The sequence below is a fragment of the Solanum stenotomum genome, chromosome 8 (genome assembly GCF_019186545.1).
Source record: "Solanum stenotomum isolate F172 chromosome 8, ASM1918654v1, whole genome shotgun sequence".
NCBI classification, from domain to species: Eukaryota; Viridiplantae; Streptophyta; class Magnoliopsida; order Solanales; family Solanaceae; genus Solanum; species Solanum stenotomum.
In genome coordinates, this window is record NC_064289.1 from 24458231 (window position 1) to 24520669 (window position 62439).

Consider the following 62439-nt stretch of genomic DNA (forward strand, 5'->3'; position numbering starts at 1 on the left):
TATATATTATACTTGTGCCTAAACTCTCTTTTATAATATAGTAGAATAAATAAATCACCATTAAAATACCTCAATATATCCTAATATTTGTACACAATTCTACACAACACATTCTATTTGATTTCACAAAGACATTTAATAATTATTTCTCACCCATCAAAATTATCAGATTTATCACTTCACACATTGTAGCACATTTCGTTTATAATCTGGGGAGGAAGAGAAAGTGAGAAAAAAAGAAAAGAAACTGGAGAGCATGGGAAGGAAGAAAGAGAGAGAAATGGAGGATTGGGCCGGGGAAGAAAGATGGTAGAGGGGTGAAGAAATCAATAGCCCTTCAAGTTAAAAATTAATGTCTTGTTAAACCCTCTATATAGAAATCAATGATGATATTCTTTAACACAATTTCCATGGAGTGAAGAAATTAATATCCCTCTATGTAATATTCCTCTTGGTTAAAAATATGCTCACAAAACATAGGGACATGTTCAAATCTGTAGAAACCGAGAAATAAAAACTAAACAAAGGACACCAAAATAGAAACTAAAGCAAAAAAGAAATAAAAATATTTGAGATGTAGAAAAAGAAGAATCTGGAATTTGAGATTTTCCATCTCTTTTTTTGTGCATTCATGGTGGATTTGAGCTTTATCAATTATCAATGTAAGGATTACTCCCCCACTCTTCATCCTTAACTTTTTATTTCTCATTTGAGATTTACTATCTTGTTTTTCAGATCTGTTGCGATCCAATTCAGGATTTGATATCTTGTTTAAAATTAATAGAGGGGTAAAGATATTAAAAAAGAAGAAGAAACTGAAGAACCATGGGAAAGGGGAGAAAGAGACAGAAATGGAGGATTGGATGGGGGATTCTTATGTTCACGCTCCTTTTTTGTGTGAAATCACACCATTATTCCACGTCAACAATTAAGTTGTCATGTAAGCTTGGTCAATGGTCAAAAAGGTTTAATATGTTGACTTCCGTTGAGTTTAAAGGTTTAGTTGACAAAATGCTAAGTAGAAGGGTCAAAAATACAAACTCATATAAGTACAAGGATCCATCAGACCATTTCGCCTTTTGAATTTTCAAAAAAGATAATTTAACTATGCGGGTGTTCTATTATCCCACAAAAGTATTTATTAAATACCTTTGTAAATAGAATATTTCGATGCATTTTCTCCCTATGTTTGTTTTCACGCAGATGACAGCTCACGGATAGGAAGTTTTGCTTCCAATAACGTATTAATAAAGGTCATGTGTCAATTTTTTCTCTATTATTTAATTACTTCCTCTTTAAATACATCATCTTTCCCAATTCATTCAAAAAAAAGTTGTTGGTTGAAGTTTTTTTAAAAAGTCATCAAAAGAATGAAATCAACCCAAAAAGGTAAGAACTTTCTAACTTCTTATTAATTTCCAGTGATTCAAGAAATACTTCCTACGTCCTAACGTACCTAATGGTGAAAACTCATTCAAAGTGGATGACGAAATTATAATCAGAGAGAATTTCAGCGACAAAGCTTCGATGAAATTTTTAAGCAACCAACAATGCCAAAATAAGCACCAGAATGAACTTAACACAACACAACAAAAAGGCTCAATTGATAAGTTTCCTAACAATTCGAGTTTGCAAATTAGGGTTAAGTAATTCAGATTCAATTTTTGGGCTATCCTCAAAGCTATTGGGTTCATGATATTTAGGTCAATGGAACTTTTAATCAAGTTCATACTATTGAAGTTGCAAGCTCAATGTATCGGGTGGAGTTAAACCCACATTTTATTAATATTTAAATTAAAATAATTAATTAAAAGAGAGAGTGCATCATAGTGTATTCAATATCTGAAATTGATGAGAAAATGAGTGAAAATGGTCTTTTTATAAAGGTATTTGATAGTTTTATGGGGTATTAGGACTTCTACATAGTTAAAGAGTCCTTTTGAAAATTCGAGACAAATTCATATGTCACGCACTTTATGTCTTCTCTCTTTAGTACAATGTTTGTTATGGATTAATTATACATTCTACATGGTAATACCTTTCATTTGGAAGTATTAGTAATACATAAGATTTAATACCATGTGATAAGTCTATATAAAGACAAAAATATCCCTCAAATAATTTTAATTATTTTGTTTATTTTCTTAATTTATTGTTTTTTATTTGTACTAGTAAATTTATTCATATAAATTAGCTTACAAATGATTTATAGAGAGTTGTTTGTTACTAAATAATTGTCACTCCCCAAGCCTACACCCCGGACGTGGGTGGCACTCAAGAACCATTGCTGGCCCCAAGCGAACCCTTGGCCTGACTTACTTACTCCGTGGAAGACTTAGACATAAGAAAGAGAATCCAAATACAAGATAACTCAACATGTCTCAAACTGAACTCATAATGTTTTGAAAATAAACATTTAACTTAGCCAAAATGGCAACTCAAATCTGAACATAAGCCAATAACAAAATGATGACGAATGAATTTAACTAACTGATTGTCTGTTTATTAAGCCTCTAAACAACTGAGATGGATGTCGGGACAGGCCCACGACATCCTAATGAACTAATAATAAAACTAAAAGCAATAAAAGGGACCTTTCGGAAGCAAGGAGGCTCACCACAAGATTCTGAGTGCTTAAACTGGATCAACGAGGCGCTGGATGTTGATCCTAATTACCTGGGTCTGCATCATAATAAGATGCAGGCTAACTACATCAGTACATTGAGTGTACGAGTATGCGAGTTGGAATGCTAAACATAACATAGGCTTGAAAAGATTCTGAAAGAAACACTTACCTTGGCTCTTCTCAACTCATAATAAAGTAATAAAACACATGCAATATACGAAAAGCTTTACAAAACGGTAAAAACAACTTAGTTCGTTAAAGAAAAATGCAATAACAAACTCAACTTTACTCATATAACAAAGTAATATAGTTTATGTGGGAGATTCTCTAACCGACAACCACCACTATGAGCCTATGTGATGGTACAACGTTTTACCTCACGCTTCCCAGGACCGTCATATACCTTGTCGGGGGTATAGAACCTAACTCACTAAGTGGATCCACTAGTCTATGATAAAAGCATTTTAGGGTGTAATCTAAAGAGTATGATCCTTTACTACCCATGATGACTACATGGTTTATGGAGACGTGAGGTATCCGAACTCAAGCTCGTCCCCATATCGGTACTCAATACTACTCCCAAAATATATTTTAGCTCATATGTTTGTAAAAACAAAACTCTTTCTTTAGTTTGAGATAATTACTCAAAAACTTAGCTTAAAAGCTCTCTTGGAAATCTCAGTTTCCTTTCTTGCTCAAATGTGAAAACATTTTAACTCTTGGGAATACTTAGTTCCCATATAATCTTTGAAGAATGAACTTTAATCATACTCTTTATGGAAAACTATCTCAAAGGCTCTTTTGGAAATCTCAGTTTCCTTTCTTGTTTAAATGTGAAAACATTTACTCTTTGGGAATACATAGTTCCGATATACTCTTTTGAAGAAATGCACTTCAAACTTTACTCTTTGCTTAACTTGAACTTTAAGTCTTAAAACAAATTTAAAACGTTTGTGAAAGACTTTTGAAAACTTTATAAACTTCTTTTGACTTGCTTCTTAACTTCTAGACTTGACTCTTAACTTTCCTTGAATTGAAGTATGGATTCAAGGTTCATGATGTCATGTTTATGGATGATTTCATGATATTTAGACGTACCTTAGAGTGTTGGAATCAACTAGAAATCATAAGTACATCACTAAGGAACTAGTACNACTATGTTTGTTATGGATTAATTATACATTCTACATGGTAATACCTTTCATTTGGAAGTATTAGTAATACATAAGATTTAATACCATGTGATAAGTCTATATAAAGACAAAAATATCCCTCAAATAATTTTAATTATTTTGTTTATTTTCTTAATTTATTGTTTTTTATTTGTACTAGTAAATTTATTCATATAAATTAGCTTACAAATGATTTATAGAGAGTTGTTTGTTACTAAATATTTGTCACTCCCCAAGCCTACACCCCGGACGTGGCTGGCACTCGAGAACCATTGCTGGCCCCAAGCGAACCCTTGGCCTGACTTACTTACTCAGCGGAAGACTTAGACATAAGAAAGAGAATCCAAATACAAGATAACTCAACATGTCTCAAACTGAACTCATAATGTTTTGAAAATAAACATTTAACTTAGCCAAAATGGCAACTCAAATCTGAACATAAGCCAATAACAAAATGATGACGAATGAATTTAACTAACTGATTGTCTGTTTATGAAGCCTCTAAACAACTGAGATAGATGTTGGGACAGGCCCACGACATCTTAATGAACTAATAATAAAACTGAAAGCAATAAAAGGGACCTTCGAAAGCAAGGAGGCTCACCACAAGACTTTGAGTGCTCAAACTGGATCAACGAGGCGCTGGATGTTGATCCTGATTACTTGCGTCTGCATTATAATAAGATACAGGCCAACTGACATCAGTACATTGAATGTACAGTATGCGAGTTGGAATGTTAAACATAACATAGGCTTGAAAAGATTCTGAAAGAAACACTTACCTTGGCTCTTCTCAACTCATAATAAAGCAATAAGACACATGCAATATATGAAAAGCTTTACAAAACGGTAAAAGCAACTTAGTTCGTTAAAGAAAAATGCAATAACAAACTCAACTTTACTCATATAACATAGTAATATAGTTTATGTGGGAGATTCTCTAACCGACAACCACCACTATGAGCCTATGTGATGGTACAACGTTTTACCTCACACTGCCCAGGACCGTCATATACCTTGCCGGGGGTATAGAACCTAACTCACTAAGTTGATCCACTAGTCTATGATAAAAGCATCTTAGGGTGTAATCTAAAGAGTATGATCCTTTACTACCCATGATGACTACATGGTTTATGAAGATGTGAGATATCCAAACTTAAGCTCGTCCCCATATCGGTGCTCAATACTACTCCCAAAATATACTTTAGCTCATATGTTTGTAAAAACAAAACTCTTTCTTTAGTTTGAGATAATTACTCAAAAACTTAGCCTAAAAGCTCTCTTGGAAATCTCAGTTTCCTTTCTTACTCAAATGTGAAAACATTTTAACTCTTGGGAATACTTAGTTCCCATATAATCTTTGAAGAATGAACTTTAATCTTACTCTTTATGGAAAACTAGCTCAAAGGCTATTTTGGAAATCTCAGTTTCCTTTCTTGTTTAAATGTGAAAATATTTACTCTTTAGGAATACATAGTTCCGATATACTCTTTTGAAGAAATGCACTTCAAACTTTACTCTTTGCTTAACTTGAACTTTAAGTCTTAAAACAAAGTTAAAACGTTTGTGAAAGACTTTTGAAAACTTTATAAACTTCTTTTAACTTGCTTCTTAACTTCTAGACTTGACTCTTAACTTTCCTTGAATTGAAGTATGGATTCAAGGTTCATGATGTCATGTTTATAGATGATTTCATGATATTTAGATGTACCTTAGAGTGTTGGAATCAACTAGAAATCATAAGTACATCACTAAGGAACAAGTACGAAAAGATAGGGGAGGAATTGAGAGAATTGGCGTCCCTGGCGCTCTGAGAGGCGCAGGTTGCCAGGCCTCAAAATTCAGAGGGAAATTTGGGGAGCTCTGGATGGCTCGTCGGCCCAAAGCCCCAAATTCAGAGGCTGCTTTGGGGTGCACTGGCTGGTGCGACGCTCCACCCCCTTCCCCAGGTGTTTGACGACTTTTCTTCTTCATTTTTCACCTTTAAACCCTCTAAACTTCAATGGTTCTTTCCCTAAACACTTAGAATCATTAATACCCTCAATATACAATTGATTCAACTTGAAATTACACCCAGAAACATGAAACATGAATCAAATCATCAAGAAACTTCAACAATACAACCCATAAGAATTCAACGAAACTTTCAACAATGTTCATCAAGAACTCAATTTCTAAACTTTCAAAGACTTAAATTTGCTAAATTGAATCATGGTTGGCACGTGGGAGAACTAACCCAATGCTATGTGATCTCACATACCTTGTAGGGATCACCCTCGACGAATTCCACAAGCTAAACTCGATGATCTTGATGAATCTTGGTTCCTCTTCTCTTTTCTCCTCTTTTCTCCTTTCTCCAAACCCTAGCGTGAAATCCATTTTTCTAAAATCTGACTTTACCCCAATTAAACTTCTAAAAACGAATTAGAATAATTAGGTAAGGAAAAGACTAAATTACCCTTCCAAAATCCGAATTAGACTTTCCTTAATCCAACAACCCAACTTCCAAAGGTCATAACATACTCATACGAACTCGGAATCACGCAAATTCGACGGCGTTGGAAAGATCATTCCAAGAGCCTTCCAACTATATCTGGAAGTACACCTAACTCATCTTGAGCTAGGAATTATGACCATTTGAAGTTGACCAAAACTCAATTTTTCCTAACTTAAACAAATTTCCAGATTTTCATTATTTCCAAAAATGACTATTTCCAATTATTAGATTCTTCCTAGTTATTTCAAATTGCGAGATGTTACCATATCTCCCCCTTGGGAACATTCGTCCTCGAATGAGATTACTCTTACTAGGCTAAGGGTGTAACATCAAGTTCAAACACCCAACAAGCAAGTTCAAACACCCAACAAGCAATTTCAAACAAACAACATGCACACTCATAATTTAAAGGGTACTAAGAAGAGAATTAGTACCTTGGTCTGCATTTTCTCCGGACTCAAAGAGATGTGGCTATCTCTTCTTCATATCCTCTTCAGCTTCCTAAGTAACTTCCTCAACAAATTGGTTCCTCCAAGGACTTTGACTGATGCTACCTCTTTTGTTCTCAACTTGCGAACTTGGCGATCTAGAATCTGAACAGGAATCTCCTCATAAGATAAGCTATCCTTGATCCCAATATTTTCAGTTGGTATGATCAATGAAGGATCGTCCATGCACTTCTTCAACATGGAGATGTGAAACACCGGATAAACTGCGGCTAATTCTTGTGGTAGCTCCAACTCATAAGCTACATTACCTACCATTTTCGATATTCTGTAAGGGCCAATATACCGAGGACTAAGTTTCCCCTTTTCACCAAACCTCATAACACACTTCATGGGTGAGACTTTTTGATATACCCAATCATCTACTTTAAACTCTAACTCCCATCCCCTAACATCAATGTAGAATTTCTAACGACTCTATACCGTTTTCAACCTTTCTTGAATCACTTTCACCTTCACCATAGCTTGATGAACTAAATCTGGTCCTATCAACCCTGCTTTACCAACTTCAAACCATCCAATAGGAGATCTGCATCTTCTTCCATAGAGAGCCTCATATGGATCCATTTGGATGCTAGCATGGTAACTATTATTGTAAGCAACTCAATGAGAGGTAGGTGATCATCCCAATTACCCTTGAAATCAATCACACAATCTACCTTGATACCTCAAAATACTATCTCCCCCTTGTTCAAAAGCTATCACTTTTTGGTTATGTACACTTGCCTTTAATTCAAGCAAAATGGGATCTTGGTCTTGCTTTTCTTTCACTTCTGACACTAATGAAGATTCAGCCCCATTCATCACCAGTACTCTTCCTACTGTGGAATCCATTAGTCGAACTCCTAGTCGTGCAAGTCTATGCACCTCTTTTGCTAACTCTTTCTTATCTTCCTCAAAATGGGCGGTACTACCCATAGACAACCTACGTAAGGCATCATCAATAACATTAGCCTTACCTGGGTGATAAAGAATACTCATGTCATAATCCTTGAGTAATTCCAGCCACCTCCTTTGTCTGAGATTAAGCTCTTTCTGACTAAACACATACCGAAGACTCTTGTTATCAGTGAACACATCCACATGATAATGGCGCCATATTTTTAAAGCAAATACTACGGCAGCCAACTCTAAGTCATAGGTTGGGTAATTCTTCTCATGAACTTTCAACTGTCTGGAGGCATAAGCTATAACTTTGTCATTCTGCATTAATACACAACCCAAACCAACTCTAGATGCATCACAATATACCACAAAGCCTTGCGTACCTTATGGTAAGGTCAAAACTAGGGCAGTAGTTAACCTTTTTTTCAATTCCTGAAAGATTTTCTCACAAGTTTCACACCATTGAAACTTCACTGTCTTCTGAGTCAATCTGGTCAAAGGAGACGAAATGGACGAGAACCCCTCTACAAACCTTCTATAATAGTCAGCCAAACCCAAGAAACTCCTAATATCAGTTGGAGATGTGGGTCTAGGCAAATTCTGCACTGCCACAATTCTCTGAGTATTAACTTTAATTCCCTCTCCAAACACAATATGGCCTAAGAATGCCACAGAGTCAAGCCAAAACTCACACTTTAGAGAACTTGGCATACAACTCTTTATCTCTCAAAGTCTGAAGAACTATTCTGAGATGGCTAGCATGATCTTCTTCATTCTTTGATAGATCAGTATGTCATCAATGAAGACGATAAAAAACATATCTAAATAAGGTTTGAAAACTCTATTCATAAGGTCCATGAATGTTGCATGTGCATTGGTTAAACCGAACGACATGACCAGAAACTCATAATGACCACAACGGGTCCTGAATATTGTCTTAGAAATATCACATTCCCTTACTTTCAACTGCTCTTTCAACTCTTTTAACTCTATTGGTGCCATGCTATATAGCGGAATAGATATAGGACGATTATCTGGAAAAACATCTATACCAAAGTCTATCTCTCGCTCAGGAGGGACTCCGGGTAGATCATCTGGAAAGACTTCTGGAAACTCTTTTACTATAGGAACTGACTGGATAAGAGGTATCTCAACACTAAAGTCATTAACTCGGACTAAATGATAGACACACTCCTTGGAAACTAACTTTCTTGCTTTAAGATACGAAATGAAACGTCCCTTAGGCACTGCTGAACTGTTTTTCCACTCTAAGACTGGCTCATTTGGAAACTGGAATTTGACAACTCGAGTTCTACAATCAACTGAGGCATAACAGACATGAAGTCAGTCCATACTAAGAATGACATCAAAATCTACCATGCCTTACTCAATTAATCAGCCATGGTACTCTTGTGATTGATGGAAACAGAACAATCACGATAGGCTCTTTCTGCTAGAATAGACTCACCAACAGGTGTAGAAACACTGAAGGGCTCAAGAAGTTGCTCAGGAAGAACATTAAAATTGAAGACTTGGATCATACCAGTGACAACATCTGGTGAATCATCTTGCTCTTGACGACTATTGATAGTATACAAACGGTTTGTTCCTCCGCCAATACCGTAAGTAGCCTATCTAGGTGCAGCTATGTCTGGTGGAGCAACTGAAGAAGACTGGGCTCTATTGCCCCCATTACCATTACTCTGTCTGCTCTTAGGACACTCTCTCATAAAATGACTGTTCTGGCCATACTTGAAGCAACTAGTGGAGCCATCACGACACACCCCTGAGTGGATCCTACCACACTTAGCACATGCAGAAATCTTAGTACCCCCTTGTGCCATACTACCTTGCGAATGCACAGGTCTAGCTCTGAAGTTCTGAGAATTCTTAATATTGTACTCACATTTGTTCCTTGGTGCAGGTGCACTAGCAGATGATGGAGCAAGTCCTTTCTGCTTATGTTGGAAAGATGACCGATTCGCATTACTTTTTTGCTGCCCGGATTCATTCCCTGATATCTTCGCCCTCTTATTCTCAAACTCTTCTATATCATTTAGCTGGTCCTCTTCAACTTGTTGCACATGGATCATCAGCCTTGCTATGCCCATGTAATCTATTAGCATGGCTACCTTACTTTCCCTACTTGACAAACGAGTCAGCCCAACTACGAATAAACTAATCATGCTCCTCATGACAGCAACCATCTATTTGATTCTCTTAGCTCACGAGAAAAGAAATGCCTCGTGAAGGCACTCTCGACCATAGGCCAGCTCAAAATCGATTACGCCTAAGCACGAGTAAAAAGAAACTTTATAAAGATTAACTCCATCGCACGAAATGAATATGAAAGAAGTGAGATATTTCCTAAATGTTGCAACCTCCTAATTATAGATGTGGCGCGCTTCACACCGATAACTAGGACTCTACAGACACGGCTTCATAAACTCCTTAGGACTCTTGAACTATGTGCTCTGATACCAAGTTTGTCACTCCCTGAGCCTACACTCCGGACGTGGCAGGCACTCGAGAACCATTACTGGCCCCAAGCGAACCCTTAGTCTGGCTTACTTACTCAGCGGAAGACTTAGACATAAGAAAGAGAATCTAAATACAAGATAACTCAACATGTCTCAAACTGAACTCATAGTGTTTTGAAAATAAACATTTAACTTAGCCAAAATGGCAACTCAAATCTGAACATAAGCTAAAAACAAAATAATGACGAATGAATTTAACTAATGGATTGTCTGTCTATGAAGCCTCTAAACAACTCAGATGGATGTCGGGATAGGACCACGACATCCTAATGAACTAATAATAAAACTGAAAGCAATAAAAGGGGCCCTCCGGAAGCAAGGAGGCTCACCACAAGACTCTAAGTGCTCAAACTGGATCAACGAGGCGCTGGATGCTGATCCTGATTACCTGCGTCTGCATCATAATAAGATGCAGGCCAACTGACATCAGTACATTGAATGTACGAGTATGCGAGTTGGAATGTTAAACATAACATAAGCTTGAAAAGATTCTGAAAGAAACGCTTACCTTGGTTCTTCTCAACTCATGAATAACTCAACTCATAATAAAGCAATAAGACACATGCAATATATGAAAAGCTTTATAAAACGGTAAAAACAAGTTAGTTCGTTAAAGAAAAATGCAATAACAAACTCAACTTTACTTATATAACAAAGTAAAATAGTTTCTGTGGAAAATTTTCTAACCTACAACCACCACTCTGAGCCTATGTGATGGTATAACGTTTTACCTCACGCTGCCAAGGACCAGCATATACCTTGTCGGGGGTATAGAATCTAACTCACTAAGTGGATCCACTAGTCTATGCTAAAAGCATCTTAAGGAGTCATCTAAAAAGTATGATCTTTTATTACTCATGATGGCTACATGGTTTATGGAGACGTGAGTTATCCGAACTCAAGCACGTCCCCATATCGGTGCTCAATACTACTCCCAAAATATACTTTAACTCATATGTTTGTAAAAATAAAACTTTTTCTTTAGTTTGAGATAATTACTCAAAAACTTAACTTAAAAGCTCTCTTGGAAATCTCAGTTTCCTTTCTTGCTCAAATGTGAAAACATTTTAACTCTTGGGAATACTTAGTTCCCATATAATCTTTGAAGAATGAACTTTACTCGTACTCTTTTTTGAAAACTAGCTCAAAGGCTCTTTTGGAAATCTCAGTTTCCTTTATTGTTTAAATGTGAAAACATTTACTCTTTAGGAATACATAGTTCCGATATACTCTTTTGAAGAAATGCACTTCAAACTTTACTCTTTGCTTAACTTGAACTTTAAGTCTTAAAACAAAGTTAAAATGTTTGTGAAAGACTTTTGAAAACTTTATAAACTTATCTTAACTTGCTTCTTAACTTCTAGACTTGACTCTTAACTTTCCTTGAATTAAAGTATGGATTCAAGGTTCATGACCTCATGTTTATGGATGATTTCATGAGTTTAGACGTACCTTAGAGTGTTGGAATCAACTAGAAAACATAGGTACATCACTAAGGAACTAGTACGAAAAGATAGGGGAGGAATGAGGAGAACTGGCGTCCCTAGCGCTCTGAGAGGCGTGGGGCGCCAGCCCTCAAAATTCAGAGGGCAAGTTAGGGAGCTCTGGCTGGCGCGTCGGCCCAAAGCCCCAAATTCAGAGGCTGCNTAACTTGAACTTTAAGTCTTAAAACAAAGTTAAAACGTTTGTGAAATACTTTTGAAAACTTATAAACTTATCTTGACTTGCTTCTTAACTTCTAGACTTGACTCTTAACTTTCCTTGAATTGAAGTATGGATTCAAGGTTCATGACCTCATGTTTATGGATGATTTCATGAGTTTAGACGTACCTTAGAGTGTTGGAATCAACTAGAAAACATAGGTACATCACTAAGGAACTAGTACGAAAAGATAGGGGAGGAATGAGGAGAACTGGCGTCCCTAGCGCTCTGAGAGGCGTGGGGCGCCAGCCCTCAAAATTCAGAGGGCAAGTTAGGGAGCTCTGGCTGGCGCGTCGGCCCAAAGCCCCAAATTCAGAGGCTGCTTTGGGGTGCGCTGCCTGGCGCGACGCCCCATCCCCTTCCCCGAGGTGTTTGACGACTTTTCTTCTTCGTTTCTCACTTCTAAACCCTCTAAACTTCAATGGTTCTTTCCCCAAATACTTAGAATCATTAATACCCTCAATATACAATAGATTCAACATGAAATTACACCATGAAACATGAATCAAATCATCAAGAAACTTCAACAACACACCCATAAGAATTCAACGAAACTTTCAACAATGTTCATCAAAAACTCAATTTTTAAACTTTCAAAGACTTAGATTTGCTGAATTGAATCATGGTTGGCGCGTGGGAGAACTAACCCAATGCTATGTGATCTCACATACCTTGTAGGGATCACCCCCAAACAAATTCCACAATCTAAACTCGACGATCTTGACGAATCTTGCTTCCTCTTCTCCTTTCTCCTCTTTTTTCCTTTCTCCAAACCCTAGCGTGAAATTCACTCTTCTAAAACTGACTAAAATCTGAATTTACCCCAATTAAACTCCTAAAAACGAATTAGAATAATTAGGTAAGGAAAATACTAAATTATCCTTCCAAAATTCGGATTAGACTTTCCTTAATCCAACAACCCAACTTCCAAAGGGTATAACTTACTCATACGAACTCGGAATCGCACAATCTCAGCGGCGTTGGAAAGATCATTCCAAGAGATTTCCAACCATATATGGAAGTACACCTAACTCATCTTGAGCTAGGAGTTAATTACCGTTTGAAGTTGACCAAAACTCAACTTTTCCTAACTTAAACAAATTTCCAGATTTTCATTCTTTCCAAAAATGACTATTTTCAATTATTAGCTTCTTCCTAGTTATTTCAAATTGCGAGATGTTATAATAATCCAATACAACTCAATACAATATTTGAAATGTGAGTTGTTTAACATTTACTAATTAAAAAGGATTATATATCACAACATGACGTTTGTAATCTTAATCGAATGTATTATTTGTTGATATATATTTGTGTGGTTTTGTAATTATTTGTATTTTGAACAATTTATAAAATTGCATACATATTAAAACTACAACTTGCAATTTTTATGTGTAAATGTAGATTGTTTTTCAATTTTTCTATTTTTTACCGTCTGTTTAATTTTAAAAGTAGATGATTTATCTTTTTAAAAATGAAAATTGACATTTTGTGAGTGATCGGTTTATTAAAAAGACAATTATTTATCATCAAATAATTCAAGTTAAAATAGCAAATATGACAACAAATTGTTCTTATCCTAGCTAGTTAGAATGCCATAAAAATAATATCGTCCGGCAATTATCTACCTAGACCCGATTACATAATAATTCAAGGGTATAGTTGAAAATAAGCTTTTTATAGAGTTTTAATCCAAACACATGATGAGGTGGGAAACAATTCACCAAACACTTGATAAAAATAAATCTTGCACTACTAATTTCTGCATTACTAATATGTGCGTTATTAATCGTTGTACCAAATGACCCCTTAATTTGTTGTTTGGTTGATAAATTTGGGGTAACTTATTCTGAGATCAATAATTAGCATCAGAATAAGTTATCCCTCTCCTTGGATGATATAGTAATTTTGGGATAACTTATCCCGAGATAAAATAGGTAAATGACAAAAATATTCCTTTAAATTCTTTTTATACATCACTTTTCACATTCATGAAGGGTATTTTTATAAACACTTGTTCTTGAAATTTGTCCAATGTATATTGTTTTGAATACAACAAATCAGACACTCAATAAAAAATAATCTCAGTATAACTTATTACTTATCATATCATAACTAATCATAATATAGCTTATTCTATCATAACTGGTCTTATCATAACTTGTATTCATGCCAAATAACTCCTTTGGCCTGTTTGGCGAGAAATAAATCATTATTATCACGTGAGATGAAGTTGAAGTTTTCTTGGGGAAAATCTCAATTGATTGGCTAGTTAAACTCCCGTGGTGAAAGTTTGATTCCATATATTATAATTTTCTCCTCATTTTCCAACCCCTACACCATAAAAGAAAGTTGAAGTTTTCTTTGAATAAGCAATGTAAACTTTTAAATTGTATTTTTTGCTCAAAAATATGAAACTCTTGCTAGTTTTTGAAAATTATCATAATTGTATCAATATTTTATACAATCTTATACCAAATAAATAAAGTTCAGAAAAGTATAATATATTATCACAAAGTTATTATAAAAAAAATGTAACATTTATTGATCGAACGTTAATTCAATAAAAAGGTAAAATTAACCATGAATTGTGGTATGCTATATTTATTGAGTCATGTGTTGGTCAATATCATTAATAATTATATCATCATTTTCATATTTCGTGAATATTTCATCACTCATTTAGTATTCTTGCAAAAAATGATATATATATAAATGGTGGATGGATTTTACAAAATATAATCTTGTGGGTCAATTTTTTTATTTGAAAAGTGTGAAATCATGATATGAAAACTCCAAATCAAGTTACTCTTTTTTTTTTTGGATAATTTGGAATTTCATCCCGTGATTTGAAATCATTAGATGAACCACATGTCTAAATGTTGATTTCATCTCATGATTTCAAATACACACCTATACTATTAATTTATTAAGTTTCATGTTTGAACTATTGAGAGTATGGGTATTCTACCTAAACTATTTGTAATGGTTAGCAAAACATACTTAGACGTTGGCTAGACCTAATGTTTGTCTAGAATTGCTTTTAGATGCGTTTGTCCATAAAATTTCATCCATATGGCATATATAACGGCTCTATTTGTTGGTACATTATTTTTTTTACTGTAATATTTTTTAATTGGATTTTAAAAAAATTTAAACTCTCCCCATTCAAGTTGGAGATATCGATATCAAGGCAGAGGCTAGACCACGGCTAAGGAGGCGAAGAAGAAGATGATGGATGTCATGGTTGAAATAAATTAATTTATTCGGTAATAATTTAAATCTTTAACCTTAACTTTAAACTTAATATTAATTTATTTAGATTTTTCAAGGTGAAAATTAGTTTTTTGTGTGGAGTATCGATCACTGGTAGAATTTTTAGACAAAAGAGAAAGTTTATACACATTATCAGAAATTAGTTGAGATGTTCTCTCACTATTGGGTGATAGTTCCGATAGAAAACTCATATTCTCAATAGTTTAAGTATGAAACTCAAACAATTGAGATGGTTTTAAATTTTAGTGTGTTTTTGACTCTTAACTCTTTTATATCTAAATTACATATGATTTTCTGTGTTTTTAAAATATAAAATTAACTGATCATTTGTATTGATCACCAGGTAATTATACTTATAATCCTAAGGTAACCAACACCCAGGTTGCTCCTCGTACTACCCTTATAGATTTCTTAGAAACATAATTTCTATAACGAACATATAGTTTTGAATAGCTTCTTATTGCCCCTCGTTTTTATGCCCATGTTGATGGTTATAGTATGAAAGATTTTTTTTATTTTGGTAACTCGCTAAAATATATTGGTATTTCTTTCATATCAAACCTCATAAACAACTACGTACCGCAAAGCAAGCTTTTAGAAGAACCTTTCATATTGCTTTGATTTTGCTATTGTTGTGCATCCATGCATGTCCATTCTTGATCCTAAAGAAGGATTTGTCTTTGTCATCCCAACCACCTCGATGCACCTTGCTAGACATAACACTGTAAAAGAAAATAGGTGGCACAATGATTCACTAATCATAAAATATACATTTATTGTCCTAATTTTAGTTGAACATATTTGGTCCTCATTCTTCCTATTAGTGACAGTCAGAGGATGAACGTTTGTTTAAGACTTGCCACATTGTGGCCGACCAAACCTCTCCGGGAAACATTTTCAACAGGTCCTCTAAACCATTTACATGTAATTTTTATCATAAACTATCAACTAATTTTGACTAGTGAGCAAGGTCCCATAATTTCTCATATTAAAGATCTTTCTTACTATACATAAAACTTATTTGGGCATATTAATTTTAAGTCAATCTTATTGTTTTATGTGTAATAAGTATGAATAAATGAAATTCATATTTTCTCTTTATGCTTATATAGGAAAGGCCTCTTGTTGTGATTCTTATAGTGATCTTGTTTAATAAGGTTGGCACTATATATGCTCTCTTAGTGGACAAAGACACATACATGAAACACAACGTATCCAATCACATTATTTAATATAGATTTCCTAATTTGATTTCTTATACCTCTAATTAAAGTATATATACCTGATTCTTTATCATGTTAACTTTCAATCTAGTGAATGTTTCAAGATTTTTTCCAGTAGTTGAACAAACTTGACATAATAGCAATAGATCATCTACAAAGCACAAGTGTTGTATCCCTAATTATTTTCTGCACCTTAGATTGTAGTTAAAGTTTTGCTCTTTCTTATTTGTGTTGAGATATTTGATTCATCAATAGAACAAATGAGTAGGGAATATACGATATATCCTCTTGTCTCAATCCTCTCTTAGTTATCATGATTCATTTATTTGAAAGTTATAACTTAATTATTGCAGTCACATATATTATAATTTATTATTATTTCATTTGATTAGGAAATTCCAATTCTGTCAAGATCTGTTGAATGAAATGTCATTCTATTGAGTCATAGATTTTTTAAATATACACCTTAATTATGCATCTAAGTGATATATATTTTCTTGTGTACCATGACTAAGTATGAGGTTATTTGATATTATCCTTCCTCCTATGAATGTTAGATTGTGTATGTCCCACTAACTCAACAATAAATGATGATGCTAGAAATATTTTTTTTATATGATTTGTACATAGTAGTGCAGCAACTTATTAGCCTATAATCCCTAATAGTCTCAGGATGAGAAGTTTTAGGAATTAAAGGTTATTACAATGTTGTTGACAATTCTAAGCAATTTAGCCCGATGAAAGAATTCACGCACAGTCTTACATATATACATTATGTTAGATAATAATAAGTCGAGTCTTTTTAAAGAAAAATGCATTAAACTATTTATCCCCAAGGACTTTAATTTTCTATCCTTAATGTCAAATAGAGCGTATTTGATCTCCTCATAGGTGCACATAAACCTCTGTTGGAACAGTGTCAAGCTAAGTTCTTCCCTCATTATTCTTACATATATTGTTGGTATTTGAGCAGCCTGAGAATTTATTAGAACCGCATCACTTCTGCCTCTTTCTCCTTATGTTTCTACACAATATTCATTCGTGCTGATAATGTGTTGTAAAATAGAATTAACAAAATCAACACAATAAAGAGAGATGGGAACTTCTCATATTTCTTCCAAATAGCCTTTCAAGTATTTCCAAACCTGCATAATATTAATTCTTATATTAAATTTTAAAAATAAAAATTAATTATTTAAAATTAAAAATTATACTAGAAAAGTGTGCACCGTATATTAAATCAAACTAATTCGGTTTGGTTTGGTTTAGTTCGATATTTTTAAATCGGTTTTTCGGTGTGAATGAAAAATAAAATTAGGATAAAGTATAAGATACTTAGAAATTTAAAACTATGTTAAGGAATGATGCGTATTACAGTGGAACACTTATTGTGCTAACTAAAAGACTATATTTGTCTTTATCAAGAACATTGTGCCTCCAACAATTTATCGAAAAAAACAAGTATGAAGATGGTTTTTTACATAATGTACATTGGTAGAAATATATTTGAGCTTCTCTTGGAAATTAATACTTCAAGTTAACTATTGAATTGTACATTTGGTGTTACTTTGATTTGTTCATAAATGATTTAATTATTGATTGAATTTTTAATTTTTAGTTAAGAGAATGCCCATATATATATAAAATATATTAATTTTAAATTTTTTTAAAATAAAAGTTCGATTTTTCGGTGCACCAAAGTTTTGAGACCCTTACACCGAACACCGAACCGAAGAATCGAACTTCCAAAAATATAACACTGACACCGAACCGAAAACCCGAAGAACCGAATTAGTTCAGTTCAGTTCGATTTTTTAATTTTCCGGTATTTATGCCCACCCCCTAATAAATGATATTAAATTAAATATTTAAGATACATATTTTCTCTTGAAAATATATTAATAAACATATGTTCTTAATTAATATTATAAAAAATAATTGATTTGTATTTTTTAATTTAAATATATTTTAATTAAATTAATCATAAAAACTAAAAGTACATAATTTCTATAAACATCATGAAATGCATGTTTGACAAAAAGATCAATATTATAAATATAATATCATAAAATTATAAAACATTTGATAAAAAGATAATCTATCAAATCTAACTTTTAAAAATAGTCTGTAATGTAAAATATCGAGTCAATACTCCTAAAACAAATGAAATTGAAAATATAACTTAAGTTCTAAATTCAAAACAAAAGATTTAGCATAATACTCTTATGTCAAATTTCAACATAACATATATAAATATGATTTTAAAGAAAAGGAACACGTAAGTCCATAACTTTATTCAACAATGAATTCTAATTTAATTTAAAAATTAGAATACTAACAAAATTACACCAATGATTTTTTTAGAAGATAAGAAAAATTGCATGGAATCACGTGAAGTAAAGGTTAAGAATAAGAAAGGAATGAAATATAAATAATATAAAAAAATACTTTTAGAAAATATTACAATAGTAAAAATAAAAACAATTTAAAATAATAAAAATAAAAAATACATTAAAACGTAAAACAAAAATAAAAGGAAGAAATTAAAAGTAATCAGCTTGTAATTACACCATGTAATTACCAACAATTCACAGGCCCTCTGTGAATTGGAGAGTGTAATTACACCCTATCAATTAGGGGTGGGCATAAATACTGAAAAACTGAATCGAACCAAACTGATTCGGTTCTTTGGTTTTTCGGTTCGGTATTGGTGTTATTTTTTAAAAGTTTGGTTTTTCGGTTCGGTGTTCTATGTAAGGGTCTCAAAACTTCGGTGCACCGAAGAATCGAACTTTAATATAAAAATTTTAAAACTTTAAAAATTAATAATTATATGAACATTCTCTTAACCAAGTGTTACCCAATTTTGGCCTAACATTTTCAAAATTCGTAACTTTTAAGTTTTATTTATTTAATAGTTCAAAATAATTTTTTTCATAATTTTAAAATAAGTTTATCGATAACTATCCTTATTTATCAAAATTTAGGAGTTTTTATCAGTTAATTTTAAAATTGCATTTTTTACATGTCATTAGTTACGCTCATTATATTTTTTTTTTATATTCATTTTATTTGTTACATTTGTTAATATATTCATTTTGATATTTTGCACGGTCTAGAAATTCATTCAAATACGAATTAAATTTGCATACACAAATTGATCGATAATTTTGGGTCATAAATCCCAAGCCCACAATTTGAGCCCATTACATAATTATTTTCCTATTTAAGTTATTGATTAGGTCAAAAATGAAGGGGGTGGTGGATAAGATTTGTAGGGGTATAATTTACAGATTTTTTATTCTTTAATTGTTCATTATTTTCCAGTAAGTCACCGGAATTCCGCCGGAATCCGGCGAGTCCACCACCCAAAACCCCTTTGTTTTTTCTTCTTTTTTCTGGTGAAATAGTCACCGAAAACAGCTCCAAAATCAACCAGCAAACTCCAGATCCGCCAGACCCAAAAGACCTCACTGGTCAGCCCCTCTCCTCGTCCTCTCCGGTGAAACCATGATGCCGGAGAGGCGAAATAACCACTGTTCCGAGCTCCAAGCTCACACTACCAAAAACCCGCCTGAAAACAGCCAACAACCGCTTCATTTTCCTTCATCCAAAACTAGACCCACCTGAAAACAAACCAACCTCCGACCACCGTTCCTTCAAGCTCCATTACCACTGAAACCAGTCAGCCAAACGACCCCAAACCACCTCCAAACTAGACCCAAACGACCCCCATTTCTCTCTATTTTTCCGACCCCCAAACAGACCCCATTTTCCCTTCTTATCCAACCCAAACCCACCAGCAAACAACCACCCTTTTCACGCCAAACCACCCTCCACCGGAAATGACCAACAGTCCCCTTCCCCGTTAATATTGCTCTTTATTTTAATTGCTACCTGAAAGCTTCATAACTCAATCTTAAACACCATAGCTAGAAGAGAGGAAGAAGAGAGAGTTGTATTGATTGTATAATGTGACTTGATACAATGTATCTGTACATAGTGTGTATTTATACTACTAATAGATGCAGTAACTAACTCATGCCAACAAGGCATCTTTCTAACTAACTTTCTACTAATTGGTTAACTAACTCAACCATATAGCTTGCTTAACTATTTACACTAGTTAACACTTCTCCTCAAGCTTATGGTTGAAATACATTTGCCATTTCAAGTCTACTCATTAACAAGTTGTGTTGTTCTTTTCCCAGCCCTTCAGTCAGCAAATCAGCTAGTTGATGTTTGATGTTGATGTGTTCTGTTTTCAACATCCCTTGACAAATTCTTTCCCTTACAAAATGACAATCAATATCTATGTGTTTGGTTCTTTCATGAAATATTGGATTGGCAGCTATTTGAATAGTTGTTTTACTGTCACATATCATACGTACATGTAGATTTATACACACTCCCAACTCCTTGTATAGGCCCAACAACCAAGTAATTTCTATTGCACAAGTGGCCATGCTTCTGAACTCTGCCTCAGCTGAGCTTCTTGACACTGTTTCTTGCTTCTTGGATTTCCAAGACACTAAAATATTTCCAAACTTTACCAAATATCATATGACTAACCTCCTGGTCTCCATACATGCTCCTTAATCAGAATAACAGTAAGCAGTTAGTTGTGTAGTATGTTTGGCTGGCATTAACAGTCCTGAACCAGGAGCCTCTTTGATGTATCTCACCACTCTTAGAGTAGCCTCCATATGGGACTGTTTAGGTTGGTGCATAAATTGGCTTAACACTTGTATAGTGAAGGCAAGATCTGGTCTTGTCATAGTGAGGTAGAGTAGTCTGCCTACTAGTCTTTGGTACTCTGTAGGATTTTGGAGTAAATCATCACTTTTAGCCCCTGTGTTGTCCATATGCTCATCATACTTAACAGAAGTGAGTTTTTGATTCATTTCTAGTGGTGTATAGGCAGGTTTGGCTCCTCCTAGACCAGACTCAGAAATGAGCTCCAAAGCATACTTCCTTTGTGTCATCAAAATACCCCTGTTGGATCTAGAGAACTCAATACCTAGGAAGAATTTGAGTTCTCCTAGATCCTTCATCTTTAAGGTGTTTTGGATTTCCTTTCTAGTGATGCATAACTACTGAGGGCTGCTACCAGTAATTAGAAGATCATCCACATATATTAGCACTATCACAATGTCACCATGAGCCTGTTTAGTAAAGAGTGAGTAGTCAAAATGACTCTGTGTGAACCCCATCTGCACCAATGCCTCAGTAAGCTTCAAGTTCCATTGCCTAGGTGCTTGTTTTAGACCATACAATGACTTGTGTAGTTTGCACATCTTCCTACTCTCCCTTTTATGGGCAAAACCACTAGGAATCTTCATATAGACCTCCTCATTTAGATCACCATTGAGAAAAACATTATGTACATCCATCTGATAAATGTACCAACCTTTAGAAGCAGCCAAAGCAACCACAGACCTCACAGTTACCATCTTGGCTACTGGACTGAATGTCTCACCATAATCAAGACCCTCCCTCTAACTGAACCCCTTAGTAACAAGTCTTGCTTTGAATCTTTCTACTTTTCCTGAAGCTAAAAATTTGATCTTATAGATCCACCTACACCCAATAGGTATTTTACCAGGAGGGAGGTAAACTATGCTCCAAGTATTATTAGCTTCTAGAGCTGCAATCTCCAAATCCATAGCTTTTACCCAAGCAGGATTAGCAACAGCCTCATGATGCAGGCTCAGAAATAGAGGAATAAGCATGCAGAACATGTCTATAAGATGGAGATAAATGAGAATAAGTGAGATGAGCTGCTAGTGGATATAGACAAGTATTGGATTTGGACTTAGTGACAAAGTCCTGCAACCATAGAGGTGGTGTACTTGGTCTGCCTGATTTTCTTGAAGAGACAGCAAGAACCTGAGACAAATAACTGGGATAGGAGCTGTTGTAGGATGTGGTATTGGAATATGTTGTGAGGATACTTCAAAAGTGTCTATGAGAGGCCCAGAAGAAAGTACTACTGACTCAAATGAACACACATCAACAGGTAGTGCAATATCAAGGACTGAAAAGATAGGTTCTGAGGAAGCTTGCATGTGTTTAAAGAGAAATAATTCTTCATGAAACACCACATGCCTGTTTACAAAGAAGCTATGAGTATGAATGTCATATAAGATATACCTTTTTGTGTGGATGAATATCCCATGAACACTGCAGGAATAGCCTTGGAGGAGAATTTATCAACTGGTTTAGGGGTAGCAGCATAGCACAGACATCCAAAAATCTTCAAGTGAGATAAGGATGGGGAATGATGATAGAGGTTTTCATAGAGAGATTTTTAGGAGAGGACTCTAGAAGGAAACCTACTGAGGATATACATAACAGTAGAGATATAGTGACCCCAGCTTGAGTGGTATTGAAGCTTGAAACCTAAGTGATCTAGCAATGGCAAGGATTGTTCTATGTTTCCTTTCAGCTACACCATTTTGTTATGGTGTATAAACACAAGTACTCTGATGGGCAATGCCAAGGTCACTTAGTAATGTCTGAACCTCACCACTGAAGAATTCACAGCCATTATCAGTCCTCAGAGTTTTCACAGTGGTGGAGAATATATTCTGAACCTGCCTCAGAAAGTGTTTGAGTACTACTACAGTGTCAGCTTTAGATGCAATTAAAAACACCCAAGTATATCTGCTAAAGTCATCCACAATTGTCATAAAAAACCTCTTGCCATTATATGTAGGAACTCTGTAAGGTCCCCAAAGATCACAATGCAACAATTCAAATACATGTTTTGTCATATGAGTGCTTGAAGGAAAATGAAGTTTAGTATGTCTAGCTAGAGGACAAACAGTACATGGAATTTGATCAGTACTCTTTAAATTCTTGAGACACTCATGCCTCTTTATTACATCAATAGGTGCATGACCAAGTCTTTTGTGCCATATACTACTAGACTGAAAGTGAGTAAAAGAATTGATAGACTTAGGTAACTGAACATGTGTACTACTAGTGACCAGCTTATCTGGAGCTTGACTTGGTCCCTCTTGTAGTATGTATAATCCATGTTCCTCCTTACCAATCCCCTTTACCAGACCAATGGAGAGATCCTGGAAAAGACAAAAGTCAAGGAAAAAACAAACCATACACTGTAACTCTCTTGTGATTTTTAATACTGACAATAAGTTAAACTTGAAGTCAGTGAGGAATAACACATTGGATATAGACTGATTAGCTAACACACAAGTGCTCCCAATATGAGAAACTGCTACAACTTTACCATTTGGTAAATGTACCTTACTGTCACCTTGAGCATGAACTTCCCTAGCTTTATCTAGGAGGCTAAGGTCAGATGTGATATGATAAGAGGCTCTAGTATCAATTATTCATTGTTTATTGGCATAATTACATGATAAAGTAATAGGAGCCAAACCTGCATCATCAGTAGTGGCAATGTTTGCAGAAGGCTGAACTGTTGTGTTCTCCTCATCACCAGGTCTGGAAAGCAGTTGGAGAATCTGTTGATACTGAGCAGAAGTGAAAAAAGATCCAGTGTGTGGACCTGTTCCTAAAGTATTTTTTCCTTTGTTGCTACATCCTATTGTCTCTTGTCCAAGGTTAGGAGAAAGATCCATCTGATTAGCATACATCCCAGTGTTCAGAGGTTTCCTCTTGGACTTGAAATCTGTAGGATATCCAACTATTTTGTAGCACTGCTCCCTAGAATGTCCCTTGCACCCACAGTGTTCACATTGTAGAAAATTTTTTCTAGTCTTGTAGCTTCCTCCTGAAGAACTAGTACTGTTGTTGTAGCTTCCTCTTAAAGAACTAGTACTGTTGTTCTATCATTCACCATGATCACCAGCTCCTGAGAATGAACTGGTGGAGTGTACTTTTGATGATCCTGCTCCATTGTTGTAAGTGTGATTTCTCTGAGTGTACATTGTTGTGCCTTCTATAAGTCCTGACCCATTCGAACTGTTACTTGCCAGACTTTTCTGACTCTCTTGATCAATCAGCATTGCATAGGCTTTGTTTAGTGAAGGAATTGGACTCATCATTAAGATCTGACTTCTATGAGGGAAATATGACTCATTTAGCCCCATTAGAAACTGCAGAAGCCTTTGATAGTCACAGTGTTCACCAAATTTTTTGGACTCCAGACATGGACAACTTGGACATGGCATAATAGCATCATACTCATCCCAGAGGTCTCTTATTGTTGAGTGATAGTCAGCAATTGACATTGTACCCTGAGTGAGAAAGTGAATCTCTCTATGTGCTGAAATATTTTGGATCCATTCACAGTGTCAAACCTTTCTTTTAGATCTAGCCACACCTTTCTAGTATCAGACGCATACATTACATACATTACAGAACTAAGAAGACCAAGTCTCACTGCATTCATAATCCAGCTTAAAACTACTGCATTACACTTTTCCCACTGATCATGTAGCTCAGGCTCAAACATAGACTTAGGAAATCTTCCATCTACAAATCCTAGTTTACTTTGACCTACTAGACCAATTCGAAATGACCTACTCCACAAGGCATAGTTCTCTGATCCTGTTAATTGTAGAGAGATTAGAGAACTACCTAGAGTTTCTGTATGTTGAAGAAACAGAGGATGATTGTGATCAATGACAGGAAATGTAGTTGTGCGAGAACCACTTCTAGTACTGGTGGCTTGAATCTCAGCTCCTTCCATTGTACCTCCAGTCATGAGATCCTAAAGCTTTCTTCTGATTCACCTGATTTTGGGAAGATGAGATCGAAGTACCTAAGTATTCTCTATGATCGTGGGCTCTGATACCATGAAAGCTTCATAGCTCAATTTTAAACACCATAGCTAGAAGAGAGGAAGAGGAGAGAGTTGTAGTGATTGTATAATGTGACTTGATACAATGTATCTGTACATAGTGTGTATTTATACTACCAATAGATGCAGTAGCTAACTCATGCCAACATGACATCTTTCTAACTAACTTTTTACTAATTGGTTAACTAACTCAACCATATAACTTGCTTAACTATTTACACTAGTTAACAGGTACCACACCTTGAGCTCATGACAACGTCGGAACGACGAAGGACAGCAACAACAACTCCGGTGAGCTCGAAACAACAAGACAATCAGGAGCTCCAAGCTCCATTTACACCGACGCTCCACTAGCTATGACAACCAACTCCATCAGATGGTAGTTCTTTAGATTTTAATATTTTGCTATTTTACTTTGTTTGTTTTTAACGTTTCAGATCCGGCCGTTGGGGTTCAAACTCCGGCCATCCTTATTGCTGTTTAATGATTTTTAGTTATTAATATTTTTTGAGTGAACACTGTTCTTTCTTTTAATTTTGATTGTGGTTGCTTAAGCTCTTACTTATTTTAGTGTTACTGTGATATTTTCTTTGATTTTTGTTTATTTTCTGGCAGCTTGATTGCTTATTTTTTTTACCATTTTTATTTCATATTTTATGGGAAGTTGCTTTACTGTTTTTCTTCTTAGTTTTGATTACTGTTGCTATAAGAATTCAATTTCTTTTTGTGGATAAAATTTATTCACTTTATTTTAATGTTTCAATAATGCGTATGTTTCTGTTATTTTTTTTTAATTATTATTATTAATTTAATATATTCTTTGTTGATTCTTATGTTGGCAGTTATTAATTTTTGTTTACTTTGTACATCTTTCTTCTTCTTTTTTCTAAAATCTTAATTTGTTGCTATCGTTGTTGGTTTAATTGTTTTCCATTTCTTGTACACATGGTTTTGTGTGGTTATTTTACCATTTTTTTTACATCTTAATAGTTTTTTTTTTTATTTGTTAAATTGGCCAATGACAAAATCTCTTCGTCGGTTTTCGAGGCCTCCCCAATATTAAAAGACGGAAATTTAGTTTAAGTTCATATATTTTGTATGTTAAAATGACCGATGAAGAAATTACCGTCGATTTCCAAGGCCTCCCACATCAATAAGATGAGTTTTTTATTTTTAAGTTATTATTTGAGTTATTCTTTTTTATTCATATTTATTTATTACTAACACTTTTACTAAGTGTCTTTACATGTACACGGAGTTGCTTCCCATTGAAGCTATTATAATTTTTATTTATTCTTTTGTATATATTGATGTTAGACAAATTTTAGACCGTGTCTTATATTATTGTTTTATTTTATTACTTGTGTATATTGCATGTTTATTATACTTGTATATTTGTTTTTATCTCCTCCTCAATTTGAAAAAAAAGTGAATTTAGTCGGGACCCACAGTTATGAATTTCGAAGGATGCCTAACATCTTCCCTTCAGAATAACTTGAACCCCTTACCTAGAATCTATTGGTTTTGTAGATCACTTAATTGGTTCCCTAGTTTTCCTAAAATTAGGTGGTGACTCCTTTAAAATTCGTTTATTCTTTAAAAAAATTAAAATCGATTTAATTGATTATTTTTTGAGTCACGGCGATGTTTCGTCCTATTTGAATAAAGTAGGGATGTAAACACTAAGAATAAAAAGTCAACTAACAATTAAATCATTCATGAACAAATTAAAGTAGCAACAAATGTACAATTTCAATAGTAAACTTCAAATATTAATTCCCAAGAGGAACCTAAACATATTTTTATCAATGTACATTATGTAAAGGAACCTGTCTTCATCCTTGTTTTTCTCGAGAAGTAGTTGGAGTCATAATGTTCTTGACAAAGACAAATATAATCTTTTAGTTAGCACAATACGTATTCCATGGCGAGACACATCATTCCTTAACATAGTTTTAAGATTTTAAGTATCTTATACTTTGATTTTGTCCTCATTTATTTTTTTATTCACACCAAAAAACCGATTTAAAAACATCGAACTAAATCGATCCAAATTAGTTTTGGTTTGGAATACGGTGCACACTTTTCTAAAATACCGAAGAACCGGACGCCCACCCCAACTGTCAATTACACCCAATTACCTATTGACCAGGTAATTACATGCCCAACCAAACAAGAAAAATAATGTAATTACATCAATTACACCAAATCTAATTACCATAGTGATTTTCCAAACAAGCCCTAAAGAGAACATAAACAAGTATGTGAATTCAAAATCTGAAATCTCTAGCATAGCTACCTAATTGGCTATTTATAGTGAACAGATTAGCTAACTAATTTCGTAGGATTCAACCCCTCATAGACAAGCTTATATCATTCCTGTTTGGATACTATTTTGATCATGTCCGAATCCTGCCTTCATGGAGCTATGCGAGCTACATTAATAAGACACTTATTTCTATGACTTTATTCAAATTTCAAAGTGATAATATTTTAAATGAATCTAAATATTATTAGTATTTTATATTCAATATGTTTAATTAATTGAATTTTCTTATTAATGTAGATAAAGATATAAATGTTGATTAAGATAATTTTAACAATAAACTCAAATGTGCTTGACAACGTGTAGGTGTTGAATATACTATAACTTATCGTAAAATTATGTACTTTTATATAAGCATATGTTAGAAATGTCAACAAATTGACAATACTTATAAGTTTGAATTTAGATTGAAAAGAATTTTTCTTATAAAAAAATAGATTGGAAAAAGTAATAGCTATCATGCATCCGCCCATGACCCTTTTAAAGTTAAATTGAATTTGATCATTTAAGAACTCTTTAAAATGAAGGATTGATTCATCCTAGCACATCAATTTTTTTGGGCAAATTTGAACTTTATTACGATGATTGTTATGATGCGATGTTAGCTAGCGCCTAAAAGAAAATTTTACATGGTATATCAAATATGCTATATGTTCATCATTCGTAGTTATACTTTTATAAAGTACAATTCATGGAAAAAAAAATCCAATCAATTCCCTCAAGTAATGTTCAATGGTCTTTTAGATTAATGCCATTTGAATAATAAAATAACGTATGACTGAGATTCATTTCAAATCTTACACTTAATAGAAAAGTCAAAAATAGTGAAAGCAAAACTAACGATATCCATTAAAATAGTTCGATTATTGAACATTTACACCAGAAAAATTACATTCTTTGGAGAGGATATTTTTAAATTCAATGTACAAATTGTCATTGTCAACGTCTTAATTTAAAAAATTGCCAATGCCACTGTCAATTTTTTTAATTTAAAATTAAAATGTCAACAGTGGTGATTTACTCACTGAATCAAAAAAAAAAAAAATTCACCAGCGGCCAGCGCTAATTTTCGAATAGGGTGATATTTGGTGTAAATTTAGAATAATCGAATTATTTTAGTGGACACTGTTAGCTTTACTTTCATTAATTTTGACTTTTCTGTTAAGTGTATGATTTTAAATGAAATTCAAAATTTTAACCATACATTATTTTATGATCCACATGACATTTAATTTAAAAGGTCATTGAACATTACTTGACAAAATAAAACTTGACAGAATCTTTTTCCCAATTCATGATCTTTACTCTCTTACCTCTCTCCATAGTGTCGCTCATCTCTCTCCTTTATATTTGTTTGTATTTTTGTATTACGAAAAGAAAGGAATTTTTTTGGCAATTACTATATTTTTGTATTTTTATCTTGATTGCTGTGTTTCTATTTTTTTTATTCTTTGTATACAAATTTGCTCTTGTATTGTGTCTATTGCTACTCAATTTGCTCTTGTATTGCGTCTATTGTAATATGACTTTTCTATATTCCATTCAGTTGCTATTTTTACCCAATTCATGATCTTTACTCTCTTACCTCTCTCCATAGTGTCGCTCATCTCTCTCCTTTATATTTGTTTGTATTTTTGTATTACGAAAAGAAGGATTTTTTTTGGCAAATTACTATAGTTTTGTATTTTTATCTTAACTAGGTAATTTATCCGCGTTTTATGCGGGCATTAATAATTTTTCTAAGCTTTTGAACAACCTTTCCAATAATCGACTGTTGTAAGAAAAAAAAAAGTAAAGTTTAGTAGATTTTAAGAACATTTCAACATAAATTAAATGATTTGACATTATCATATATCCCAAGAATTTTAAATATATAATGAATGATTTAAAATATCTTGATATCTAATCATTTTTATCTTTTACATAATATATCATAATATATGTTTGGTGAAATAATTATCTTGTTAAAACTGAGTGATGTTTATATGTAGCGATTAAACATATTTTTCTATTTTTTGTACATGAAAAATATATAACTGATAATTTTATGGTTAGAATAACTCTTTGTTAAAAAAAAATCTATAAAAGTTTTCGATAATCAATATTAGTTATAAATAAGTTAAGACCGTTAAAAATGTACACCACAACAATATAAATAATTTTTTTTAGAGACAATCTACTTGTCTGAGGCCAAACATTCACCACTTTTCATTATTCTTACTTTGTTATTCTAACAAAATTTATAGAAGGAGAAATATAAATTTGAAACAACAACAAAATAATATTGTTGACCCTTTTAGAAATTCATTCTTCATTAAATTATTGCTCTGAAGGCTCTTCTAGATGCTTCATTAATGCAACTTTACGACTTTTTCAGAAATATGTATGTATAGTTGTTGCATTATGAAAGTACAAGTAGATCAAAATGTTGGATTCTAGACTCATTAAAGAAATATTCTCGAACATTAAAAAAATAAAAAATGAGTCTAACCTTGATAACTCAAATGTTCAGCAATGACTTGGGACATAAAGGACAACAAATCTATATTAATAGACATATCTTTTGTAGCTTAAGATATTACTTTTATTTAGAGCAGGTTTTGTTTCATATTCTGCAAATTAAGCTTGCTGAAAATAGTCATAACTCACACCAAAAAAAAAATTAGTAGAGCTGAATGAGAAGGAAAAAAAAAGAAAAGACATTAAAAGGACGAAAGCTTTGACCAATTGAGATCATATACATACCAAACGAAAAATAATCAATACAATTTTAAGGAGACAACAAAATAGCGAGAAAAACACACATTAAAGGGAGTAAACTATGAGATATCCAATGATGATAACAAATCATTCTTACCAAAAAAGTTCTCATGTTTTTAAATAACAAACCTCAGAAAATTGACTAACACTTCAATCAACTTTCAATCCTAAGTACTCATAATATCCAGTGATAAAATTTGGTAAAAATAGATAACAACAACATAAAAACAAAAAAATATGGGCATACAAAGTTATTAACTCTCAGATGATTTTCTAAAGAACACAAAATCTCATCCTTGTATGTGAAGAAATGACGTTATTGATAAACAAATTAAAGATTTGTAAGGATTTTTTTATTGTACCTTCAACAATTCTAGTAGAGAAAACTTGCTTAAATACTCAATTAACATTTGTGATTTAATATGTACTAACAAATACTTATAACAATAATATTGCAGAAACATAAACAACAAAATTTAAAGCATGTACTAAAAAATAACAATTAATAATATAAGCATAAATTAATGACTATAAAAACATATCAGGATCTGTAACAATTGAATGAAACAAAATATAAAAAATCGACCCACTGAATGCACAGTGTCCCTTAAGGAAATTATTTCTCCCTATTCCCCGAGATTTAAAGGAATAGATCCTCTCAAGAAAGAATGATTCTATTCACCAATTATTGATACAAAAAAATGATGCCAGTGAGTCATTCAGCAGGAAAAAGTACACAAGTATTTAATTGTCCTAAAGAAGAAGAAGTTCAAAATTTTAGTTGTTTTAAAATAAGAGGAAATTCCTCTATTTATAGACAATAAAAGGTAGTGTGAACAAATATTTATTTTGTCTTATCGGAAAGGTCACAACATCTCATAAAAGTCACATCTCTTCATAAAAGTCGCAACTCTTTATAAAAGTCACAACTTTTCATGAAAGGGGAAAACTAGTTTTGGAAACAAAATAAATTAAAAGGGAATCTTGGTTTGTGGTGACGCCGTGTAGGCGGGTCTAGGTTCTTTTATATATATATATATATATGATTGTTGTATTTCTATTTTTTTTTATTCTTTATATACAAATTTGATCTTGTATTGTGTCAATTGCTACTCAATTTGCTCTTGTATTGGTCTATTGTTAATTTGACTTTTCTATATTCCATTCAATTGCTATTTGATGAAATAAATAATTTATGATCTATTTTTTTTTTTTTATATATATCTCATTAATCATGTATTTCTATTTTAATAATTTATAAGATTACTATTTTTACTATATTATTTTACTTTTTTTTTTTATTGACTCAGAATAGTGATATTTGTATTTTATATTTTTATAATTAAATTAATCTATACGTATATGTTTTTATAGTACATAATATATGTGTATAATGTATAGGTTCACCTTCTCATCTCCCTCTCCGCTGCTCCACCGGCGAGACCCGAGCCGTACTCTTCCCTCCTCTCTCAGCCCCTCCACTGCCCAGAACCGTCTGTAACTGCCACCGTCGCCGTTTGGCTATGGCCGGTGGACCACCGAACAACCAAAATATATCTCTTCTGCCAAACCACTAAAGAGACCACCGCCTTTCTCATCTCTTCCTCCTCTTCTCTCCCTCCGTCCTTTCTCTCTCATATCCATCTCTGAGACAGCGGCTGATCCACCGCCGTCTATGTCGGCGTGACCACCGCTTCTGTTTGATGTCCTCAACGGCGAGCCGCGTGAACACCGCCCCACAGTGACAACGACAACCACCGTGGTCAAGTCCAAATCGATCAGGCATTTCCAGGTTGAGATATCATTTCTTTTAAGACGGATCCTTACAGATCCGTCATCTTTCAAATACTCATTTGCTATGCTTATCACTTCAGTTCTTTTTTTTCTTTGAATATATTAGGAGATCTGATTTTGGACTCTTGACTGACAGTTCCTTGTGTAAATTTCTGTGATTTCTATGTGTTTATTCTCTTAGATTATCATATGCGAGCCCCTACAATCTTACATGAACTTCAAAGGACAGGTGCTTAAACTGTTTCCGGTTGATACATGATCATGTTTTAGCTGTTAAATCTAGGTTTTGGCATATTAATCAGCTTGTTTGATTTGATATCTATACCAAATGTGATCTTTCTTTGCACAATTTCGTATTTTTTGCATATTCTTCTTTGCGCATCCTCGGTTAAGTTCGAATTAAGACATCCCTACATGTCTAAATATGGCAATGTGAGATCTTTTGACATGCTGATTGATGAATTTTATTTGCTGTTAGGCTGCATTAACTCAATTCTTTCCTGTTTCATTTCCTTTAAATTGATTAGGATAGCTCGAGTGCTCAATTCATTATGGCATAATTTTGGGTTTGCTGATTGAAATGCTTGATTTATGGCAATAGTTTAATACAAATTATTACAATCCAGTTAATTGTAATTATTATAATCACTGTTGTAATTGGCAATAATTTCAATCAAATTATTTTAGTTTAAAGTAGTTTGGGGTGATGGTGGTAATAGGACCCCGTGAAGTATATGTATAGTTGGTAATTGGCTGATAGGTTTGTGGGTGGGGAGGAGGCATTTGGCTGTTTTCTCTTAATTTTTCAGTCAATTCCAAACCACAGTTTCTCATAAAAGAGGAGGATCATCATTATTAAAGCCTATTAATCTATCATCACTCTAAACAATTTAAGTGCTTCTTCAAAATGATTATTTATCAACCTGTGCAATTGATATATCTGATACCAAATTGCAACAAGGACTAGTCTTTAAAGTAGGCAAAACCTTTCAATAATTTACCGAGAGTGAAGAGTAAAAAAAACACCTTAAGTATCCCTTTAGGCAATAAAAATCGATAGCTACTGATCGAAAAACAAACGGTTGAAACCAAAATAACTTCTTATGGAGCACCAACAATGATCAGTGAAGAAGCCCATTGCTTGGATTAGAATTGTAGAGTTAAAAGGTAAAATGAAAAATTGAGAAAGATAGTAAACCCTAATTTTGGAAGTACGTGACATTGCACAATTCATGGACTCTGAAAATGTAAAAGAGATAAATACTCTACGTATTAATTGACCTTTGTGTTATTTTGTTAGCAACTTCTGAAGCTCCAATATTTGATTTGCTAGCGAGAGTGATCAATGAGATGTGAGGATCAACAAATCTTCAATTGTGAATGACAGAAAAGATTGGAGAGAGTGAGGAAGGTAGATTCGCTAATTTGAGGGGTCCTTTGTTTGACACTATCATCCATTTCTTTATGTTCTTTTCCCTTTTTTTTTGTATGGGTTGTAGCAAATTTAAGAAAATAACGTTTCCCCCTAAATTAATACAATATTTGATTTGTAATTTAAAAACCCGCATAACTAATTCAGATTTATGTTGGATAGAAGATGGAATAACGAATACATGAATAAATCAACTCTACATAATTAATACCTACTTAAAATCATACATAGATTCCCTTCTAATCAATCAACCAAATGGCACAACCACAATAGCTGACTTGGCTCCCTATTGCTCTGGTCTACGCTTCATTGTGAGTCGCGCACCCTCATGTGCTACTCCACTATAAACAAACAGAATTACTACAAATAGATTAGAACATCTCTTGTGTCGGACCATTCGGTCGAATGCAATCTCTGATGTCAATGACACGAAAAAGAGATATATACGACGAATGGAAGATATTGCTAGAGTATTTGAAAGCATCTACAAAGCCAACAACGTACACAATAGATTGTAGGTCCCACATGATGCCTAGTACCTTCACCCAACCTTATCTCTCGCCTATTGACCTGAATCGAGCTAACTTTCACTCGAGGACTATCAGTGAAAAGTTTTTGGAACGTTAGTTCCTTTCGGTGTACATCTCACCTAAGTTGCTTAGATTCAGGTGTGAGTATATGATGCGGGTGCAAATCCAAGGGTTGGATTTGGCAAAATCTAAATTTTAAGATTCGGGGGTACAAAACCAAGTATGGATATGAGTGCTGAGATTTGGCTACTAATTCTGAACTTATAAAATAGAGCTATAAAGATATTTTAAATTTTGAAAGATTTCTAGGTTGTCGTTTCCAAGACCCACAACTACTTCTTTCAAGCTCTCGTGTTCTACCCCTAAAAAAAGGAAGTCATTCAAGGCCTTACACCAACTCTCCTTAGAGACGTTGCTACTGTCTTCTAAAAGAACACAACCTCTTGAATTCTTAGTTTCTCTCTGTTTGGCGTGAAACATGAAGCATCAAATGTTGACAAAAAGGAAAAGCTAAAAAAGATTCAAAAAGGACTATAATATTAAAGATATGCCATTTCTCATGTCTTAAATCTATTTTATCTTTTATCAAAATCTCAATCTTCCCCCAAATTTGTCCATGAACTTTGGTCAAAGTATTTGATGCCGGTTGACTGAATCCCACACTCGCACTCGTCTTGTGTTGACACGGGTGTGGCAGCAAAAATGAAGATTCTGTGCAACTTAGCATCTTACCCAAAAATTTACCTAAAAAAAATTACTAATGCTTGCATAATTCTATCAAGCTAGGTTGTTTTTTAGCTGGCTACATAGTATTAGTAATGTAGTGATTAGTTATGAGGAAATCCTATGTAATGTATTATGTAGATATTGGTTATGAGGGTTTAATTATTCATGTATTAATTATTCCACCTTCTATCCTACATAAATAAAATATTACATAGATTCCCTTATAACTTATACATGTATTAGTTATGTGGGTTTCTAAATTGCAAACCTAACTCCATATTTATTTTATACATTAATAACTTGCCTCCTTATCAACCACCAAATGTGATATTATTTATGCAAAATTTAATACTTGCATAACTCAATTGTCAAATCAGCTACCAAACAACCCCAAGTGTTTAAAATTTGAAGAAAACGTAGTTCATAAATTATCTTTTTCTTTATTTATCAACCCAGTCCATTATAACGTAGTTTATAAATGAATTGTCTACAAAGAGGAAATGGAAATTATGGCATCCATAAATCTAAAATAAAATTTCATTACACTATTGATTGTGTGGCTCTTTTTACAAATAATAAATTGAGGGATTTTAAATAGAGGGAGTTTCATAAATGACTACTGTTTGAGCCTTTTTAATAATCTATAGCTATAATTTAGATATTTACCATTTATAACAATTATGTGAGGTGTCAAGTAAAAAAAAAGGTATCATGTGATTGTATTCGTTGTATCGTATGATAGTTTAGGTTGTATCGACAAATATAGTCTGGGAATATACAAAGATACAAATAATAAAAATACAGGGGACTGTATTCATTCGGCCCTATTCATTAAGCCCTATTGTATCAATGTTGTCACCAATTTGTATTACTTGTATTCATTCACATTATGTTTGTATAAATGCATGCAATCTTGATGGATACAATCATGATAGTTATATGGGTTCACTTAAATTCACTGGGTACACTTAAGACACTGCTGTGCCCCCTTTTTTCCTCGCGAAAAGAAAAAAAAAAGGGTTTCAACGATGTGACAACTCTTTTTGGATAAATGAGAAGATAAAGAGTCGCCACCTAACGAATTAAAGACGTGCAAATTACAAGTACATCTAATTAACTAGTCTACAAAACCATAGATCAGGCAGGAGTTCAAGTTACCTCAAAAGAAAGGTGTTAAACACCTTTTGAGGTCCACAAATGTGAGTCCCAGTCAAATCTCATAAATTATGTGGGGGATTGCATGACAAACAAAGCTCATTAATTATTAGGCTAAAATGACTGTGATTTGCCTTCTGGGTCTAGCTCGTCGCACTAGGCTTGCCTAGTGCGGGTTACCTCTCCTATGTGGTTTGCGAGCTATTGCATAGGAGCAGGTAAAACCCTGTGCGCACCCCAAAGGGTAGCGGCTGCGGGTTTCCCTTGTCATCAAAAAAAAAAAAAGGGACTCAAAACTATATTTAAGATAAGTGATCAAAATAGACGAGGTTGATTATTAATTACTTAAAACAAGATTTAAGTAACGAAATAGTTAAAACAACATTTATCACTTAGGCAAATAAACTCTAAAAATTTGAAGACTAATTATGACATAGTTAGACATACAATGAAAGAGGAGCAAGGAGAAAGAGTTGACATCAAGAGGTATGAAAATCCATAAAGAATGCATGAAAACTAAACTACCCCAAATAAACATTTAAATAATAGATGCGAAGCCCGGTATTTAAGTGGAGAAGGGTAGAGGGGCGGGCCCATTATCCACCGAGTTTAGAAGGCTGTGATTGGTCCAAAGGGCGGGTCACAGACGGATTTCTCGGTTATTAAAAAAAAACATTTAAATAATAGATATAAAGAAAAAAAAGGGAAAAGATTGTATCCTAAGAAGTAATCGCTCAACCACGTGTAAAGTTTTTAAAAGACTTTTTAGCCAAAATGCAATGGCTATCATGCTGATCACTCATGGCTATAAGTGTACCATGCAGATCACTACACACATTTACTTTACGGGGTCCTATTACCCCTCTCCCCCCAAACGAATTATAATGGAATTATCACTTTCCTAGAAGTCATAACCAATTCTATGCTAAAGCTATGCAAAATACGCATAAACAACTGCATGTTCATTTTCTATTTTTTTTGTTCTTTTCCTTTTTTTACTTATTCTTTCTTTTTCTCTTTGTTTTTTTCCTCGTTGCTCGGAACCACCATTGATGTAGAGTATATTCATTGTTTTTTCTTTCTTTCTTCTTCATTTGATCTCTTGAAATTCATGAAGTAACGCTAGGTACTCTTTATCACACAACAATGGCATAAAATGGCAAAAAGTTACATATTACAGTATTTCCATGGCTGGCTTTTGACCATATATTTTTTTTTTAATGACAAGGGAAACCTATAGCCACTACCCTTTGGGTGCGCATAGGGTAAAATTCCCGCTCTTAATGCAATAGCTTGTAAACCACATAGGAGAGGTAACCCGCACTAGGCAAGTCCGATGCGATGAGCTCAACCTAGAAGGCAAACCCCCTGCTCTCGCTGGCTTTTGACCATATGATTCCATAGTTGGATCTCTGAAAGCCCATAGCACTAATGGATCACACTGATCCTTTTATTTCTACTTCCAGAAACATTGATTGTGCCCAAAACTTCCCCAAGTCTTGCCCCTTTTTTAAATTTCGTCAAACTTCCTATTTCCAACATCGAAAAGCTAATAAAAAATGCCAAAGCCACCATTGATGTACCTTATGAGCAAGCCAAGTACCTCAAAATTGCTCAAGATGGACTCAATGTTATCAAAAGCGAAAAGCGCAAAAAGCTCTAAGGCTCGTTGGGGCTTTAAGCGCGAAGTGCAAATAAAGCGTGGGATTTAGTGAGTAAAGGCGCAAATGGAGAAAACATACAGATTTATATATGTTTAAGTCTTAGACTAATAATTATAAGCATGAATAACAAATATATGGACAAAGAAATTGGTTGTTTTTACGAGAAATGAAATATCAGTGGTTTAGCATTGCCATTTTAGGAAATGCTCAATCACGCGGAGAAGTATATCTTAGAGCCTTGATGATGACACTGAAGTGCTCATTAAGTGAGACAAAGCGCTCAATGCGTTTCGAGCCTCACTTCAGGGCTTAAGCCTTTGATAACACCGGATGGACTTGAATCCATGGCTAAGTTTCGCGAAGATTGAGATCTTGATTTTATATTCTTCGATTTTTGCTTCTTACTGGGTTCCTTCAATTGCTTAAAAATTCAACATTCCGTCGGGCTATTTCAACATATTTATCATTGCGTTTCTAAGTTTCATCAGACTTATGCCGGGTTTGAACAATGATTGCAAAACTCAGAGAACCACCATTGAAGGACTTTGAGAAAAACTTGAAATGGTTATGATGTTTTTGTGATATCAAAAAAGGGAAAAGAATAATTAAAACGTATAATCTCCAATTAGAAACTGAAACATGAACTATTTGTTTCAGTTGTAGCCATTTTAGGACTTCTGGTTTAATCCTTGTGCGCCTACTAGAGGTGTATTCACCTTCTTGGGCAGGTCAACGTTTAAGGGTTACCAAATTCTGAAAATAAAAGGTTCAAGTGGGTAATTGGACTCCTTTGAAGTATAAGAGTGTCGTTGGGAAGTGGGTAATAGGTTGGGGGACATTTGGCTATTTTCTCAAAAATTATGGTGTGAACCCTGTAGTGTATGTCCATAATTTAGTTAACTCAATACACTGAGTGGCTTTAGTTTAGTCTGCGAAGGAAAAAGTTATTTAACAATGCCCCTTTTTGTCTGAGACATGATTTAGGCAAAGCAACTCTTAGAGAAAGACCAAACGGTCTCAGAAAGGGATCATCTAACTGGTGGTAGTGTTTGCAAAGTCATGCTCTTTGAGAGGGGAAGGTTTCCTAAACCTTCCTGTCAGCTTTTATCTGATTACTGATAACTGAATGCCAGACATAATGCTGATGCATGCAAAAAATGATTTGGTAAATATTCTTTAAATTACTGACAAAATAATAGCTAAGAAGAACGTGTGGGAAGGTTTCAAGTCTTATATTATCTTTTCCATGTGGGTCAAACTGTTTTGAAGTTGGAATTTATCAGAAAAATGTTCTGTTTGAAAGTTTGCTTCAATTAATAAGCATTTCCTATTTCAATATAATTGATATTATTGAGTGTTGCCCTCTAAAACATAAATGTTTTTGGTAGATCTACAGAGGTTCTTCTGTTATATGGACAAAGAAATGAACTTTCTACAACAAATTTTGTTGTTGACGGTGAAAAGTCAAACAGATACTCATGGTAGTTAAGTCTGTTTTGGGTGCTCTACTATTGTTCACACACACACCTGAGGATTAAGTGTTACTAGCATATTACATTTGTTCCTTACTGTCTTTAAGGTATATACACTAATTGCTTTAAATTAGTCTGGCGTCTTAATACTGTGTTTCAAATTTGATGTTGTAGATTTCCATAGCTTCTGTTTGCATTTGGTTATGACTACTCTATCATCGCCCAATAGTTCAACTGTTTCACCTTCTCGAGGGACAATTTCTCCAGCAGCCTTTGGGACATATGAATCTCCCATGCCTGGGGACTCTCATTCTGGCCATTCTGAACCGGCGATCAGTGATAATGATGAAACAGAGCTACACTTTGTATCATGGAATCAGGATTACAGTTGCTTTGCTGCTGGCACAAGTCGTGGCTTTCGTGTGTATAACTGTGATCCTTTCAAAGAGACTTTCAGACGCGATCTGAAAAGTGGTGGATTTGGAATAGTGGAGATGCTGTTCCGATGCAATATTTTAGCACTTGTGGGTGCCAAGGCCAACACTCAATACCCACCTAATAAAGTTATTATATGGGATGATCATCAAAGCCGGTGCATAGGTGAATTTTCATTTAGGTCTGAGGTTCGTGCAGTGAAACTAAGACGGGATTGTATTGTTGTAGTTCTTGAGCACAAGATATATGTCTACAACTTTATGGATCTGAAGCTTCTTCATCAGATAGAGACTGTGGCCAATCCTAGGGGACTTTGCTGCCTCTCGCACCAGTTAAATACATCTGTATTGGCTTGCCCAGGCCTTCGAAGAGGACAGATCCGGGTTGAACATTTTGGCCTGAATATGACAAAGTTAATCAAGGCTCATGATTCTCAGATAGCATGCCTAACCTTGACAATTGATGGGCTGCTTCTTGCAACAGCAAGCACTCGGGGAACTTTGATAAGACTCTTCAACACCATTGATGGGACTCAGTTGCAAGAGGTACTTTCTTCTCTCATATCTTGTTTTTGGCGAAGAACTAGACATTCAAATGGTGATTGGAAGGGATGAGCACAAAGCTAGCTCATTGCCTCATTCATTTGCAGCTTTCTTAGTGCAGAGCCCCATAAAAATCGGACATTGTCATCAACTATTCCTTTCCACTTTTATCCTGAATTAGTTTGCTGGGCGTAGCGATTATGCTAGACATGGTGAAATACATACTTGGAAAAAAGTGTTTTAATGTCAATAGATATCATATTAAGGTCAAAGTATTCCGAACATAATTGTATAACTGCCTCCTAGTAAAAGAAGTCGATCTTGTGGGTTGCACCATATGGGAAGTATTTCTAGCTGGTAAGGAGTGGTAAGATACTTATTGTCATCTGAACTTGACTTGGAGGCCATTTCATCTCCGATTCTAGCACAAGACGGAACATATTAATAGAAAGGGTACGTAATTGCAAAATGTGAAATAATTTAATATTAACAAATATTCGCTAGTGTTAGAGGTATGTAAATGCGATTAAAAGTTTCCTTCTGTAGTAGCAACAATTCACATTATTATATATGCTATTAGAGTTGTGGTTTGGTTCTTACCATCACCTATCCTTGAGAAAATCTCCATGTGTTTGGCCAACAAAATGATTCTGCCACACGTAATGAGGTGTGTTAGGTATATAGTTAATTTAAAAGCTTAAAATTTTAAATTGAGTCTAAGCATTCATATATTTTGATAACAAACCTTTGTCTGTAGTTATAACAAAATTAAACCAAGATGAGAATTTTAAATAACATTAATCAATGTCTATAAACCACAAGGGGAGAGAGGGGAATTTCGCCCATGGATCTCAAAACTAGGAGTCTTTAGCAAGACAATGACAACAATATTAGGTAGATTCCTATGCTTCCTAGCTGGAATAGTCGCTTGTACAGCATGACTTTTCACATGAAGAAAGAATTTGACAATTGTTTCTATAGCATTTAGGTCAACTACTAGGGAATGTTGTACAAAGGTCGAAAAGGGGACTAAGCACAATATGGGATGGAACTGAAGAGTCAGGAGCAAGAATGAGAAATAAGCTAAAGCTTGGGAGGAGAAAGGAGAAAGGGCAGCTAAGAAGAATATGAGTTGAGAATTTTTTCAGATATGTTGTTTGAGGGGTTTGAGACTTTGAGGAGATAGTAATAGAATTGTTATCTGACAAATAATAATGACGGGGGCAAACAAGTAACGACCTGTGTCAATAGGTATGGTGATGGAACAATAAGAGTTGGAGAGTTAACAAACTTTGAATGCTCTGTTAGTAATGGTCCACATGGGTGATGTGGGATGACATAAGAGGGGTTTGGGGGGTGGGGTGGGTGGTTGGGGATTAGTGTATTGCATGTGGAGAGTAAAATAGTATCATGAGGGTTGAGAGATGAATGATCCGTGTAAAAAATCCTTCATGAAGATGTGTCCGGTGGAGTGGAGTGCAATTTTTCTGAGTTTGCAAGAATCAAAATTTAAGAAATATCAGAGTCAATTGGTATTTTGGGATGTGAGGAAGGAGAGTCATTCCATTGTGTTATTGTTTGTAAAAAAAAGTGGGAACTGTTATTTAGTGGGACTATGTGGGAGGCTATGGGCCATAGGTGAGGTGTCAAAAATGGAGTTTTGGTAGGAAGTTCAGGGGTGGATGTGGGGGAAAAAGATCCCAGGGTATTTGGTGGGGATTTTCGCGTAATTAGTTATCGGAAAAAAGTTGGTATATAAAGCATTCTCTAGAGCAATAGATGATTATGGGTCAATCTTATATGGTGGTGAATGTTAGACCGCTAAAGTGCAACATATCCACAAGATGAATGTGGAGATGGATGCTAACCCGAATGTCCGGTCATACAAGATTAAACAAGATAAAAAGACCATAATTGCTAGATGGTGCAAGTAAGCATATTGGGGATAAAATGAGAGAAGATTGCTTGAGATGGTTTGGCCAGGTCCTACATCGGCCTCTTGATGCACCTGTATGTAGGTGAAACCATGGTCAGTGAGGTGCTAAAAGGGGATTAGGTAGCTAAAATCACATGAAAGAAAGTTATCTTGAAAAAACCTACAATTTCTTGGAGACTTAGTTAAAGATAGGACAATGAAATAAAAAAAACTACGTAGGTGCTATCAGCTAGTTGAGAATATGTTCTAGTCATGTTATACATCTATTTAGGTCCGATGCTTTTCTAGGAGTATTTTGGTCTTATCATAGATTTATATACCACTAAAAAACAATAATAGAAGTACGATTATGACATGAGATGAATTTTAATGGAGAAGCATGCTCAGTGAGGAATCATATAATCGACCTCAGTTTGTTTGGGAGACGTTGTATAAACTGTCACCAGTTTATCAATTTTTACTGGCATGTTCAAGATATACTTGGTCAAGGGATGAGAACTCTACAAACTTCTTATCTTCACAGTGTGAGAGGAGAAATTCCCAGTTGCTATCTAAATTCCTTTTCACGACTTCAAAAAATTCTAAACTTTTTCCTTCTAAATCTGTTTCACATGTAAAAGTACTCTTTAAATGTTGTGTAAAAATCGAACTATGTCAAATTGGATTGGAGAAAGGAGTAAATTTTGAAGTTCTGTTTTCTGTATGTGTGCGGTTTTACTATGAAATGTACAGTATCTATTCACTAGGGGAGGTAATATTTCTCGAGTATACTTCTGTCTGATTTCTGACTATTGAAAATGGAATTGCACAATGAACAAGAATCACGAGTCATCTTAGCTTTAAGAATTAGTTGCTATGTCCAGTTAGTTGGGTCTGCTTTTAGCTCTTTACTCTGCTGCTAGTTTGCTGACAATCTCTCCCTTAAGAATTTTTCAGGTCCTGTGATACTCTTGTGAGACAATCAACAAACAATTTTGACTTCTAATCGTCTACAAAATATAAAATGGCATTAATGCCCCCACTTCTTTGGATACTGATTTTGAGATGTTTTCCTCTAGTTCCTCTTTGATTTAAAGCATGCTTTGTATGTGATTCCTTTTCTATACTCACTGTCCTTTCAGCTAATGGTGACTGTGAATTTTGATATGTTCTCTTTAGCATAGTGCTTATTCCTTACCTATGCTTTATCTTAGGTGCGTAGAGGGGTTGACAGAGCGGATATCTGTAGTATTGCTCTATCACCAAATGTTCAGTGGTTGGTCGTCTCGAGCGACAAAGGTACTATCCATGTATACAGCCTTAGAGTACGTGTTGTTGGGGAGGATGCTTCAGCTGATGCAACTGTTAGAACTCCAACGTTGTTGTGTCAGAATTCATCAGCTTCTCTTGATGCACTTATTTCTCCAAGTACTGGAGCCAACCCTGGTTCATCACTGTCTTTCATGAAAGGTGAGTGTATTACGAAATTAGGTGTGCAATGCCAATTGGCTGTATATTGTGGCCTGATAACCAATCTTTAGGGTCTCCAGACAGGTTTTACCTGACAACAATAATGACACTAATAGGATTAACCACAGTGTTTTTAACTGATTTTGTAATAATTATGCTGTATTGTTCTAACTGCCAACTTTGATAAAGATTTATTTATTTTCTAAACTGATTTGATATTCTCACAATACCTTACCTGTTGTCTGGTGGTGAGGTGACTGTCAAAATTTCAGCTGGAACAGTTCTAATTTGATTCCTTTTTTTTAATACAATTTTTCAGGAGTTTTGCCAAAATACTTTAGCTCTGAATGGTCATTTGCTCAATTTCACTTGCCAGAATGTACCCAGTACATTGCTGCGTTTGGTTCTCAGAACACCATTATAACTGCTGGCACTGATGGAAGGTACTGAACACTCATCTTCTGGCTCAATATGTTACTCTATTGCAACATCAGTTAGCAAATTCAGTTTAACCTTTTAGCATTAGTGTAAGGTATTTTGGCATTAGAACTAAAAAGTTTACACCAATTCAGCTAGCCGGTTCTCCTTTATCTCACCTCTTTTTGGACTTCTGTCAGTTTCCATAGGTGCAGCTTCGATCCTGTGAATGGAGGAGAAATGGTACAGCAGGAATATGTCCGCTTTCTGAAAACAGAAAGTAGGCCGAGATAGTTCTGTTCCAAAAGAAGTACTTTCCTTGTAAATAAATCTGATGTTTTATCTATTGTGAAAAGAAGGGAAACAAACACCTGTGTTTGCTGACTAATGTGTATATAATGGCTCTCTATAAAGTGTTCAGATTATCCCGTATTTTTTATACTAATGTACTTAGATTATCCCGTGTTTTTTTTATACTAATGTACTTCATTCTGTACTAATACTTGGAATGATGCGTCATCATCACTGTATATTAATAATTGCTTCACTGGATTTCTCTATAAGGCGGTGTTCTGTTCACAAATACGCAGTGTTTTAGTACTTTGTGCAGTTGATTGTGCTTTTTGTGGCACCTAAGATGCTATTGTATTCCCTGCAGTTCAATAGGTTACACATCTTGGCACCAAGCTTGGTACTGATATTTATGACCTTGTTCAAGTTTTACCAACTCCCATTTTCTAATGGAAGCGATGGTTGATGCAATATGAGCGCTTGACAGGCAGTGGTTTAGTCTCACTAATCGGTTTAAGAGCCAGTTGATTACTTTTAGTTAAGTGTTCTGTTCTGAAAATGCATCGGACGATTAACATCTTGATCGTCGATTGTGTAAAAGAGTGAAATAGTTTCATTTGTATCTCACAATGGACACGGGGCGCACAGCTCTAACGCTGAAAATATGCCTCAACTTACTTTCGGACCTTGAATGATTTTTTTAATAAAAAAAGTCTATTTGCCTATGTGAACCGTTGGCTTAGACCAATACATACATTTTCCATTTTACCTTTATATTTGAGGAGTCTATCATGAAAAAGAAAAATATTGCGTATGCTAAAACAAACAGTCAAGAAGCAAACCCACAAATTGGATACGGTGATACACTGGCTCAACACATACTTCATTTTTATTAGCAGCTGTGGACTACAAGGAATATACTAGGGTATTAATTTCTGTCGAATTGAAATGTTAATGCGAATCAGTACAGGCCTGAAAGGAAGCAATTTTAAACATTGTGGTTAAATTCTGTGAATTACATTAACTTTACATGGACGTTTTTTCCCTGTATAAAAAAAAATGAAGCACAATATGTACTTATATTGTATCAACTCCTCTCATCCCACTAAATCCTCAAAGAAGCTCCTTTTTACACATCTTCATGGCAGGCAACCTTAACAGGGCAACCCGCAGAATCAGGTGAGGTTATAACTTGGTAACTGACCAAGTTGAGGAGAAATGCTACTACCAGAGGAAGACATTCGCTTGTTGTAACATGGACATTTCTTTCTTTCAAAATGGTAACAGAGGTGTAACGTCAATATTAGAATAACTGGAATAAAAGGCTAGTTGATCCATCTCCAAAAGATCTTAGATCAGCAGGTCTGACCAAGGCTCTACACAAAGGACAAGTTCTCTCTCTTTCAAACCTGAAACTTGGTAATTAGAGAACACTAACTGTTAGCACAAGTATAGACAAATTTTTAGCATTCAGTAATAAAGCAGAGAAGCAGATGATTAAAAGGCACATATTTCTTTCTCAAAAGAAAGTGGGAACAAAATAGACATTAAACAGTTTGTACTACATAAATAACCTGTGCGAACACAGGTGTTCTCTCCTTTTCCTCTCTGGTTTTTCTTGAGCTCAAGTGTTTGCTAAGTTGGACTAGATTTGCCAATGGCAATATGAATGGACCAAAAACAAAATCACAGCAAAGTTGATAGATCATTTTAGTAGGAAACACAACAATGAGAAGACATATTTTCTAAGTTTTTTCTTTCACCACTATATTCTTAAAACTGATCATGGAACAAAAGGAACACTTTACTGACGAAAAACTAATCACACTGGCAGAGGAAACACAACAAAAAGATTCAGTCCAAATAGGAAGAGCAACCAACTTATAAGGAAATAAAGAAAATGCACGTATGTTACTCCCTGATCGGCAATAAAAGCAGTAGCAACAAGAAGCATATTTCCCAATGGATCATTTATTTATTTGGAAAAGTGTCACCCAATTGACTATTCAGGTAGTGAGCAGGATTATTTGGAATTCCAACTCACTTCCCCTCTCAGACTGATATGTAAATATCACATCAAACTTCTTTACTGTAATTTTTATTTCCAAGTAACAGCACAAAAAGTAAAATGATCTAGACAATTTTGTTCAATCAGGTGGGCATCTCATTGAAAAAGTTTGAACTATCAGAAAGAAGACGCTTTTGTTTATTTATAGTACATTTTCTACACGCTCTTCACATGCGGTCTGAACTCTTTTTAATTGGGTGTTCGACACTGAAACTTAAACCCTAGACCTTGGTCTACCCTGGTACCAATCTCTATAATTATTGTAAGGATTTATAAGAAATTGTAGATATGTTAATATCTTATGTTATGCCTTATATTAGATAGATATTATCCTCTACGCATGATGATTTTAAGTATAAAAAGATCCAAGCTTTTTAATGGGACAGCGGTTGCCATAGGGAGAAAGGCACAGAGAAGGATGTCCAATCATTGGGGAGATGAGTGGTTGGCTGGCCAAGAGAGAAATAATGCCTAAACGGACGTAGGAGAGAGGAGTGACACCAGAAAGGTCGCCAATTAGATTAGCAGTGCCTGCTGCCTAAGAGAGGACTGATTGTTGGAGAGAGGAATGGCTGGGTACCATCGGAGAAAGGAGGATAGCCAGTTGTTGGCTTGTTGCAGAGGAGAGCGGTGCTTGAATGATAGGAGCCACTCCTAAAGGGTTGTCTGAGAGAGGAGCAACAACTGGACAGTTGTCTCAGAGTAGAGACATGGATCGTTGGAGAGAGAAGCTTACATCGAACAACGGAAGATAGAAGAGTGTGTCCAAATATATACATGTGATTCACTTATTTGAAAGACAATACTACAGAATGTTTTGTAGGGATACATAGGGTAATTTGTATTTAATTAAGAATATATTTACCTCCAATGTTAGGCATAGAAAATGGTTACCTACTATATTGTAGGTAACTTCAGACTCCTATGTCTTCATCAGAAAAACTTCCGACTCCTATGTAAGAAGTTCCTCTAGTACATTGTTTGTTCAAATTCAACAAGAAGTTTCCACTTCTATTTTGACACATCAAATAGAGGCATGCAACAAAGTGCAATAGAAATACTAACCATTCTGAGACACAGTCTTCACAAAAGATGTGTTTGCAGCACATCAAATGGAGGCATGCAACAAAGTGCAATAGAAATACTAACCATTCTGAGACACAGTCTTCACAAAAGATGTGTTTGCAGCACAATAAAATTGGTGTATTCATCTTCTCTTGGCAAATAGCACATAGATCACCAGCTGCATTTACCTGGTTGAAACATAAAAGACAGGATTACATGACAGCTGCAAAAGAAAGCTCTAAGGAATAGGAAACATGTCTAGTTAGGTAATTCTCTTCCTCGCCAAAAAAAAGCTATAACATGCTTACTGCTCATAAAAGTAACTCTAAGAAAACTGGAGTTCAGCTTTACAGCTTCTATGACACAGTTGTAGCTGATAGAAAAAGTACCTGTAAATCTAAGGCTACACAATAAGAATGGATCTTTATTTCATTTATAGCTCCAAATCTAGTGTCACTTTAATCTTGCATTAGCTATTTTTATGTCATACAGATCTGTCTGTCAGCATACTAAACTAGGGATCGCTTTAGATTGCTTCTAGCTGAAATTAACTGTCACGAAACACCTAAACATTTTTTATAGCCATGGTGTCTGGGCCAGCTTGCGCACCCCAGCTAATTCCACGGGACACCTGCTACCTCCCACTAGCATAAGTATTAAGTACCAACCAACTAAGTTCACCAAGGCTTGGAAAGGTAGGAAAAAATCATCTAGTGTTTTTGTCCTTGCTGGAATCTGAACATAAAGCTTCATGGTTCTCAATGCACCTCATTGATCACAATGACGCACCCTTGGGTGCCACGAAACACCGTAACGTTTGCTCAAAAGCTTGTGCATTTGGTAGTCTCAATCATACTTTCCGTTGTCTTGACCTAGAGACCAAGCAAAGGGTACAGTTCTATGAATGAAAATTGTCTTCTTTTTTTCCTTTGGATAACCGTGGTGTCCGGACCCGCTTGTGAGCATCTCGACTAATTCCACGAGGTACCAGTCATCTCCCACCAGCAGCAAGTACCAATTAACTCTGTCCACCAAGGCTAGAACAGATGGAAGATATCACCTAATGTTTTGTCTCTGCTGCTCAGCCCACTTCATTGACCACTAGGTCACACCCTTGGGTGCAGAATGCAAATTGTCTTTACATGAGATAAGTTTGTAAACTAGAGGGTCCAATAGTCATTTAGAGGTTAAACCAACATTATCAACTAGGCAAAAGGTGGGTGAGTGGTGTAAAGATAGGAAACAAAGCAAAGCGCGTAAAAAACAAAGAGGTTACACGACACACTAAATTAATGTTGGTAATTCAACTCCTGAGCTTACCAAAAATATAGAGTCAAATCTGTACAGGAATAAAGTTGCTTCAAGGAAGTGACACGAAGTTTATTATCAGACCAAGGAAAAACAAGGAGACTGTATAATCTCAGAACATTACCCTCTCATTCTCCATGAAGAGGATAATCAATTTTTCTCCCACTTCATATGAGTATATGTTATAATATTAGTGCAATGATCTATCATATATGTGACTGTTTCTAATTGTAAAATAGAACAGAAATTTTGCAAGTCAGAGACAAAATAATACCTGTTCAGGTGTGGCATGTGACCCGTAATGGATTTCCTTAATTGACAGTGCCTTCAAAGCAGTAAGGAATGACCGAACCTGCAGACCAGAAACTAAGTGTGTTGTAGAAGAAAACCATGCCAAAGTAGTATATAAAGATCGTGGGGTGCGGGGGTCCACAACAGAAATTAGTTCTACAATGACCTTACCTTCTCAACGATTGATGTAAGCTTAAACGTCAAGTACAATCCTGTTATCAGTGATGAAAATAGGCTTCCATAATCTTTGTTGAGAAAAAACCTATACCAGACAGGAGTTGGTAATAGTGCACGGTATAGGAGCAGCATATACTCCACCAGAGTCAGCAATTGGCCCTAACAGACCAATAAAATTCAGTTTTCTTTGCAAATAGAATATAGAGGCGTTCAATAAATCACCAGACTAAACATCAACCTCATAGGATACCTGTCTGCGGAAATTGTGGCCCTTGCCATTCTTGTAAACCATAAGCAGCACCAACTTCAAAGTCATTGCTGCCTGCCGCACCATTGTATCTGGATGTAAGAACATTTAGGAGAAGGTGAGGACCAGATTTAGGCATTGTACCCAAAAAAGTAAAGATAAATAGGTAGACAATAGATTTATTAATAGAACCTTAAGCCTTTTTTCTGAGAGTACGTCCATCCATACTGGATGGAAATGTCAGAACAATAAATAGAGAGAAAATCACCTCTACATGGTAAACACATAAAGCATAATGGGCACTGAAGTAGGGTTCGGCAAAGGTAAAAGTTTGTTAGGTGGCAACCTTTAGGATCTCTTTATGATTTCATCAATAACTATTTTTGGTAAGATAAAGATTGTAAAGGGGAAATTCCTGGTAAGATTTCATGAATATATTTCTTTGTTCTCCTTTTTACATTCCTTCATTTCAATGGAGCCTGGCCCTAAGCTCAGTGGTATTAAAAGCGAAAAGCGCAAAAAAGCTCTAAGGTCCATGGGGGCTTTAAGCGCAAAGCGCAAATAAAGCGTGGGCTTTAATGAAAAAAGGCGCAAAGGGAGAAAAACATAAAATGTGTTTGTTTAGTCCAAGACTAATAATTATAACCATGAATGACAAATATATGACAAAAGAAATTGAAAAAAAAAATGATAAAGTTAAATATCAATTGTTTAGTGTCACATCTTCATAAGAGACTCATTGACAAGGAAAAGTTTGTCTTAGAACTTTGATGACGACACTGAAGCGCACATAAAGCGAGGCGAAGCGCTCAACACGTTTTGAGCCTCGCTTTAGGGCTTAAGCGCGCCTTTGGTAACACTGCCTAAGCTGAGGGGTTTTTCTTCTTTTTATTATTTATCTGACGGGGGGCTATGAAGGAAATAGGTTCTCTATTACATGATTACAGTGAACTTCCTATCTCCCAAACTCGCAAATAGGAAAATAGAGAAATAGCACGTGAAATTTTTAATTTGAGAGAACCTAGAATAATAATCAGAACCAGAAGAAATTTCCGAGCTTAAGTTGCCACATCAAAAAAGCACTATGATATAATATTTTGGTGCATTTATTCCTGAAATCAAAATATTGGCCATCTTTTTAAGGTGACCAGAATGTGTATAACATAATAACTGTTGCGGGCTGCCTTCGATATGTCTGCTCCCGACACTAAAGATTAGTCAGCCGGTGACATAAAAACAAAGAGTACCGAAACGCACAAGTTATCTTAAAAAAAAGAGAGTACCAAAAAGTGTTTCAAAAACCATACCGTTTACCAGGATGATGAAAATAGCATGCCAGAAAGGTGGGATAACCTTAGGAGGAACCATAAGTAACGGATAAAATATATCATCCTTGCGATTCCACCAGTAGATTCCACTAATATGAAGCATAAACACCAGAAAATAACCAAGAAGGACAGTGATCTTTCTCTCCCCCTGCAAATGTGGATACTTCATTATGACCAGATTCTGAGTCATTTTTAATCTTTTAACGAGCTTCAAGGACAAAAAGTGCTGCACAGCATGTAACACTAAATAACATTTGAAAATGCAGCATCATGTCACCTTTAAAGCTGTCTGCTTTCGAAGAATGTCATTTGACCTGAACATGAAGGCCGTAATCCAAATTATGACAAAGAAACCTGCAAAACAATAATTAGAAAATGAAATGAAGGATCTATTCAGCTGTAAAGAAAGTTCACATGATATATTTAAAGAATTTCAACAATTAAATAGGAATAGTAAGCGCCAATATACAGAAAGTGATCCATTTCTAAATAGAACCACTTGACAGCCAGCTCAATTTATGCAGTACTCGTCAATCTTTATCAGGCACTTGGTCTATTTGTGCTATCAGCAGCTTACCGTCAGCAACATGCATCATAATGCACTAGTCTCCATGACAAAGCTGAAAAGTCGCCGATTATTTTATCATTTTTTTGGACTCATCTAATAAACCTAAGAATTAATAAACAACCTGCTTTAATCATATACTCCTTCCTTTTTCTCTTAGAATTTCATCTAAAATTAATTGAAAGCCCATCTTGCTTCAGTATACATCACCTTGAGGAAAGTACTACTGAGAATTCCAGTAAATCTTGCCAGACACCAAAAACATATAATGCCATCAAACATCGGAAGGAGAATGTTCATCAACATATAATCATATAGCAGGAAAAGAACAGGTGAGTAGGCACGTCATGGAAAATAACATAATGCCTTTAACAACCATTTACGAGATCCACATTTTCCAAGATTCACCAGCTAAAAAGGTTCTAAAAATATAGGTCCCATGTTTTCTTGGAGTCCCTTAGTCCTGTAATAGAATTTATATGCTGGTAGAAAACATAGAGTGCTACTGGTACTTTTACTTCTATTTTCATTTATTTATACAACATTAGTATGAAAAGAGCTTAAATGGAACAACATGGACACTGAGGATTCTTATAGCCGATCCCAACTTGCTTGGGATTACATAGTAGTTGTTGTATCAGCTGAAAAGATTGAGTTATGCAACTCTCCTTAATCTTCCCATTTATAAGGTAGAAAGGAGCTCTAAGAATCAACCAACAAGTCAAAACATTTATCATGGAGCTGTTTATCACTTTTGAGACATTTTCCAAAATATTTTCAAAGTTCTCTCTTCAAGTTTCTTTTCATTAGTCTCATGGACTCAAAGATGTGAGAAAACCACCAATGCATAAGGAGTAGGAGTGGTCCTGCATGGCGTTAGCCAAGGGACTCGATCTAAAGCAAATTGCAGATGCCATCACTGCCAGCTAGTCTAGTCTTAGACATATAATTTTAATTGTTCACATGTTAATGCAAATATTATAACAAAGAAGACTGTGCACATGGTAACTTATGCCAATTTGTCTTCTCACTCCATGTGTATAGTACCATCTTAGTCAGCAGAGTGTAGAGGTACATATTGCCATATGACTGCATGTCAAGCATATCTATCACCAACAAAATATTAAGGGAAACCTACTTATTCCAGGGTTTTAGTGTACATTAAAGAGTGCTTGTTCATTGCCACATCTTCTCAAATTTGTGGAGAAGACAACGACCAACATCTTTCATTAAAAGTAAAAAAATAATCACTTTGAGTTTAGTTCATTATCATTTGCTACATATTTAACAAGCTTTAGCTCATTACTGCTAATGACGTTCTTAATCAATAGTAAAATATGAACTTGAAAGTGAATTAATGAAATCTTAAAAGAAGAAAAAGGGGTTTACCTTGCAAGTGTTGGCGGATGAAAACAACCAAGAGTAGCAAAGAAAATGGAAGAAACTGTTCAATCCACCTTGCAACCTGTTGTATATCATACCTTTGATATGAAGAATCCCTATTATTCCCACTCCCAGAAGAAGTAGACCCTTCCACATTCGAACCCCTCTCTTCCTCCCTTTCCCCACCATCCATCACCGACCCATCATCACTCCTAAACCGATCATTCTCTCCAGAGCCAATTATCCTAATTGAAACTTCCCCATTACTAGAAGTAGTTGATTCAGAAGAGTTGGGAGTAGGATTGTCAGGAAGGAGCAAATCGGTTTCTGGGTTTTCGTGTCGGACCCGGAGCAAACCCGAATATTCAAGGAAAGTAGAAAGTGGGTATCTGAACACCCGAAGAGGAGATAGATTAACTCCAAAGGCTGTTGAATTTGAAGTATGAGGAGATGAACTAGAATTAGAATTGGAATTTGGGTTTGTGTCAAAATCTGAAACGCTTGAAGAAGTCGTCGTCTCCATCAATGGAAGGACTATGAAGTTTTGTTTTGTGATAAGATAACACAAAGTAGTTGTAGCTGTGAAGAGGAAGGAAGAAAATGGTGAAGAAGAAAAGTCAGATGAGGGAGAAAGCTAACTTAACATCAAAGAAAGAAATATAAGACCAAAATGGGGAAGAAGAAACGACAATTTACTTGTCTGAAAATACTTGTACTTCAATATTTTCATTCAAAAATATCTTATTTGTCCCTAATTATTTATTTATTTTTAAATTAATATACTTATTAAAAAAATAATGATTGATATAATAAATTTATCATTTTATTTCTATTTATTATGAAATGGATGAAATAAAAATTTAAGATTTTAAAAAAGTTCTATATTTTTCAAAGTAATTAATTGATGGTATAATAGATAAAATAAATTTATGCTTTCTTGATTTGTCAAAATAGACAAGTAAAAAAGGAAAAAAAATGAACAAGTAATTAGGGTCTGACAGAGTATTACTAAACTATCCCTATTAAATGATGTTTAGTTTAAGTCTTGGAAAAAGAGTATTTAATGTAGAGTGTATAACATAGAAATATATAATTGTCTTTTTCACATAACTTTTTATTTTAAAATTAAGATACAATGATTGAATTCTGCCCAAATCAATTTACTCATCGTGATCGAGATCCACACCACGCGATTGAGATGAAGGACAAAAGTCAACTCATTTAATGACTATCGTGATCGCTTCACTGACCCATGCGATCGCGATGCTCGGAAGACTTGCCTTATACGATCGCGACAAGCCTAATGTGATCGCGATGCACAACAAGAAAATACCTATCCGATCGTGATGAAGGGCATCGTAACCGCGAAGAAGGAACCACTGGACAAAAGATATAACAAGAACAACAAAACACCTAGACATAAAATTCACCGAGTGGACCCTTAGGATTCATTCAGAATTCCGTGCACACAAAACGAATATGCTAACCAACTAAATTTGATATTTCAGACTCAATGAAATCATCATATTACGAGTTTGAGGTCTTCTTGATACGACACTCGTGTAAGCCACAAACTAACTAACTTTCACCCAAAAAATTGATATACCTTTAGACTCTCCAAAAAATTTACCAATTCTTATCTTAACCTTAATTTGTCATTTGAATCCAATAGAATCATCGGAAATTCAATATGAGCGTCTGAACTTTGAACATTGACTAAAGTCAACTCTTGACCTAAATTCACTTAAACTTTCAATTCAAGAGCTCAAATCCACATAAACTGAAAATGACAACATCCCTCAACCAAATTTCGCATTTCGGAGCTGATGAAATTAACATAATTTCATTCCAAAACTCGTAGCTTCGGGTGTTGACAAGACTCACTTTTAACAATTTAAAGCCTCCAAAAGTATCAAAAACCACAACTTTTCGATCCGACTACAAAATTATTATCATAAATTGATCCAACATGACTCGATGCAATTATCAAAAGGGTAAAATAGTAATTTTTCAATAATTTCCAAAATTGACCTTCAAGTTATTACAATTATTAATTCAAATTTAAATATTAAATTATATTTCTAACTCAAATTTATTTAGTATGTTGAAATTAATAATTGACCTTCCACATGAGGTGGGTGTGTTGGCGTACATATGTGGAACTCCATGTGGCATTTTAATACACACATAGATGTCACATAACTCTTTCGTTAAACAAAAGGGTAAGTGTAGCGACCCTAAAAATAGATAGGTGAAACTAGAGTCTAACGTATGAATTTTTAAAGTTTAAGCATAAATTGGAGTTATGAAATTTTTCAAAATAAAAATTGGACTTTGCCTTAGTTTTATTTGGTAGGTCCATGTAGGCAAGGGGCGTTTTAGTAAATATTAATTTTAGTTAAATTAAGAAGTGGGTATATTTATTTTATTTCTAATAACTATATATGGTATTAAAACTTTTAAAAGGTATTGTTTTAATTCATTCTTCAAAAAAAAAATAAGGGTTCTCTCTAGAACACCATTGAAGGCAAAGGTCAAGTTGGAGCTAGGGTTTCGAATTGAAGGTTTCTTGCATCAAATTTTCGTGGGTTTTCTCAATACTAAGGTATGGTGGCTCTTTATCTAAAGCTAGTTTTCGCTTTAGAACCAATTTCAAAGGGTTTTCAAATTCTCAAAAGTTATGAAAAACTTCTATTTCTTACTCTACTCAAGGGTTCTTGCATTAAATGGTTTTAAATGATGGATTGTGATATTGTTGATATTAAATTGATGTTTTCAAGTGAAAAATCTCATGAACCCTTGATTTCACAAATTTCTATATTTGACTTACGAAATGGGTTTGTTGATAATGATTGGGTATTGATGAATTTATGCTTAGAATAGGTTGTATTGTTGATGTTTATGATTTTCTATATCTATTGATTAATGTTGAGGATGGCTTTGGAGGATGGTAAGTTGACTTAATCTCATATTTATTGATATAATTGTTCTTGCTTGGTTTGATTCACTTATGGTGGAGGTGTTTAATTATGGATTGTATTATGAATATGGCCTTGAAGGCATTATCTATTGAATTAAAGTGTTATCAAGTTATGAAGTGTTATAGTACTATGTGAAGGTAAATATGTGAAGGTATTCTTATGATTATAAGGTGATCTTGTACAAAGTGTTATTGTAGTGTAATTGAAAGTATTTTCTCTTTAAATGTCCATATGTGACGATTGTTGTTGGTAGGTTGAATCCGCCTTTGGTGGAAGTGTTATATCTTGTTCTTGTGTGGTATTATTGTGAATTGTAGCCATGAAGGCATTGGGGAAGTTGTTGCATAATGTTGGAATATTGTATTATTGTGAATTGAGGCCATGAAGGGCATTATATGAGTGTTATTGTATTGTTATATTATTATATATGAATGAGGCTATATATAAAGTCCTATATGAAGCTATATGTAAAGTTTTATGGGAAGCTATATGTGTCAAGGTATGATGTGAATGAGTTTATGTGATCTTGTGATGATCCTATGTAAAGTGGATAGCATTGTGATTTAAAGTATGATTTTTTTCTCATGATGTATATATGAAAAGATGTTGGATTATGAAGTATCCTTAAATGAAAATGTTGTGACTTGGTTGGTAGACTAAAGTGTCCCTCTTTGTTACTTAAAGTCTTGAATGCATGAATGTGTGAAGTGGGCTAGAACTAAGAAATGACGCCCTTTCTATAAATGCTAAAAGAGGAATTCTAGGCCAAGACTTGAATCGGCAGAACTAAGAAATGGTGCCCTTTCATAAGTCTAGCTTTCCTAAGTAAATGTATAACCTTGAAGGATGGGCCTTAGGACGAAGTTCCCTTCTTGAGTGAGATGATAGACTTAGAGATGGATGGACACGGAACGACATGAAAATCCTTATCTAAGAAAGTCAAATGAGCTATCCTTATGAACCTTGATTGGCCATGATTGGCCATGACTTAGAGATGGGGCCTTTCTTGGGAAGAGGTACTATGAGTTGGTTGAACTAGAAAAGGAACCCTCTTTAAGTACATATGTGATTGAATACTCTATGGGAAACAAGGCTAGCACCGAGTGGATGTGGTTAGGAAGGTGGCCTAGTTGAGTATGAGATTAGGCACAATGAACTTCCTTGGACATTCCCTAAACCATGTGCCTACATGGGTTGCTTACTAGTTCTACCTTTGGCAAGTAGAACAACCTCCACGGAGTAGGATAGACTTCGGATTCCATGCCTAGCTAGTATGGTCTATGTCGGTTATGTCTATTCCCATCACGTGGGATGTGCACTCTAGTTGTTGGATAGGTTCTACAAAGTGTAGGTGGTAGTATGAGATGCTATCTACACATGACACGAGTAGGCTTTGAAAATACTAAAGTGAGTTCCTTAAGTCTAACGACTATTATGTGAATGTCCCCTTATGTGCTTGAATGTCTCCTAAATGGTTTCTTAAAGAATGTTGGTCTATTGATGTTATGTTATAAAGGAAATGTCCTTATCTAAGGTAATCTTGAGGAACACTTAAGTGTGCTTGAAGAGGTTGTATGGGCGGTCACTTCTTGTCTCACTCAAGTGTGTCTTAAGGTTATATTAGGTAGAGGTCCTACGGTAATGAAATGGCGCGTGTTCTTTTAAAGTTAAGCATGGGTTGTATATGGATATATGTTGAGTATGTATATGGTTGGCTATGGTTTTATATGTGAATATTGACTTGTATTATGTCTCTTATACTTGTGAAGTGAAGGTTTTATCAAAATAATATGAAAGCATTTATTCCTTGTAAATGTCCGTTTTGGCATGTTTTTGCATGGTCTCCATACTTAGTACTTAATTGTGTTAATTTCATATTTCTCTATTTTCTACAAGTGTAGGTTCCGGAAAGTAAGCGGGTTCTATAGTAAGCTTGGAACTTGAAGTTCTTCCAAGATCTTGTGGTATGTCCTCATATGTCGAGGACAAGACTTTTCTATTCTAGTTTTATGATAAGGTTCTTGTAATAGACTTAATAGACTTCTTTTGATTGTAAAGGGCCGTGTCCCTAATATGTTTTCACGTTTATGTCTAAGATGGCTAAGAGACTTAGTATTCCGCTTGTGTACTTTTGAATGATGTTTTAAAAGTGACCTTTGAGTCTTATGAGATTTTATTTAAAGAGTTTTTAATTTCGCACTATTTTACATATCTAATGTGATGAATGCTAAGGGCTTGTATGAGACCTCCGAGAGGTCGAATACGCATGTTACGACTTGGGGATGCTCTCGGGTCGTGACAGTAAGTGTGGTCTAATAGTTTGACGGAAAGAGCAATTTTGAGCTGTAATATAGTTTAAGGATATGTTTAATCTATTTCGAATAGTCTAAGGATAGTTTTGACTCTTTTCCAAAGAAAGAAATATAAGACCAAAATGAGAAAGAAGAAACAACTATTTATTTGTCTAAATATACTATTACTTTAATATTTTCATTCAATCCACAAGGTTGCCCAAACATTTCCCATAAATTTAAATATGAGCAATTGATGAATAATTTAAGTTAAAAATGCACACGATTAATTGAGTAAACAAAAATAGGATTAAATAAGAAAGAAATAGGAGTTCTCTTTGTCTTATAAGTTTGGCCATTAATTAAAAATAATAATCTCTAATCTCTTCATTTTTTCTTCCACTGCACTGATAATGGATGGTCACAAGTCATTATCTAACTCACGTGAATACACATCTCTCTACACAACCACCCTCAATAGAAATATCCCAACACACTTCTCCCTACCCAACCACCCCAATAGAAATACCCCTCCCTATCCAATCCCCTAATAGAAATACCCCAACACATTACACACATATCTCTACCCAATCCACACCCACCCACCCCAACACACAACACACGCGACTGATTATCTTCTATATCTCTATATAATGCTATGCACATACATACTTACTCATCCACATTTATTTTCTAGCAATTTTTTTTTTTTTAAAAATTATGTTTTTCTTTTACCAACTTCTTCTAGCATTATAAGGGTTCATTTCCTCCTTCTTGTTGTTATTTTTCATAGCAAAAATTCAAGTTTTGCTATTGTTTGTCATTGTTGTTTCACATCTACATCTAGTGTTCTGTTTTATTAATGAAATCAGTCTTCAATTTTTTTTATTTATGATGATAAAATCAAAAAACTAATGCTAAGCCCATTTCACTAGATTAATTTCTAGAAGGATGAATAGTTGGAGGAGATCAATGTGAAGAGGATGAAGTCCATTTGTATGATTTTTCTTCCTCATTATTAGCTCTCTTAGTCAGTACTCTACTTTCTAATTATCAATGAAAAGAGGTTGAAGTCAAGTAATGACTTTGTTCCTCGCTGCTCTTTTTTAGTCACTCTTCTAGAAGAAGTTGAGATCAAATTTAATGACTTTGGTTCTCACTGTTAGTCATTGCTTTAGAAGAGATTGAAGTCACGTTTTGTTGTTGTTTTTCATTATTGTTGTTTCAGATCTATATCTTATGTTTGTTTCATTGATGAAATCAGTGTTTAAATTACTTTGTTTTTTTTTGTATGATGATGAAACTAAGAAACTACTGCTAAGTTATTCTTGTTGTTTTTTTTTTCCATTAATCTTTTCATCTACATTTAGTGTCTTGTATCAGTGATGAAATCAATTTTTATGTTTTTTTGTTTTATTTTTTATGATGAAACTAAGAAACTAATGCTAAGTTCTTCTTCTTGTTATTTTTCATTAAATTTATTTTACTTATAAATAGTGTTCTATTTCATTGATCAAATCAATCTTCAAATTGCTTAATTTTTTTTTCTAATGATGAAACTAAAAAACTAATGCTAAGCCCATTTGATTTAGACTAATTTCAAGAAGGGTGAATAATTGGAGGAGATAAATGTAAAGAGGATAAAGTTAATTTTTATAAATTTTTTTCTCATTACTTTAATGACTTTGGTCCTCTCTGCTACTCACTGCTCTATAAAAGATTAAAGTCAATTCTCTACTTCATAAAGATAGTTACAATTTTCCTTATTACCCCAATCATCCTACCATAATATTAAATTAATAAGTCTTTGTTTTAATGTGTTGGAGAAAATAAATTAGAACTTCTTTTAACTTATTTGACTTTTATATTTTTTCATTTGTTTCTTCTTTGGTATCTTTTGTTTCTGTTGATGGCCGCATTTAGAAACATCAATCGAGAGTTACATTAGTTACGTCTTGTTGTCATCCATCTCAATTTGCTAAATAATTTTTTTGCAGAAGTCAACGCTAATAGATGCATTATTATTGATCAATTTTATGAATGTGATATCCACTATATTTCATCTACAAAAGACATAAAGAACTTGATTATCATCTCTCATATCAGGCCAAATTTGCATCGCATTATTTCCCTAATAATGATACCCCCAATATTTGATATTGTTATGGCGATGATGAACATGAACAAATTTATTTTTCACGATTAGGATTTTAATATTTTAGAACCTTTTTTGTATAGTCAATCATAATATGTTGTATTCAACAAGTTAATTTTAAGTTTAAGTCATCTACAATCACTTGAAGTTGTCTGTATATTTCACTTAGACACCTCAACTAGGGTTAGTACCTATTGAACACCAAAATTGTTCAAAATGTATACCTATTAAACATAAAATGTTGATATGGCAGAAAAAATATTTTTCACTTTTTTTTAGCGCGTGAAGATTTCTAAAATTGTATTTTTTTATTTTTTTTCAAGAAAACTTCATTTTTTCTCATTCCATTGATTCTTATCATCATAAATGACTTGAATGATTTTTTTGAATATTTTTTAAACTAATAGTTTTTTTAATCGCAAAAAGAAAAAGCCCCCCTACTCCCACTTTTAATCGTCCTCTTCACCTCAAATACAGCTGCATTGGATCTTCAAAATCGAAAGAAAGAAGATTTTTGGACATTGAAGTAAAAAATTTAGCCGATTGCTCCATTGTCGGTCATCTTCAAACAAACATCACCATTCAAAATTAAAATGTAAACCCATTTAACTTATAAAAAATAATATCAAAGAATTCGATAGAATTAATTTGAGTCCTCTTGATTTCTCTTTTGCAATCAATTTTGAAATAATTATCCGTCAACAAACTCCGTTTCTTCATCACTCTTGTATGTGTCTCTCTCTATATATTCATCTCACGGATTAGGTATGATTTTTTTTTTAAAAAAACTGAATCGATAAATAATTTGATAAGATATTGAGTTTCATTATGATTTAGAAATGAAATGTTGCAGGGATTAGGGAAGAAGATGAAGAAGAAAGGAAGGGGGGGAGGGGGAGCTGGGGTAGCATTAGGTTGGGTAACATGAGTTATTATTTTCAATATTTTTATATTGAAGAAAAAAGAGATTGAAATGTATTTGAAATAAATTTTATTTTTTAAAGTTTAGAAATCATTTTCTATAATTTTTGGGTCCTACTTGCCACATGTCGTTATTTCATTAAGCATTTTGCAATGTCATCGAGAGTGTCATATGCACTTTACATTTTTGCTGATTACCGAAAAGTGTCTAATAGGAACAAAGTTTAAATAGATAAAAGTGTTCAATATGTACTAACTTCAGTTGAAGTATTTAAGTGAATTATGCGGACAACTTTAAGGGGTTACAAATCACTTAAGCCTTAATTTTATGATGTTTTGATTTTTGAAATTTCTTTCACTGAATATCAAATAATTAAGAATAACGAAAAAAGTTAAACATGCAAATTAAGAAAATAAAAAAGAAGAAAAGGGGTTTAAACATGTATTAAAATAAAATATAAAAGTAAAACAAATAATAAATAAATAAGAAAAACAAATAATAATTAGACATGATTTTAACAAGAAAATAAGAAAATATGAAATTGTAAAAATCTAGGTTAATCTCCAGCCGAATCACCATTTTGTTGCGATTCATTGTTTTTTCAAAATGAATTTTGTGCACGACCTAGCCAAACAATGCTATGCATACAGATACTCACTCATTCACATTTCTTCGCTAGCAAAAATTTCAAAGTTTTTTTATTAATTTTCTTTTAGCAACTTTTTCTAGCATTATATGAGTCAATTTCTTTTTTATTCTTAATGTTGTTTTCATAGAAAAAATTTCAAGTTCTGTTGTTTTTTTACTCTTGTTGTTTCACATCTATACCTAGTGTTGTACTTTATTCATGAAATCAATTTTTTAATTTTTTTTTTGTTTCTAATTATGAAACTAAGAAATTAATGCTAAGTGCATTTGAGCTATACTAATTTCTAGAATGGTGAATAGTTGGAGGAGATCACATAAGAAAAAAGAATTGATCGGACAAATCTCGTAGTCCACATACTTGTGTGTTGGACCAATCATAGTTGGAGGAGATCACGTAAGAAAAAAGAATTGATCGGACAAATCTCGTAGCCAACATACTTGTGTGTTGGACCGATCATTTTTTATCCCTCACAAAAAATGGGCTAGCCCGATCTGACCCCTCAATTTTAAAGCCGATATGGGTTAGGCTCGATAGGATGAGCCAACCGATATATACAAGTTTAGATGAAATTAAGAAACTAATGTTATACTCTTTTTGCTATTGACCATCCAAAAAATGTTCTAAAATATTAAATCCTAATCTTGAAAAACAAATCCACTCAAATGCATCATTGCTACAACGATTTGAAATATTGGGGGTGACATGCAAATCTGGCCTGATTTGAGAGAGGAGCACTAAGTTTTCCATGTCTTTTGTAGACGAAATGTAATGCATATCAAATTCGCAAATTTGATCGATAATAAACCCTCTATTGACATTGGCTGCATCAAGTTTTCGATTAAGCAAATCTACATGATCAA

The 62439-nt window shown here is 34.3% G+C and overlaps 2 protein-coding genes across 2 annotated transcripts; one reads left to right on the plus strand and one right to left on the minus strand.

Moving 5' to 3' along the window:
- Positions 1 to 31707: 31707 nt before the first annotated feature.
- LOC125873068 (autophagy-related protein 18c-like) lies at positions 31708 to 44316 on the plus strand. Its single transcript, XM_049553933.1, has 5 exons — positions 31708 to 32098; positions 39254 to 40059; positions 43186 to 43441; positions 43761 to 43884; positions 44059 to 44316. The coding sequence occupies exons 2-5, from the start codon at positions 39283 to 39285 to the stop codon at positions 44150 to 44152; spliced, it is 1251 nt and encodes a 416-aa protein (XP_049409890.1). The 5' UTR covers positions 31708 to 32098; positions 39254 to 39282; the 3' UTR covers positions 44153 to 44316.
- Positions 44317 to 45067: 751 nt separating this feature from the next.
- Positions 45068 to 53256, minus strand: LOC125873067 (uncharacterized). The gene is made up of 8 exons (XM_049553932.1): positions 52588 to 53256; positions 50911 to 50987; positions 50613 to 50781; positions 49309 to 49397; positions 49053 to 49217; positions 48865 to 48942; positions 47367 to 47470; positions 45068 to 45558 (listed from the first exon to the last, which is right to left on the minus strand). The coding sequence occupies exons 1-8, from the start codon at positions 53102 to 53104 to the stop codon at positions 45453 to 45455; spliced, it is 1305 nt and encodes a 434-aa protein (XP_049409889.1). The 5' UTR covers positions 53105 to 53256; the 3' UTR covers positions 45068 to 45452.
- Positions 53257 to 62439: the final 9183 nt, after the last annotated feature.

Excerpts from the sequence above, each read along its gene's own strand:
- LOC125873068 (XM_049553933.1), top strand. The coding sequence starts at position 39,283 with ATGACTACTCTATCATCGCCCAATAGTTCAACTGTTTCACCTTCTCGA. Across the intron at positions 43,442-43,760 it reads ATCACTGTCTTTCATGAAAG|GAGTTTTGCCAAAATACTTT; the intron begins GTGAGTGTATTA and ends ACAATTTTTCAG. Across the intron at positions 43,885-44,058 it reads ACTGCTGGCACTGATGGAAG|TTTCCATAGGTGCAGCTTCG; the intron begins GTACTGAACACT and ends GACTTCTGTCAG.
- LOC125873067 (XM_049553932.1), bottom strand. The coding sequence starts at position 53,104 with ATGGAGACGACGACTTCTTCAAGCGTTTCAGATTTTGACACAAACCCA. Across the intron at positions 49,398-50,612 it reads TTTCATCATCCTGGTAAACG|ATACAATGGTGCGGCAGGCA; the intron begins GTATGGTTTTTG and ends TCTTACATCCAG. Across the intron at positions 48,943-49,052 it reads TTACATCAATCGTTGAGAAG|GTTCGGTCATTCCTTACTGC; the intron begins GTAAGGTCATTG and ends TCTGGTCTGCAG.